Source organism: Musca vetustissima, unplaced genomic scaffold, assembly GCF_032173495.1.
Source record: "Musca vetustissima isolate MV318-11 ecotype Yass unplaced genomic scaffold, APGP_CSIRO_Mvet_v1 utg2303, whole genome shotgun sequence".
Taxonomy (NCBI): Eukaryota; Metazoa; Arthropoda; class Insecta; order Diptera; family Muscidae; genus Musca; species Musca vetustissima.
Window position 1 is genome coordinate 141,455 of NW_026881770.1, and position 72,089 is coordinate 213,543.

The window sequence follows — 72,089 nt, forward strand, 5'->3', positions numbered from 1 at the left end:
AAATTGTTCATTATTAAATGTGCTCCCGTATTCAATTTACTCAATCTGCCTGCTGGGAATGTTTGAGGAAGCAAATCTTTCTTCATTGAATAACTCGCTATTCCCAGCATTTTCATATGTGTTACACATATATGTGGCAATGGCTCAATTATAGGAAAGATGTGGAAGCGATAGAAATATAAATTTGAAAGATTTTCATTCATTTTTTCAATTTTTATTTTGAGGATTCGAAAATATTTCATTTTCAAATTAAAAATAATTTGATGATAATTTGTTTGTTTACATTTTGCTGTCAAATGAGGTGACACTAGAAGAACTTACAACAACAAATTTCCATGTGGTTGTTGTATCGTTTTTGTACAACAACACTTGCTGTTACCTTCTATTATTATACCATGATTGAGTATATTGAATACGGGAGCACATTTACAGCCTGTTTTTGTAAAATTCCAAACGAACGAATTCGAGTGACTTACGACCAAACTCCTTGGTTTTGAAAAATATGTCATTTATTTTTGTTTTGAATTAGAAAACCTTTATAAAAATAAGTAAAGGTTTGGTCGTAAGTCACTCGAATTCGTTCGTTTGGAATTTTACAAAAACAGGATATTAATAAAGACCAATTTCAGATTGTATGTGTTCCCAATTTTCCTGTTTGGTGATTTTTAAAAACATAATTTGTCAAATTCATATTGACACTAGTTTTACGTTGGAATCAAATCAGCTGTGATTTGCTGTTATCTTTTATAATTGCACCATGCTATATAATGAAAAATGCAACAACAATTGTTTAGCATTAGTTTGAAATGGTATCCCTGTAAAAATTAAGAAATATTAAAAAACACACATTTCTGGAGGCAAAGATATAATGACTCATGGTACAATTATTCATGGTGGGCCATAGCAACTTATAAATTACAATTTTTTTTTTATTTTGCGGCTTTTTATTCCCAATTTATATACAAAATATGTGACTGTGTGTGTAATGTATTGAAAAATATATATCAAAATATATTCGAAAATCGATTTGTTTGAAAATGTTAAAACATATGTCAAATAGGCAGAACAACTTGCTGCATTTGTTTTCATTCATTCTGACATTATTTCCCATAAGGTAGAGGTGTATTTTCTCCTCCAAAAGCTACTCTACCTTGCATAATTGTGCCTTGTAACATGATATAATTCAAGGTATATTTAATAAGGTAGCCGCATCGGGCCAGCTGTTGGACAAATAAATGTCAAAAATGTTGTTGTAATGTTGAACGAAAAAATTAAAAAACAAAATTATAAATGAAAATCTCCGAATTTCTAATAGCTTTTTTGGCAATACTTTTATTAACAGTTTCTACTAGAATTTGTGTAAAAAAATCTTGCCAATCTGTTTGTTTTGGCAAAATATTTTTGACATATCAAAATACAACAACCGATGTTTATTGTAGAAATTCGCCGATGCGGCTACCTTGTATATCTACCTTGGTATAATTATTACAAGGTAGGGCACAGCTACCAACTGACCAACTAAAAATACATATTTTGTGTATGTGTGTGTATTATTTTGAATACAATGTCAAATAAATTCAAAATAAATTGAAATATATTCATGTTTAATAGAAATGAAAATAAAATTTTTAACCCGTTCGTCTGAAAGTAACTACTTTGTTATGGATGAATCAAACATTTTATGGTATTCCCTACTGGATTTTGTGAAGAAATCATAACCTTTCATTCATTTTTTACGTTTTTATACCCTTCACCACACTGTGGTACAGGGTATTATGTCTTTGTGCATATGTTTGTAACAGGCAAAAGGAAACGAGATAGACCCATGGTTCCTTTTGAGAATATGCATAGAATCACTTTTTAAGTCGATTTATGCATGTCCGTCCGTCTGTCTGTCCATGTAATTTTGTGAGCAAAGTACAGGTCGCATTTATGATCCGATATGGATGAAAATTGGCACAGTTCATTTGTTTGGCCCAAGGACGAACCCTATTGAAATTGGGAAAAATCGGTTCAGATTTAGATATAGCTCTCATATATATATATTTAACCGATTTAATGGAAACGGTCCCTATATATCTTTCGATTTGCACGAAATTTAGTACAGCCTAATCAATTAGGCCTAGAATGATATCTGCCAAGTTTCGTGAAAATCGGTCCAGATTTAGATATAGCTCCCATATATAGTTTCGTCCGATTTCATGTAAATGGTGCCCCAAAGTCCCTATATATCTTTTGATTTGCACGAAATTCTGCATAACGTACTGAATTAAGCCTAGAGTGATGTCTGCCAAGTTTCGAGAAAATCGGCCCCGATTTAGATATAGCTCCCATATATAGTTTCGTCCGATTTTATGTAAATGGTGCCCCAAAGTCCCTATATATCTTTGGATTTGCACGAAATTTGGTACAGCCTAATCATTTGGGTCTAGAATGATGTCTGGCAAGTTTCGTGAAAATCGGTCCAGATTTAGATATAGCTCCCATATATAGTTTCGTCCGATTTCATGTAAATGGTGCCCCAAAGTCCCTATATATCTTTCGATTTGCCCGAAATTGTGCATAACGTACTGAATTGAGCCTAAAATGATATCTGCCAAGTTTCATGAAAATCGGTCCTGATTTAGATATAGCTCCCATATATAGTTTCGTCCGATTTAATGTAAATGGTGCCCCAAAGTCCCTATATATCTTTCGATTTGCACGAAATTTGGTACAGCCTAATCATTTGGGTCTAGAATGATGTCTGTCAAGTTTCGTGAAAATCGGACCAGATTTAGATATAGCTCCCATATATAGTTTCGTCCGATTTCATGTAAATGGTGCACCAAAATCCACATATATCTTTCGATTTGCACGAAATTTGGCGTACTGAATTTAGTACAGAATGATGTGTGCCAAGTTTTTGTGAAAATCGGTTGACATTTAGATAGAGCTTCCATATATTATAGATTGATTTTAAGAAATTGACGCACCAAGGGACCAATATATGGCTGATAGGAACAAAACTTACTGAAATTAGTGTAACCTAACCTGTGATTAGTTTCGTTGAAATCGGTTCATATTTGGATATAGCTTCCATATATATTTTCACCCGATTTTAAGTAAATTGGGCATCAAATTCCTCACGTTAGTCAGATTGGCATCAAATTTTGCACAACGTACAAAATTGAGCATAGAATTACGTAGTTGCGTTTTCTAGAAGTACAGACATAGCCCAACGGATGACCTAATGATATTTTTTTGAAGTCGATTTACATACTTTTGTCCCATTGTAACAAACGAATGACATGTTTATGGATAGATCTAAGTCGATTCACATTTAGATAAATATCACATATTTTATTTCATCCAATTTCATGTTATTAGCCCTGTTTAATATACTCATAGTGGTGAAGGGTATCATATAGTCGGCCCCGTCCGACTTTACTACTTTCCTTACTGGTTAGTTTTGTGTTAAAAAATGTCAAATAAACACAAACACTTGTTGCGTATATTTATTTTATTTTTGGCAGAAGAGGCCACACGTCCATAGTTGCTTTTTTGTTATTCACCTCAAGCTGCCCTACCTTGTATTATTGTACCATGCCATGTAATATTGTATGAATTTTATGCGAATATTGCGCCGAAGACTCTATGTTCAAAATTATACAAACCGATTTTTGGCCGGTTGCCCATGAAGTTGCAGATAGATTGCAAATTAATTTATAAATAATTTATGTATATATATATATAGATCACATAATAATTTCGTAATTAATTCGACCACAATCATTAGAGAAAGTCGTTTGTTATACTAATATATACTTATACCCATGGATGATGTAGTGGGGAACTGTTATGTTGGGTTTTGAGTGCTAAGATGCTTAAAACAACTTCTGAAAACATATTTGGTCTGTCTCCCTACTGCAAGAAACTAATAATTTTTACCATTTTTTCCGATATCATAAAGGGAAATTTGTTATCGTAGTTCAAAATAGTATATTTTTGAAGGTTCTGGAACAGACCAATTACCACTTCTTGGTATATACAACCCATTTAATAATACGTGACGTCTTCGATATTTTGGGTATAAGATCACTATTCATATGAAACACAATGAAGATGGGTCCACTTTCCAAAAATATATCCATTTATGGTATGTCCCCGTACTGCAAGAATCTCATATTTTTTACTATATATTTGTTTTTTTTTTTAATATCAAAAAGGAAAAATTGTTATCGTAGTAAAGATTGTAGATTATTGCAGTACGGGAACAACCCATTAAATGTATTTTCAATGCCCATTTAAATGCTGTAAATGGTTTAAAACAGGTATGGTCGATTTTTATCTCCTGAGTTACTACTGCTAACATGCCGGTCAACTTCGATCATTTCTCCGATTTTATCGACATTTTCGACGACCGGCCTACCTGTGCAAGGTGCATCTTTAATATCAAAAATTCCTGAACGGAATCTACAAAACCAAAATTGCACATAATTGACTTTTAAAGCTTGCATTTTCATCTGTGTCAATGAAAAACTGTAAAATGTACCGAATTTTCTCTTTCTTCACTTCCATTTTTAACACCCTGTAACTCACAACTGAATGCACCAAACAAAAAACAGCAAAATAATTTAATGCGAAATGCCACCCTTCCAACGAGCATAAATCTGAAATTGTCAAAAAAATAGACTGTTTGAGGGATTTTTTACCAAAATGGCCGATAACGAGATCTATTAATATAATATAATAATATAATATTATCTATTTATAGGCCATGGCCGATAATATTCGCCTCTTACTCGACCTGTTAACTGGACCATGATCGATACTTTACGGATTTCTTTTTCCCCAACCTAATATGTTCAATAGGTTTTTATGATGTACTCTACAAGCACAGTCGAGCCCGGTCATAGCGAACTCGATGGGACCACACAATTTAGTTCTTTATAGGCGTACTAAAAAATTTTGAAATCGCTTCAGTCTACCCTATGAAATCTGACTTGTACTTTACAGTCAAGAAACTGGGGTACAAAGCCTTCTGGCTTCGTCAACACAAAGCGCCTCCAAATTTTTACCGATTATTGAGTTTTCAGAATTTATAGATATATTTTAAATGAGTTACTTATACTCTTTCAAGTCAAGTTTTTCAATGAATAGGAAAGCCAGGAGAAGAACCTACGTACCCACAATTATGCCGTTGGTTTAGCAGCTCATCAGGCATATTGGGCTATGTGGCTTTACAGTGGTATTTATATATACTTTTATGGATCCTCATAACTTTTTTCCTATTTTCGCTAGCCCAACTTTACATATAAGGTCTAAAATAGCCGCTCGAAGACTTCCAACTTAGAAATTTTAAACTAAAAAAATATGTGTTTCGTAGATTCAATGATTCTTGCTAACAACAATAAATTTTATATTACCTACAAGTATACATAGGAAGATGGCCCAATATACATAAATCAATTTAGATTGTTAGGACTAATGGCCCCACTCATACATTATGCTGTCATGCTCATGAACCCCTTCGTGTGTGCGTCTATCAAACTCCCACACATTCATTCACAAAATGACATGTTTCCAAAAAAAAAACACTATAATTGCATTATAGTATCTACGAATTTCATAGTAACAACAAATGTAAATATTTCAAAAATAAAAAACGACATGATTTTAAAAAATTCTTTACAAGACTTTTTATTGTAAAATTATAGTTTCTTTAAAAACTATATAATGATTACTTCTTCTTGCTGGGATCTTCGTTTTCAGCATTTTCACGGGCTTGTTTGGCGCGGATACCAACAAGACGAGCATCAGAACGAGCCTGAAAATTTAAATAAATGTTAGTGATGAACAATTAAGTATATATTTGCGTTTATTACCTTGCGCAAAGTAGCGAAAGCCTTGAATTTCTTCTCATCCTTGGATACTTCACGGAATTCAACAACAGGTTGTTCCTTCTTAATGGGCATAACTTCACCCTTAAGTTGAGTGGCCAACTTGCATTCTTCAAGAGAAGATTCACCCTTGCGGATCTTCTTCTCGTTGATGGGGAAGAGAATCAATTTGCTCTTGTATTCCTTCAAACGTTGAATGTTGCGTTGGCGGGATTCAATAGACTTATTCTTGCGTCTACGATCAACAGCGATACCAACGGTCTTTGCGAAACCAGCTGGAATGCCGGCTCCCTATAACATTTGAAATAAACGACACTGCTTGAACAAATGCATCACGTAAATCACATTCAATTTTTGAACATACCTTCAATTCTTCCAAAGTAAAACCACGGCCAGCGCGTAGTTTGGTGTGGTAACGGATGGTGGGGCAACGGACAACTGGGCGTAGGGGACCGGCAGCGGGACGGGGGAACACAGCCTTGGCTTTCTTAATGCGATTTTGGCGTCTGCGGATTTTACGTGCAGGCTGGTTGAACCAGGTTTTCACATGTCGCTGCCACCACTTGTGGAAGTGAGCATTTGGAATCATATTATTTCCCTTACCCATCTTTGTTGTTTAGACTGAAAAATAAATTATTACTTATGAAAAGTTCTGCAGATTATCAGTACATAAACAAAATTTCACATCAGTCAATTCTCAATATAACCACAAATAAATAAAAAACATAGCATAGTAGAGGACCACGTGTTTCCGCATGTTAAAAATTGGATAAAATTTCACAATAGTATATTAAATCTCATTGGAATTCTGCATTAATTCACGGTTGCACATATTTATGGTTACAATTGAGCATTATTATTTCCAAAATAAATAAAATTCCGTTTAATCTTCACAAAATTCACGGCACAAAATTTTTTACGAACCTTTCCTTCCCAACAACGAATCAAAAAGGAAAAAGGGCAGCCAACATAAAAATATCGAAAAATATGTGGTTACTTTCGAAACGTGAACTATTTTCGTTAAAATACAACCCTGTGTCGAGTACCCACCACGCTAGTTGCCGATTAACCGCAATCATTCGATATAGATAAGTCGATGACGCGATTGTATAAAACTTCCGAGAAATATCAATAATTGATAGATTATTTTCAAAAAAATACGTAAACATTAAGTGAAAACAATAAGAGAATATCGATCATACCCCCTTGCCGGAGAAAAAGAAACAATCAACATGAGTGACCCGCTGCAGGAAAATCCGCAAATAACATCACTAAAATTCACCAAATTACACAGCCCAAAAATGAAAAGTGTGTATTGGCGTCACTTCGGGTTTCCCATGGGCGACGACGACTGCATCATAACGAAACAAAATGTTGTTTGCACTCTATGCCACCGGGTATTGACAAATCATGGTAACACCACGAATCTGCGGGCGCATTTACAGTATCGTCACAAAGAGATTTTTGATATGCTCGTGCAGGAGAATAACATTGCCGTGCCGCCGAGAAAAGCGCCTATCCCAAAACCATTAACCAAAATAAAGCGGGAACCCAAAAAGCCTAAGATCAAGATGGAATACTCTCCGCCAACAATGCATAGCACTATATCGAACGAATCAGCTTGTAACGATGAACACGACGAGCAGTCCATTCTCTATGAATCGGTGGTGCCGATGACATATGACGATGATGATGTTATTGATAGTAATCATTTTACAAAAATCGAAGTATCAAACGCCAATGATATCAAAACATCTCCATGCACAACCGATCTATTGACTGTCAATCGTAATGAGCGGAAGTATTGCATTACCACCACTTCCAATAACATTGAACATGAATTGGCCATTGACGATTACCAAATGTTGGAGGCCTTGGCCAATTTGGTGGTGAATGACATTAGGAACGTGGATACCTTATATGATGAAGGAATGACTAAATTTATTCGTACTATCTGCGGTAATATAACAATTCCCGCCTTAAAAAAAGTGAGTGTTTGAAGTGGATTTCAAATTATAGAATATGAAAATGTCTCTAGTTGATTTGTTCCATAGTGTAGTTTTAGAAATGCTATCAATCCAGCCGTCCCTATTCGTATCAATAGTTAGAAAGAACATTATCTAATATAGGGTTAATGTATCAGTAATCGACACTTGAGGGATCTGTGCATCCTTAATTTTACGCCCTTCTGAGTACATTATATTGAATGAAAGTAGAATTTTCCATAATTTGTTTTTTTTTTTAAGCATAAATCAATTTTTTATTAATTTGTGCAGCTTTTTTGTCAAAAGTCTAAAAAATTTCCAATTATCAGTCTAAATCTATATATATATATATATAAGGAAAAGTCTTTAGTTACACCTCTTGTAACCCAAGAACAGATGTACCTCCTAGTTCATACCAGAGCCAGACAGATGTAATCTTTCGAATTCCGTTGGAATTTTCGGATTCGGATGTTCCAGTGATCGGAAATTATGCCCGCCATCGAAAATGAATTTTCTTTAATTTCAAAAAACAACTACAAAGCAACCACAACAATTTTTTTCCTTTAAGTGATTATATGCAAAGTTTAAAGTCTTCCATTTGCTGAAAATCATCGAGAATGGTACCAATATTTTCTTCGCCAATATTAAACACAATAACATGAAAGTTTTTAAGGTTCGTTTTTGCTTCATAAAAAATAATATAAACTGAAATATTAAAACTTGCTTGCTATCTAATACTTAGTATACTTATGTTAAAGGCTTGATCATGTTGAGTTTAGCTCTTCATCTATGATTTTCTTGAAATTATTATTATTCTTTCTCTCTTAGACACAAACAACATGTAATGCGGAATTAAATCTATATATTCTTTCCGAATATAAGAAAATGTTCAATAATACCTTCGTATTTTGTTGACGTATTTGTAATCGTATATAGCGAATTACTAACATCATTGAACTGTATTGAATTCTTTCATAGGCGGTTTCGTTTGTTTGTTGTATTTATAAGTTCAAAACAATTTGTTCCATTATTGTACGCTTTAAAGCATCCATATCCTAAAGTACTGGGAAAATAGTATAAAATATCTATTTAATTGCCTTTTATTCGGTATTCCCCATAGGGTAAGAAACTTCCCTCATAATTTCGCAACCTATACATACCATGCAAATTTCTTCACATAACATAACTTATGTATTCAAAGTAAATAAATCTTGATTTTATGGAAAACATGAGCAAATAATGATAGCGATTAATCTTACTCTTCGATTTCTCATTATTAAATTTAACTCGAATGAAAATATAAATTTATTTTCATACACAATAGTTTTTTCAAGGTAATGACAATCCAATTAATTGTAGAAAATTAACATATTTTGATAATTTTCCATCGCCCAAAATATGTTCAAAAAGAACTACGAAGAAGGACATCATAAAGGTTCAATATAAAATGTGTTGAAATGCTAATATCTTTCAAAATATATTTTGCAACATTTTTGCGAATTTTTTTTAAATATTCTTTCATTAAAACCTTTCCACAGACTACTAACAGAAACTTTAAGTCAAATCGGTCCATAAAAACCTTCACACTGTAATTACCGACAACTGAAAGAAATTTTGAGTCAAATCGATCCAGCCATTCTTAATTGATACGTTAGTATACATTTTTCTTGCTCCATTTTTATATATATAAAGATAATTAGAAATTCTAATCTACTCTTATTTACATTTTTTGTCGTTATAAAAAAAAAATCGGATGAAAAAAATTTTAATATGCATTTTCTATAGTGTTGAAAAAAAAACATCATTGACAAAAGTCACGGTTTAATTTGTATAAAGAGGTAGATAACAATATTGTTGAAGATTATTTCAAATGGCTTTTCATATTTTGTGACAGATAAAATTAAATCCCATATTGATGCATTGACCGGTAAAGTATGGGGCACATTACGTAGGATTTATTCTTCTAATTTGTACTTAAATCATCGGATAAAGCAAATTCTAGCTAATTCCCTTTTAATGTCTCAGGTTTTATATGGACTTGAAGTATATTCTGGGACAATTGCTTTTAATATGGAAAGAGTAAAACGGATTGTAAATTCTATAACGCGGTTTGTCTATAATCTCAGGCGAGATAGTCATGTGTCACGATATGTTAAGCAGTTTCTAGGGTGTTCCTTTGACATGTTTGTTAAATATCGTTGCTTATTCCTTTTTTATAAAATAATTAAAAATGATTCCCCCGTATCCTTGAGAATTTTATTTTCTTTTTCAATTTCTTCTAGAAACCCACAGGTCTGTATTCCTAGAATCTATAAAAATATCTTCGCAAGATCTTTTTTGGTTAGAGTTGCGAGATGTTGGAATACCCTTCCACTTGAATTACGTGTTTTTTCACATAGTAACAATGTTTTCCGTTTAAAAGTTCTATGTAATTTTGACAATTCCCTACAATAATGTGTGGATATTCTTATACATGTGCTGCTTATTGGATATATGTTAAAATCTATATTTTTATGGCTGGGGAGCCTTCATTCTATTTTTATCAAAGTAAAATTAGTTATATTTATTTAGGTTTAATATATAATGTATCTCAGGCTATGTATATTTGTCAGCTGATACGTATTAATGGCCTTAAGGCTTTGTATCATAAATGAATTTGAAAATAAATAAATAAAAATAAATAAATATTTCTAGTTATTTCAGTTAAAATATAGAAGATTTCAACTACTGATACATACCTACATTAAGACTTACTTATATACAAACTACATATTAACAAATAAAATGTGAAATAAAATTTGTATGATATTTGAAATGTACTTATACATATTTTTTTCTCATTTTAGATTGAAACCTATATTAAAGAGGTTCACAGCGATAAGCAAACAAGTTTGGCAGATCAAATTAAAGTACACTCCCAGATAAAGCCATTTTCGCTAGGCTTTGAAATTTGGGAGAATGTTGAACAGAAGCACTTTCTATCTATTTATTTCAACTATACTACAGATGCACCTGACTTCAATCTGATAACTCAAATTTACTGCACAATCGAATACAATAAGTTCACAGTTATTGACAATATCTTCGAAGATTTTAATTTGAATAACTGCACTGCAGCAATAATAAATTGTGATTATGATGAATACCTTAAACATTTCTTAAATGAGAAAAGTAAGTGATTGGAAATGAGTTTAATGTAATAAAATGTAATCTAATTGGCATTTATCTTTATTTTTGGTGATAGATATTCCCGTTATTTTATCATATGATACAGTTGTCAATCATTGTATTAAGAACGTTATAGCTATACCGGCTGTTGCCTCAATAATTGAAGAAGTGAAGGACACCTTAATGCGGTATCATTTAGAAATAAGTGCAAAGGTAAGTACAAAAAAGTAGCTCTATTATTACCTGATTCTACTATAAATTAATATATACTTCATAGGACGTGGAAATTCCCCAACTATCCAACGAATTTCCTTGGACATACTATGAGTTACTCAAGTTTTTCTCCGAAACTGTATCTTGGCCGGAAGATGTCGAGGCTTTAGTCACTTCTTCAAAAGTTATTTATGACATTCTAGGCAATTTAGCGGTATGTTAATAGAACCTTAGCTATCTGATATATATATATATATATATAAGTTAATTTCCATCGTGGACAAAAAGTCAACGTTTGTCGACTTTTTTAGCAAATCGATTCAATTTTCTTACACAGTTAGAGTAAACTGTTAGCTAGTCTGACTCTGTTAAAGGAAATGTTATCTCAATGTCATAATTGTTCAGACAACTTGTTTATCAATTGTTTTCGTTATGTTCTACAGGTTACTATTGAAACACTAAAAGGTGAAGAAATACCTTTGAGTAGCATGCTTTCACCAATTACCTCAAAAGTCTTGACAAAGAAACTTGTAATAACGGAAGGAGATGACCATTTCGCTGCAACTATAAAGGACACAATTAACACAACGCTTGATAAAATGTACGTGAAGCAAGATATTCTCCCTTAAATGTTATAATTTTTAACGTTATATATTTGCAGGGTTTTGTCAGATATACACTTGACAATATCAGCATTGCTGGATCCTCGGTTTCATCGACTAACGAACGTTACCAATTACAATGCGTGTGTCCAAATACTCACAGAAAAATATGACCGAATCGTTGAATCCCAGGGAATTTCCCCGATTAAACCATTAACGAGGACAAACAATAGTGGGGTTAAATCTTCATCCGGGTCCATAATTAAAAAATCAAGTATGTTTTATATTCTATCATTATCATTGAATTTTACCGTAACTTTATACATATATATTTTTTTCTTGTAGATTTAGAACTGTTCTTTGATTTGACTGAAGGTCCTGTTGAGCAGCCTGTAACTCAAGAGCCAAGCAATGTGGAGACAGATTTGAAACGTTATCGCTCAGATGTATATGTTTCGCTGGATGAATCGCCATTTTTGTGGTGGAACAAAATGAGCCATTTATATAGTACATTGAAGCATTTAGCAGTCCAGTACCAATGTCTCCCTTGTGTAGTTAACATGAATTATAAAAAATCGATCAAACAACAAATTTCGGAACATCAGAAACGGTTTATGCTGACCGGAAATTTAATAGATGCAATATTGTTTTTGCATTACAACTAAACAAGCCTACAGTAGAATTTAAATGGTTTGTTATTTAGCTGCATAGATTTTTGTTCACATTTCAGATTATGTTTTTAATTAGTAAGTCTACAAAATGGTAATTTTTTACCTTAATATAAACATTTTTATCTTAAAAATGTATTAAAATGCTTACGTCAACATTCAAATTTAATAAAACACATTTGAAGGGAACTTACTATTTTTGTTGCTGTTAAACGGAAAGTCGAATTCATTAATTTAGAAAGTCTATATTCATAAATTTAGTATTTGGTATATGGAGTCAAAACTGATTAATGAGTCTGAAATGAGTCATTCGTGTTAAAAAATCATTTATGCACCATCAACGTGAAGGCATCTATGAAAAACTATCCTGCAAGATATCCACCCTTATTACGGTAGGCGTAGTTGCAGTACGCCATCTCCCGTTAGCGTTGTCTTAGTCGTTTTTGGTTGGTATTATATAAAATTTACGACTACGCCAAATTTGGCAATAGATTTTCCTTTTACTGTGTTACACAATCAAAGCAAAAATAAATACGACAGTGCCAAATTTTTAACACGACTACGCCAACAAAGGCGATGATTGCAAAAAATATAACATATTTAATTTTGTATTTAATTTAATATAGGTATTTTACATTAGAATAACACGTTGTACTCTTTTATTTAGCTTTTGTGTCGTATTTCTCTCCAATTATTATAGGCAGACGATCACCCCATCTACTAGATCTTGCACATCTATACGCGTTCCTATAATAAGATTTTTAAATAAATCTATTTATGTATGAATTATAAGAAAACAACACTCACTTTCCGTGTTTAGACTGTGTGAAAATAATTTCAGTCAAATCTCCACTCGAAGTACACATCCTGCATATCGAATGCTTTGAGCGAACCAATGTCGGCCTAACTATTCGCGGCCAAGAACGCGTGGGATCGCTGGGAATGCCTTTTTTTATTACGACATAACTATACCTTGCTACAGGATCTTTGGAGACGTTACCAGCAAATCTTAATGGCTTATAATTTATTTGAAAATTACAAGGTGTATTATCTTCAGAATTTGATAAACGTGGGCAGGTGAAGTCATGGGGGCACTGAAAATGTAATTAATGAATAATCGTGTTAACTACAATTAACCAACATTAAATCCCATTGTACCGTTTAATTCAGACATCAGCATAAACATAAAGTCAATCATACTTTTAGTCGTCTGTGTTTGTCGGTACCTAGTCAAAAAGTTCACAATCCATGTTATAATACATTATAACTGAACTTACCGGAGCGAACACGTGCCCTACGAGGCTATGGTCTTCTTGAGAGAGTATTATGTCTCTAGCTTCGTTTACTAATTGACTCCCGCGCCTGGATCCTTCTTCCACAATGACAAGGTATCCATCACACTTTTTCCATAAATTCAATATAACTTCTCTACGACTCTGAGCATTTGCTAATTCAAAAAGCGAGTATGACGATACAACCAAATCATATTTCGTCTGAAAAAATTATATTATTATTATTACGCTTAACAATCATCACTTATAACATCCTACCTCAAGTGCAGGTAGAAACTGGCGATAGAATACATTTCTTAGTGTAATTTGTTGATTTTCGTTACCATCCTTCAAAATTAATTCCGATAGTTCATTCATGTCGCGAGAACTGTCAACATTATAGTACTCGTAGATAGAGTCCTTCCATAAATAGCTAACCGCCCACATACCAGAACCAATTCCAGAACCGAAATCTAAGTAGCTTTGCGGCTTAAAACCTGTATCACGTTCTGATATTTCCTGTAATATTCTTGTCAACACCGCAAACTCTAATGGACCCCTGCCCAAGGCATATACTATAGCCTCATAACGACCATATTTAATAGGTTTCCAAGCAAATGTCCGTTCTTTCATTCGTCTTTTTATAAGTTGCTCTTTGCGATGCTGCCACTTTCTTTTCTCATCTTCATTCATGGATAGACAATCGCTTGGCGGCATCAGGACGTCAAGCTCCTCCATTATATTCTTCATTCGATCTTTGATTTCATCCGGTTCTGCAGGAGGATGTCTGGATGCTATAAACTGATTTAGTTTCTTGCAATCATCACTTAATGTTTTTAGAGGATAGTCTCCCACAACTTTTTCTAAAGAGGTATGCAATTTTGCCGGCAGTTCAACTCGTTTACCTCTGAGAATTCCAGGATGCCGCCTTGGATGAATGGCTTCTGATTCAATTTGATTCCTTACATTTTCATCAATATCTACAGCTATTTTACTGGTGCTCCGTAGTATAGGTCTATAAAGGTGCCCTTTAAAATTATTAACAAGTAGCTTGAGAGAAATATTCATAGCTTTTCGAAAAATGCAACGACTTATAAATTATTTAACAGAAGTACGGCACGTTATTTCATAAACAAATAAAAAATCGGTTTTCGACTTTTTCGATAACGGATGAAATGTACGGAGCAAGGCATATTTAAAGCGGTGTACACACTAGCACTTATGAATGGCACTCTTGCTTATGCGGTGTACACACTTGGTCTGTTCCCGTACTGCAAGAATCTACTAGATTTTACTATTTTCTTCGATATCATAAAGGAAAATTCGTTATCGTAGTAAAAAATAGTAGATTCTTGTAGTACGGGAGCAGACCAACTATCATTTTTGAATGGCACTCTTGCCCAAATTTTGCTTGTTTGATAGTGTGGCCTCACATGTTTGTCATTCATCAGGCAACCACAAAAACATTCATGGTTGTTGGACAGTCAGTAATCGATAAAAAATTGACAGTCAAAAATGATAGTGTGTACACCGCTTTACATTTTCCTTGTTTCATACCATGGTATAATAATAGAAGGTAACAGCAAGTGTTGTTGTACAAAAAACGATACAACAACCACATGGAAATTTGTTGTTGTAAGTTCTACTAGTGTCAACTCATTTGACAGAAAAATGTAAACAAACAAACAAATTATCATCAAATTATTTTTATTTTGAAAATGAAATATTTTCGAATCCTCAAAATAAAAATTGAAAAACATGAATGAAAATCTATCAAATTTATATTTCTATCGCTTCCACATCTTTCCTATAACTGAGCCATTGCTATATATATGAGTAACACATATGAAAATGCTGGGAATAGCGAGTTATTCCTTGAAGAAAGATTTGCTTCCTCAAACTTTCCCAGCAGGCAGATTGAGTAAATTGAATACGGGAGCACATTTAATAAAGAACAATTGCGACGCATATTCGCCGTTGGTTAAGCGGCTCATCAGGCATATTGGGCTATGTGGCTTTACAAAGGTCGTACGTTGATAACTTGTATTTATTCCGCCCTGATGCGAAACTTGCATATGCTAATTAAATTCAAATTTGTCAAAGTTCGACATTTGTCTTCATTCTAGGAACAGTCCTTTTCAAAGCAGATTTTTGTTGTAGCGATGGATAATTAATCCACACACCTACAATTGCTTCCTGGTATACACATGTTTTTGCGCAACCGTTTTTGGAAGTGTTGATGGCTCAGAACGTTAAGCGGTCTTGGCAACATCTGTGTTGCTCTGAGGACCTAGGTTCGAGCCCTAGCCGTGCTCGGCTGAAATTAATTTTTGTTATTTGAATTTTTGTGACCATTTGAAAAGTGATTTTAAGTGATTATTTATACTCTTTCGAGTCGAGCTTGATGATCTAAATTTTGCAATGAAAAGGAAAGCCAGGAGAAGAACCTACGTACCCACCATTATGCGACGCGTTTCGCCGTTGGTTAAGCGGCTCATCAGGCATATTGGGCTATGTGGCTTTACATTTTTATTTTTTTGTTTCAAATATTTTTATTTATTTTTAAATAAATTTTTAATCATCTATTAACAAATCAATACGGACCTATGTGAGCGAAAAAAAAGAACGATGAAAGAGAGAGATTCAAAGGAACTATGTAGGAGTTGGAACTATGTGGAGCAAAGGAATTATAAATAGCAAAGGAACTATAAAGAGCAAAGGAACTGTATGGAGTAAAGGAACTATATGGAGCAAAGAAACTATGAAGTAAGAGTAAAGGAACTATATGGAGAAAATGAACTACATTAAGGAACTAGTTCCTTTAAAAAAAAAGGAACGAGAAAGATCGATCCGCTACGTGAACTAGATTGCCCAACTCTACTACGAGCCATCCGTCGCGTTATATGTTATCGAAAATACAACAACCACAAGGAAACGATAACACAAACGCATATCGCTTCCTTGTGGTTGTTGTATTTTCGACAACATATAACGCGACGGATGGCTCAACGCGTGCATTCTGCTTAGCCCTTTATTGGAGGAGTGTTGTTTGGCTTGTTATTTGTTTATTTATTGCTGTAGAAGCGGAGTAAGAAGAAGAAAATTAGCTAAATTGCCGCGCAATCATACTGCTGCTAATGTTATATGCTTACTGATGTATGTATGGTGAAGAAATTTTAATTGTGCTGTATGCTCTCTGCCTTAGCATATATTGTTGTTGAATTTATTGGTTCAACTTTGAAATTTGGAAACAGCTGCTGTGCGGTGTGTATTTGGTGTCTCTCAAACTTTGTACTGCTGTGTTGTTGTAACATCTCCAATATTTGTTGGTTATAACACAATTGTTGTTTTTGCGACCCTTTTGTTTATTGATCGTTTGTTGCTGCTTACTGATCAATCTTGTATCTGGATTTGGATGTTTATGTTTATATTACCAACAAAAAATGCCCTCTACAACAAAAACATATACGTGCCCTACGTGTGATAGCACTGTCAAAAGTAATCAAAACAGTGTTGGATGCTGTATATGTGGATTATTTTATCACATAAATTGTGTTAATGTTACGAAGGAGCAGCACAATTTCCCATATAAGAATAGGAAAAATATGATGTTTTTGTTTAAATGTCCATCATGTGTTAAGAGGCAAACTGATAGTGATAATCGTGACAGTGCTGCTACTGAAAGTAGTCCTATCGATAATGTACATCCTCATTATCGACATAGTGCTGACATTGGTATGCAGGCCATTGAGTCGATACAAATTCTACAAATTATGTTTAACACAGCAGTTTGAGAGTTTTATGTTGAAAATCAAAGATGTTGTTAAAACAATAAGAACAGATGTTGATATACGCATACATCGAATAGAAGAAAATTTCAGAGATTGTTGTGTGACGGTTAAGAAGTTTGAAAGAGAAATGCAGGAAGCTGAAATTGAAAATGACATACTTAGAAGACGTCTAAACCGATCCAATATAAAAATCAGTGGATTACCTGATGGAATTAAGAACTTGAGAGATCCTAAAAATTTCTGTCTTATGCGGTATTGAAATACATACCATTGTTGCTATGTATCAAAAGGAAAGTCGGTGCTAGTGAAATTTAACTCCGTTTATGTCAGAGATTGCATTATGGCAAATTATCAAAGGCGGCGGGATCCATTGATGCTTGTGTGAATGTTCGAAGTCGTATATACTTGAACGATCATCACAATCGAGCAGCATCAAAATTAATGTATATATGCCGCAAACTTTGGAGATGCAAAGAAATCAGAAAATTTAAGTTAATAAGTGCTGACACCCCTAAAGTTTTGATCATGTTTCCCGATGGAACCGAAAATGAATGTGATATTAATGTTTGTGCTAATATGCTGAAGGATGTTGAGAATGAAGTTTCTAACTTGCCGCATAATAGTGCTGCTGTCATTGAAATCATGCTGAATATTTCTGAGTAGTTGATAGTTTATTAGTTTTTTAATATTTCGGGAATTATTATTTGCAATTTATTTATTTAAATGTTTTCTACTATGTTAGGTGATATTGTCAGTGATAATTCTTTTTTGTCAACCCAGTTATGTAACTTTAAAAATAATCTTAACATTGGTCACATTAATGTGAAAAGTTTTAAATTGCAAAATAATACCTTTAAGATTCATGAGATTAGGAGTATGTTAGAAGGTAATCATTTGGATGTCTTTGGTGTCACTGAAACTTCGTTAAAGTCTTCGGTGCATTCTAATGCAGTCCATATTCCAGGATATGTATGTTACAGGAGTGATCGTACTGATGTAAGAGCAGGTGGTGTTGCATTGTTTATCTCCCAATCTATTAAACACAAGGTTATGTGTAGAGGTACTTCGTATGGTGTTGCGGAATATCTGTTTTGCGAGTTAACTTTTAATAATTGTACGTTTTTAGTTGGTGTTGTTTATCTCCCACATGGTGATATATATGTTATGGAGAATGAAGTTTCTGATATTGTTGTTAGATATGGCAATGTTGTTGTCATGGGAGATTTTAACAACAATTTGTTTGATGTATCTAAAAGTTTTATTGTTAGGAATGTGTGTTAGTCTGCTTTTCCACAGGCAGATTTTTATTTGGCAAATTTTTTGTTTTCTCTTTTGAAATTTTCGCTTGCTTTTCCATTAGCAAATTTTTCTTTGCCAAATTTGCGAATCAAAATACAAAAGAAAGAAAATAAAAGTCAAAAGTGTTTGCATTTTAAAGATTTTTTTTAATATTTTATTTATTTTTTATATATTTTATTATATAAATTGCAAAAATTAAAAATTAAATTTCACTTGCACAAATTAAAGCAACAGGTTTGTAAACAAAAGCCGGCTGTGTGTCAGTAAAGCGAATAGGTTCAAAAGGAAATGTGAACAAAATTGTTTTCAACGAACAGAGCAAAGCAGAATTTGCGTGTACGGCAAATTCTGAACAGGCAAATTTTTGTTTTTCTTCCTCGCACCCCTCTCGCCTGCAAACTCAGTATTTGCCAAATAAAAATTTGCCTGTGGAAAAGCAGACTACGCACTATGATGTTGCTCATGCTTCTACATCATTGTTAGACTACTTTCTCAGTTCTTGTTCAAATTTCTTAAAATTGAGCAACCAGTTATCTTGTCCTGGCGTGTCTGATCATGCTTTTATTTTTATGTCTCTTAATGTTTACGTTCCTCGTGAAAAAATGTATTATGACTTGTATTATGCACTTGACACTGCTGCTTTAGAAGGTATAGTTTCGCAGTGCAATTTTAATGAGATTTTAAGTACGGCTGATGTTGATGTTCAGTTAAGCTTGCTGAATACACATCTTCATTTCATTAATTCCGCTTTTCCAGTTAGAAGAAATATGGTCAGAATAAAAAGCGATGACTGGTACAAATCTCGTGAGATTCGGTATAGTTTGTCTGTAAGAGATCTTGCATATAAAGTATATTTGAGTGAAAGAAGTGAAGAGAGTTGGAAAATATTCTGCAGATTACGTAATAAAGCAAAAAATGTTGTGAGGAAATTTAAGAGACTAGCCCATAAAGATCTTTTTTTCAGTAAAACTTCGAAGCAAATTTGATCAGTCTTAAAAGAGAATGGAGTTTCTTATGATACTAAGGATGTAGTAGATAGTGATGATGTTGGGAGTCTTAATTGTAATTTTGTGCGTAATCAGTCCCGTGATAATATGCGTATGCCACATATACCTGAAGGTGTTATGGAAGGTTTTAGTTTCCGGTCTGTATGTAGTGAGGAGGTTATGGAAGCTTTACAGATAATTAAGTCAAATGCCGTTGGTTGTGACGGATTTCAATTAAAATTTTTTAAGACTAGTGTTTCCTTATATTTGTGATTATGTTGTCCATACTGTTAATACCATTGTCACTACGTCTGTATTCCCTGCAGAATGGAAGATAGCAAGAGTTGTACCGATTTCAAAGAGTAATGGTTCTAATGATCTGAGACCAATTTCTATAATGCCTATTCTGTCTAAGTTGGTGGAACATTTAATGAAGAGGCAAATGATTACATACTTGTATGAGTCCTCTCTTTTACATGAAAGCCAGTATGGATTTCGGTGTCATCGTAGCACAACATCGCTGCTTATTGGTCTGACCGACAACGTAAGGCAAAAAGTCAGTGATGGGGGTTGTTGCGTACTCTTGTCGATTGATCTTGGGAAGGCATTCGATAGGGTTAATCGCGCAAAATTAATTGAAGAGCTTTTTCAGTTTTTTTTTAAATTTTCGTCTTCTGCTTGCAAGCTTTTGTATTCGTATTTATGTGATAGGAAACAGTATGTTAGCAGCAATAATATTATGTCTAGTGTCTTGTCTGTGAGTAGTGGGGTACCGCAGGGTTCTGTATTGGGCCCATTGCTATTTATAATGTATGTTAATGACTTGTTTAGTATGGGTAGCTGCCGGAATTGTTTATCTTTTGCATTTGCTGATGACCTACAGCTTTTGTTTTTGGGTGATATTATGTTTTTAGATGTTCTTCAAAATACAATCGATTTTATTACAAATATATTGGTAGGCTGGATGAGTGAAAATAGCCTAAGTATTAATGCAAGAAAAACTAAAGTTATGTATTTTGGTAATTTACCCGTCAATGCAATTTCTGTTTCCATCTGTAATGAAGTTATAGATGTTGTAAGCAAGGTAAATTGTTTGGGGATAATAATTGATAATAAATTGACGTATGAAGACCATGTGAATTCTATTGTGTCTAAGGTTAACTTTACATTAAGAAAGTTATACACCATTAGACATTGTTTTGCCACGTCTTATCAAGATACGTCTTGTGTATGCTCTTATAATGCCAATATTTTTGTATGGCTTTGAAGTCTTCAGTGGTAGTTGTGGTTTTATGATGCGTAAATTGCATTTATTGTTTAACAGGGCTATGCGCTATGTGTTTTCTGTAGGTTGGCATCAGCATATTTCCTTTAATGTAGAAACATTTCTTGGTACTAGTTTTAAGAATTATGTCAATATACGAAATTTGTATTGTTTTTATAAGATGTTTAAACTTCAACTCCCGTCTACTGTCATTGAACTGTTTTCTTTTGGGAGATCAACAAGCAACGCACAAATATTTTGCCGAAATTAACCTCTATTTTGGAAAGGTCATTTTTGGTAAGAATTGCTCGAATGTTCAATAACCTTCCACCATATCTTAAGGCGTTCAATTTTTCTCCGTGTACGTTTAAAAAGAAACTTCTATTATTGGTCTATTCCCGTACTGCAAGAATCTACTACTTTTTACTACGATAACGAATTTTCCTTTATGATATCGAAGAAAATAGTAAAATCGAGTAGATTCTTGCAGTACTGGAACAGACCATATATGTTCAATCTCATGATATCTAAACTTTAGTTAATTTTAATTTATTGGTTTTTTCTGTTTTTACATAATTGGGGTTACATGAATCGTTTTTTTAGCTTGATGTTAAATTGTTATTATGGATAGATAATTGCATTTTTGTATGTTATTTTTTATAGGTATAAGTTTCTCGAGTAGTATAAGTTATGTTGTTTTGTGTAACTTAAATGACCTATTTGGCTTTCTTACTATGCATAGTCTGCTTTTCCACAGGCAGATTTTTATTTGGCAAATTTTTTGTTTTCTCTTTTGAAATTTTAGCTTGCTTTTCCATTAGCAAATTTTTCTTTGCCAAATTTGCGAATTAAAATACAAAAGAAAGAAAAAAAAGTCAAAAGTGTTTGCATTTTAAAGATTTTTTTAATATTTTATTTATTTTTTATATATTTTATTATATAAATTGCAAAAATGAAAAATTAAATTTCACGTGCACAAATTAAAGCAACAGGTTTGTAAACAAAAGCCGGCTGTGTGTCAGTAAAGCGAATAGGTTCAAAAGGAAATGTCAACAAAATTTTTCTTCCTCGCACCCCTCTCGCCTGCAAACTCAGTATTTGCCAAATAAAAATTTGCCTGTGGAAAAGCAGACTTAATAAATGAAATGAAATTAAGAAAAGTAAAAAAAAATTGTGTAGTTTTTATATATGCAGAAGTATGTAAATTTTGTTATCTACATAATGCAATATGTATTTCTTTCCTTTGGTTCTAATTAGCGTACAAAACAGTAAACAACAATGGGAAACCCAAAATTAAAATTCTCCAATTTTTTATAGTCAGTAGTCACACTGGAAAATTTTCTTGAAAAAATTTCTTCCCAATTTATTTCAAAATTTCATTGTTGTTTAGACACGTCAAATTTATGAATTTTCTTATTCTTCCCACAATCATTTTCTCGTTTTGCCATTGTTTATGAAAATTAAGTAATGAAATTAAAAGAAAAAGCTTAATTATGAAAGGTACTCTCGAATTTATTGAATAAGCTATAGCCGTAGCTTGCAATGAAGACATATTAAAATCTAATTTTTATTATTTGACAGAAAAAAAACAAATATTTTTGATTGATTTTCTTTTTTCTCACAACAGATTTTAATTTTATTAACGGTCTTGGCGTTTGTTTGCCAACAGAAAACATAAAATGAAAGAAAATGCAAAATTGTCTGCAGCCAACTTCAGCTTTTTTACAACGAATAACGAAACAGAATTGCGGAGTATCCTCAAAAAAATTTAAAAACATGAATGAAAATCTATCAAATTTATATTTCTATCGCTTCCACATCTTTCCTATAAATGAGCCATTGCCATATATATGTGCAACACATATGAAAATGCTGGGAATAGCGAGCTATTCCTTGAAGAAAGATTTGTTCCTCAAACTTTCCCAGCAGGCAGATTGAGTAAATTGAATACGGGAGCACATTTAATAAAGAACAATTTCAAATTGTATGCGTTCCCAATTTTCCTGTTGGGTGATTTTTAAAAACATAATTTGTCAAATTCATATTGACACTAGTATTACGTTGGAATCAATTCAGCTGGGATTTGCTGTTACCTTTTATAATTGTACCATGCTCCTGGGTCATGGTATAATAATAGAAGGTAACAGCAAGTGTTGTTGTACAACAAACGACACAACAACCACATGGAAATTTTTTGTTGTAAGTTATACTAGTGTCAACGTCATTTGACAGAAAAACGTAAACAAACAAACAAATTATCAACAAATTATATTTATTTTGAAAATGTAATATTTTCGATTTCTCAAAATAAAATTGAAACACATGAATGAAAATCTATCTAATGGTGTTTTTACACGATATGTATTTTACATATGCGCTGTCACTTATTTCATTCATATGTAATTCCTTATGTGTGTCAAAATTAGCAGCGTACACAAAACATTTATTTTTGTGTTCAAATCGGCATATGTATTTTACTTATCTTATATTATTATTAAAAATTACTAATATTGTCCGAAGCTTCTGGGTTGCCTCCATATAACGGTACCCCTTAGTCTGCTTTTCCACAGGCAGATTTTTATTTGGCAAATTTTTTGTTTTCTCTTTTAAAATTTTCGCTTACTTTTCCATTAGCAAATTTTTCTTTGCCAAATTTGCGAATCAAAATACAAAAGAAAGAAAATAAAAGTCAAAAGTGTTTGCATTTTAAAGATTTTTTTTTAAATATTTTATTTATTTTTTATATATTTTATTATATAAATTGCAAAAATTAAAAATTAAATGTCACTTGCACAAATTAAAGCAACAGGTTTGTAAACAAAAGCCGGTTGTGTGTCAGTAAAGCGAATAGGTTCAAAAGGAAAAGTGAACAAAATTGTTTTCAACGAACAGAGCAAAGCAGAATTTGCGTGTACGGCAAATTCTGAACAGGCAAATTTTTGTTTTTCTTCCTCGCACCCCTCTCGCCTACAAACTCAGTATTTGCCAAATAAAAATTTGCCTGTGGAAAAGCAGACATCAAAAGCCGGCTGTGTGTCAGTAAAGCGAATAGGTTCAAAAGGAAATGTCAACAACATTGTTTTCAACGAACAGAGCAAAGCAGAATTTGCGTGTACGGCAAATTCTGAACAGGCAAATTTTTGTTTTTCTTCCTCGCACCCCTCTCGCCTACAAACTCAGTATTTGCCAAATAAAAATTTGCCTGTGGAAAAGCAGACTTAATATTCGATATTGATGATTTAGTTCGCGTTACGCGCTTTTGTATTTTCGATAACCCTTTAAAGGGCTAAGCAGAATGCTCGCGTTAAAGGGCTAAACAGAATGTTCGCGTTGAGCGTTTTTTGTTATCGCGTTAACGCACGCAAAAAGTTAAAATATATTTAACTCCGAAGCACAGCGCACAACAAATTCGAGCGTTTGTGTTATCGTTTCCTTTTGGTTGTTGTATTTTCGATAACACATAACGCAACGGATGGCTCAACGCGAGCATTCTACTTAGCCCTTAAGCCATCCGTCGCGTTATATGTTCTCGATAATGTATTCGATAACATATAACGCGACGGATGGCTCAACGCGAGCATTCTGCTTAGCCCTTAAGCGTTTTTCTCTAAAAAAGTACGAAAATGTTTATCATTTTATGAATAGAATAATGCTAAAAAGTGTTAAAGTAGTTAGCGTAAAATGCTAAATGAACATTTTTTGGCTACATCCAAACATAAAATGCTGCAAAAATGCTCAAATGGCCACATTGGTTGTTGGGCACTCTGTAATCGAAAAAAGCTGATAGTGAAAAAGAATGATAGTAATTTAAGTACAGATGACCACCAATATTGATAGTGTGTACTTCTCTTCACGGACTTTGACAATTTTATTATTTGCTACAATAAATCGATAAATAGTCTAGTCGAAAAATAATCCGAGGGATATGAAAAAGTAAGTGTTTTCCAAATAACAAGAGAAAATGCATCGTATTTGGTGTTATATTTGTATTATTGAAGCAAGAGAAGAAATTGATAAGTAAATAACGCACAGACGTGCTTGCTATTTGACAAATAAAAGGGTCAAATTGTCAGAAATCCGAGCAACGATATATCGACCATTATTGCCAACAAGCCATCCATAAAAGAAAACAATTGCAATCAATTAGCAACAAGAAGCAAATCTAGCTGTAGAATTATACTGCGATAGCACCAATAGGATTGTTGGTAAGCAGAGATTGTGCGGATAGTAGGATGTGCCAAAATTATTCAGTGCGGAGGTTTTGCGAAGAATGGCGTATTTGGATACGTCCTCTTCTTATCGTTACTTATGGTATATTCGCGATCATTGTTGTACCGCTGCTCATTCTGAACTCGTTAAAAGATGGGTTTTCGCGTAAAGATCAATTGATTTTGATTGGTGGCTTATTTGTCTTATCTGCGGTGCCTGTTTCGATTTGGCACATAATCCAGCATGTTATTCATTTTACCAAACCCATTTTGCAAAAACACATCATACGAATATTGTGGATGGTTCCAATATATGCTCTTAATGCGGTGAGTAATACATACATTCGTACAAATGCGAATATTGTTTATTTGGGTATTTTGAAAATGAACAAATGATTTCCTTTGTATAATTGCAGTGGATTGGCTTGTTTTTCCCAAAGCATTCTATATACGTGGATTCATTGCGTGAATGTTATGAGGCATACGTCATTTATAATTTTATGGTATACTTACTGAACTATTTGAATTTGGGAATGGATTTGGAGGCCACTATGGAGTATAAGCCACAAGTACACCATTTCTTTCCTTTGTGTTGCATGCGTCCTTGGTCTATGGGAAGAGAATTTATACATAACTGCAAACATGGAATATTGCAGTATACAGTTGTGAGACCCATAACAACATTCATTTCTGTGTAAGTTAAATAATATATCTTTATCAACAAACTATATTTAACTAAAATCTATTTCAAAATTTGGTTTTGAGATCAGATATAATATTGTAGTCCTTGGCCCTATGTGCTAGGTCGCTACATCAAGTAATCTAAGCTAATACATTGTTAGTTTTAAGCTTTTGGAGTATTCTAAATATATTTTTTTGTTTTTTGAATCGCTCTTCGCCCTTTGGGCTAGATTCTCGTATATGAAACAAATTGAAATTAAATTGTAGTATTGAAGTCCATAATACCGACAAAAAACGACTAGGACAATGAGAGTTGCCGTAAAAGGACAACCACTGGGGACATCCACGAGTATCAAAATTCATATATATATATATATATATATATTGCCAATTTTTTAACGAAACTGAAGCCGATGTTCACTTCTTTATAACTCGGGAAATATTAAAGTATATGAGAAAAACTGTGTAGTTAGAAGGTAAACTTCAGTAGTTTCACAAATCCGCAAGAGCATCAAATGATTTTGAGGATTACGCGATTTAGACGCAATTTAAAAGGTATATTTAGTAATATAGTTTAATTTTAAGATTTTTTTTCTATTTATAGAACTCGAAGATTTATCGGATTGCACTTTCAAAACATCAAAATTAGGCATTTCCTTTATTTGCGAAGGATTTTTCGTGGTCACTCACGCGACATTTTTGATTTTGCAGTTTTTATACCCTTCACCACACTATGGTACAAGGTATTATGTCTTTCTGCATATGTTTGTAATAGCCGAAAGGAATCGAGATAGACCCATGGTTCCTTTGGGAAAATGTATAGAATCGCTTTCTGAGTCGATTTCGCATGTCCGCCCGTCCACGTATTTTTGTGAACAAAGTACAGGTTGCATTTATGATACGATTTAATTGGCACAGTTCACTTATTTGGTTCAAGAACGAATCCTATAGAAATTTGAGAAAATTTCGTCCGATTTTATGTAAATGATGCACCAAACTCCCAATATTTGTCCATTTACGACAAAATATTGCACAGCACACTAAATCAGGTCTATACATATGTATGCGAAGTTTCGTTGGAATCGGTTCAGATTTAGATATAGCTCCCATATACAGTTTCGTCCGATTTTATGTGAATGATGCACCAAACTCCAAATAAAGTAAATAAAGGTACTTATAGTGTTGGAGAATCTTGTGTTGCAAAGGCGCCTTAATCCTGCGGACATTTTAATAAATGGCCTGCACTGTGGTTAATTGACCTTCGTGAGTCTATTTCTAAAATTGCAAGTTTATGCAGAGTAGATCTGTCTCCCACAGATGCGCAGCACTGTTGCTATGTTTTTGGTGGAAATTCCGCTCTGGTCAAATTTAATTCGGTGCATACTAGAGATGTTATTATGGCAAAATATTCAGGGTCTGCTTTCATTACATTAAGTAATGTTGTTGTTGTAGCAGCCCTATTACCTTTACACAATGGGCTGAGGTGACAGACGTTGGCTGAGTAAGACTCAGGTCGTTTCGGATCGTAGACCCCTATGTCGTGGAAACGCATTAAATAATGCAGTTAATACTGATGTCAGCTTCAGCATCTATCTTAATGACCACCTCACGCCTCCTGCTTCCAAATTGATGAATACGTGTAGACAACTGTGGAAGCAAAAAAAAAAAAAAATCCAAGTATGTCCTAGTAAATGGGGATGTCCCCAAAGTTCGAATTGTGCTGCCAAATGGTGATAAAGAAGTGTTAACTGCATTGGAATGTGAACGTTTATTTGGAATATCTTCCATCAACAAATGTTTTTTTCTTCATTGATAGTATCTCTACTGTAAATATCTTATAATTTTTAGTTCATTTATTTAAGTTTTTCGGTCTTACAAATAAGATGAATAATTGTAATCTTCGGAATATTGTATGTGACAATTCGTTTTTGCGCTCTGCATTAGATTCTTCTTCAGGTTTGAATATTGCAAATTTTAATTGCAGAAGCTTTAATATATCGGAAAATCGTCAAAATTATCAGAAATGTACTGGAAGGAAGCTTGATAAACGTTGTGGGAGTGTGCGAAACGTGGTACCTTCGAGTATAGTTGAAATTGATGGATTTTCTTGCTGCAGGTATGATCGTCCTGGCCAAAGGGGTGGTGGTGTAGCTCTGTACGTGTCGAAAACGTTAAATTACAGTGTGGTTTACAAAAGTAGTCTATATGGAGTAGCTGAGAGCTTATTTATTGAGGTTAAGTGATTTGATATCATAATTTAATCGTACAGTCCGAAGAAAAATAAATTGTGTAGTTTTATGCGTATTTTTTCACATTTCAACCGCTGTAACTCAGCCAATCCTCAAGCGATTTACCAAATATATATCTTGTTTGAAAGAAGAAATTGTACTCTTCGAAAGAAAATATATATATATATAAATATAAATCTGTTAAAAATTAAATAAGTTATTAGAGTTTCAAATTGAAAATCCATGAAACCACGTTTTTCTCTATATATAAATTAATTAATTATAAAATTAATTTTCGAAGTGACCCAGAAAAGCCAAAGGTATTTTCGTGGTCCAGGGACTCCAACTAAACAGAATTGGTACATTAGAACCCCTGAAAAATTTTCGTGTCGCACAGTGTTATTTTCGAAGTTCAGTGGTACGACGCAATGCCACTTAAATTTGGTGCAGCTGTCGTTGAACCGTGCTGTGCGCTACATACATGGACTTAATCGTCTATCTCATATTTCGCCCTATGTGCACAAATTTCTGGGCTGTTCGTTTCAATAATTTTTAAATTGTCGGTTGATGCTTTTGTTTTGCAACTTAATTGTTTTTCAAAGTCCGTTTTTACTAATAGGAACATTTATGTTTTCACACTCTACTAGAAACAGTCAGTTGCCGCGAATTGCTTATTTAATGGATGATTCATTCCTTGTTAGATTAGCTCGGCTGTATAATAATTTGCCACCTACATTAAAAATATTTAGTGTTTCGGACAAAACATATTCTAACAGGCTTCTTCTTATAAATATAGTCGCATATAATGGTACCTCCTAATTTTCAGTATTCTGGTGGTTTTGATCGTATTTTTCCACGGAATTGGCTGTAATTTAGTATTTTCAGTTCATAATAGGAAATGAATATTGGTCCATTTTTTTGGATAGCTCCCATGTAAGGGTACCCCCAATTTCCGTTATTTATTTCTGCATTTCTTTGTGTGTTTACTAATCATAGTTGTGTTTATTGTAAGAAAATGAAGAATTCTTCAAGTTCTAACGTTATTTATCCCAACGTACCATGGTACAATAATACAAGGTAGGGCAGGTGAATAACAAAAAAGCAATTATGCACGTGTGGCCTCTTCTGCCAAAAATAAAATAAATATTCGCAACAAGTGTTTGTGTTTATTTGACATTTCTTCAACACAAAACTAAAAACGCGAAAAGTGAATGAAAGTTTATGATTTCTTTCCAAAATCAAGTAGGGAATACCATCAAATGTTTGTTTCATCCAAAACAAAGTAATTACTTCCAGACGAACGTGTTAAAAACATAATTTTCATTTCTATTAAATTTGAATATATTTCAATTTATTTTGAATATATTTGACATTGACATGAATATATTTGACAATACACACACACACATACAAAAAATATGTATTTTGATTTGATGGAACAAGCCACATTGAGAAAAAATTGTAATCAGTTGGTAGCTGTGCCCTACCTTGTAATAATTATAACATGGGCTGTCCCCATATAGGCGTATTCTACCATAGTAAAGGGGATAGTCGTTACTCGGAATAGTCAGTTTTACCCTACAAATTATGGAATTCTAATACGATTTAGCCATCGGTTGTAATCATTCCGCTTTCTAAGGACATCGTTATAAAAAAACTAGAATGATGAAATATATCGGCCGGCATTTAGGCGTCTCCCCCAAATAATTATGCCTCCTGAAGGAAAGAATTGAGGCACAAAACAAAAATATTGGGTTCGGAATTGACATATGTCGGTCATTAATTAGGCATATATAGTATATATATATATATATATATATTATATTTGTTTGGAGCAGGCATGCTTAGTGTTGGCGTGATACCGATGAGGGGAGAAAAACCAATAAAGAAAGAAAAACAAAATAAAACAAATTTGGTATTAGAATATGTATTTTCAAACTTTATTCGGTAAGTTAATGAGTTTCGAAAAGAAACAAAACTTTACCTTAATGCGTGCGTGCGAGATCGAAAGCAAGTTTTAGCAACGAGAGTTAGAAAGCAAGTTTAAACAACGAAAGTTAGAATGCAAGTTAGAAAGCAAGTTTAAACAACGAAAGTTAGAATGCAAGTGAGTCGCGGTGAGCAAATGTAGCGTAAACAAGGTCGAGATCACATCGACGACCGTAGCACTGGAAAGTCCTCTCTGCATCCGAACTGAGCGAATGTGACTTCTAGGAGAGAGCGTAGGAAAGAGCGGATACTCTCTCCTACAATCCGAACCAGGCGAATGTGACTCCTAGAAGAGAGCGCAGAGAAGATTCCCCCATTGACTCAAATGAGTGGCCAATTAATGTGAATAATAATTGGTATGCTACGGAAGGGGTGAACAACATATCGAACATATACATTGTCGTAAACAATGTATCGAACCTAAACATTGCCGCCCACCTTGCAGCGCTACAATGCAATGCAACATGAATTAGACTAAATCGCGACTTATTCTAGGTTAGTATTTGCATTGTGAATAAAATGCATCGATAGGTATAGTAGTTCAGTTTTTATTGAGCAACAAATTAACAAAAAATAGCGAGTTTGCTATATGATATATATAGACTACAATTAAAAGTTGTTCGTTATGTCAACTATGCAATTTGACGACAAGGAATCGGTCCAGTGAGTATATAACCGAATATAGTTTTCTGAGCCACCAGTGAATTCAAAACAATGTGAGGCGACTCAGCCGATAGAATTTGAGAGTATAAATCTGCGCCCAATAACAAATCTATATCTTTATTATCGGAAGTATCCGCTAAATCTAGGTGAGATATTTTGGAATGCAGATTCGGAATGGAAGACAACGATAATAATTTTTGACAAATATTTGGCACGACCAACGTGTTTGTAGATAAAGTATTCAACGAGTTTTTAGGCGAGGATAAATTCAATGAACAAATTTCTTTAGAAGTGCTAGTTGAAGCAATATTTACTCCAGATAGAGTTGCGTTTGTATAGCGAGAATCAATTCCAATAGTTTGTTGTAGTCTCTTTGTCATGATCGAGACTTCCGACGAGGGATCTATAATAGCACGAACGGCATAATTTTTCCGATTATGTACAACATTTACAACGGCAGTTCCTAAAAGCACATTTCTGTTTTGAGTGGTGTGCAGAACTTGCCGATTGTCCAATTTAACATGAGAACTTCGAATGGGAGTGATCGAACTAGATTTGGAGCGAGATTTGTACAAAGTATTGGACGAGGAAGATACATTTATAGAATTTGAGGACTTTATGCTATTTTGTGTACGGTGCAGTAGCGTGTGATGTCTATTTTTGCAAATGGAGCAATTGTGATTATTTCTACAGTTTTTAACAGGGTGTCCATGTGATAGACAGTTTATGCAAAGACCATGCTTTTTTACCAATGAGAATCTATTCTCAAACGAAAGTTTTAGAAATCGAGAGCAGACTCGTAGATGATGGCTCTGCTGGGGACACATCACACAAGTACGATAGAATGATTTGAAGGTGCAATTAGGCGATTGTGGTGTGGAACTAGGCGATTGTGGTTTGAAACTAGGCGATTGTAGTTTGGAACTAGGCGATTGTAGTTTGGAACTAGGCGATTGTAGTTTGGAACTAAGCGTTTGTGGTTTGGAACTAGAACTACTATATGGCGAATTCAATTTTCTGGGAGAATTGATACAAATCAAATTATCAAGACACGACAATGTTTGTATTCTATCTGAAAGGAATGCATCTAATTGTTTCCAAGTAGATAGAGATGATTTGTCTTTGATAGTTTGTTCCCAGAGTGTTACTGTTATTTTTGGTAAACGTTGCAGACAAATGAAAACTAGCATTGGATCCCAATGATCCGTTACTACATCGTAAACAGACATGGCGGAAATACAACAATTCATTCCACGTTGAAGAGTTTTGAGGCCAATGAGTGATTCTTTTTCGAGTGCGGGAAGATCAAAAAGCAACTTGAGATGATTGTTCACAAGGATACGTTTATTGTCAAAAGTATCCTGCAATGATTTCCAAGCAAGTGAAAAACTACGATTGGTGAGTGGAAAATTCGAAACAATTTCTCGAGCCTCACCACTGGTTTTTTGAATCAAGTGACATAATCTTTCAATGTCACTCAAACGAGAATTATTTATGAACAGCGTGGTGAACAGATCACGAAATGTTGGCCATGACATAAAATCTCCACTAAAGATTTCGATGTCACAAGGAGGTAAGACTAAATTTTGACAATCGATAGAATGGTCGACAACATTAGTAGGGGTGGATTTCGACGAAGCGATGGTTTCGTTTGAAAGTAAACCAGAAGGTTTGCTTACCTCGCAGATATTGGACAACGAAGATACTGTGTTCGAAAGAGTAGGCGATGGAGAAGGCGTGCTTGAAAGGAGTTCCTCAGTAGGTAAAACAAGTTGAGGAACGGATGGTGGCTGATTAGATGGAACAGAAACTACTGGCGACGTGGACTGCTTGGAAGCTTTCAGTCTGTCTAGCTTCTGATTTATTGCCGAAAGGCAATGTTGATATGCCCGAAAGGAACTGTCGTATTTACCCTCGACGACATTCTTATCTACGAGTTGAGAACTTGACGATGTCGACAGGTGGTCAATGCAATCATCATAATATGTTTTGAAATTAGTCCAAAGTTGACAAATTTCAGATCTATGTATGTCGAGACTATACAAATTAAGTTTCTCGGGTTTAATCTGATCGAAAAACGAATCGTATTTTATGAGAGCGTCGGCGGCTCTAATGAAACGCGTTAGTGGACTGATGGACATGATTGCAGCTATTAGTAAGAAGTAAATGGACGAAAGAGGGAAACGAATCAATTCCTGAAATGTATGTGGGCACAGAAGTTTAGGACCCGACCAAATTGAATCCAAGTGTCGCAAGATAACGAAAAGTTAACTAACGAAATTATAGAAGATAGACCAAAATGTGCCGACGAATTTTACAATTGTCTTTATAATTTCGAAAAGGTAGAAATAGAAGCTAAGTTCTACCAGTAGAGTGCGAAAGCTGAAATCAAATTGAACACAATATTCCGTGATGGATTTATGTTGTCAATCTGCCGATAAAGAATTTTAGAATTATTCAATTTATGGAAAATATCTAGCGAGTTAGCAACGAATTAATATTCAATTGAAGATATGCGATTAGAAACTTCAAGAGCAAACAACAAAAAAGGATTGAGAGAAATTCCAAAGATTGCTTTATTTGAGGATGTAACTATCGAAATTAGTCTGTAAGATGTAGGGTACTAATGTCCAAAACTACCAAACATGCAAAGAATAATGTAGAATATTTCCAAACCAAACTATAAAAACTCAGAAAGGACAAATATGGTCGATTGAAAGAGCAAAAAACAACGAATTTTGCGAAAATTCCAAAAAAGTATAAAAATGTGCAAAAATAATTTGAAAATCGCTATCACCGACAGTAGGGTGCGCGAAATTTCAAATTATGCTGTAAATTTACAGCCAAATAATTTTTGGTGTAAGAGCAAATATCTATTTTTTTCGAAACAATTACAAAAGTTTTCATAAAATTGACCAAAAAGTGCTTGATTAACCCACAAATTAAAACGTTGAATGCGCCTTTTATATGCCGAAAGTAGGGTACTTTTTATTATAAATTCCAAAAATCTACAATAGACCAACAAATATTACAACAATTTTTTATAAATTATTTTTAAAAAATTATTTATAAAAATCCACTATTTTTCATACGGACCCACTGTGCAGTGGTGAACAACGAATACCGCACAAAAGGGAATAAAACACAAGCAGTGTTGAGTGAGCGGCTAACGCACTACAAACAGACCAACGACAACGAACCAACAGAGATGTGTGGGGAGAGCAAGAGCTTGTTGGTACGTTTGTTTGTTAGTCGGCTCACACTAAACAAGGCGGCTGGAATGCGAGAGTGATATTTGTTGTTGATATCACACGATCAACAACACAACGAGAATGAACCAACAGTGAGTGGGGGAAAGAACGATTGAACAGTAATAGTGGTGAAGAGAAATAATTTGTTGGTGGATCGAATGTTAACAAACAGACGCTATAAAAAGGCGCGTGGAATATTAGGATGTTATTGTTTTATTTTTACGAACAAACAAGGAGAGTTTGTGATGTATTAGTTGTTGGTAGGTTTGAGATCAACAAAAGAAATTAGAATAAGGGCACGATGAGTATTCGTATTGTTGTTGTGTTTATTCGACCAAACAACGAGAGATGATTCGATATAGAAATTGTCGTTAGGTATGCGAATAAAAAGAAAAATAAGAAAAGGGCACGTTGTATATTAGTAGTATTGTTTGTGCTTTTTCTCACTAGTGGCTAGCGAAGTCAACGAGAAGGCGGGGGTGTATATGTAGCCTTTAGTGAGAAATAACAAATAAGCACTACACAATAGATCACTGGCTAACAAATTAAAGCAGTGATATGCGACAATGAGTGGACTGTATATTTAGGAATGCACACGTTAAGGTAATGGTAGGGCGACCAATGCGTGACGTAGCGAACAAATTCAACAAAGGAATTGAATAAGGAATATTTGTTTTTGTAAACCGAAATTAAAAAAAAACGACAACACTCGCGGAATGCTCAATATAAAAGAAACTGAACTACGTACCTTTTGATATATGATGTTGTTTGTGGATGATGATGCAGTTTTTGATGTTGATGATGAGGTGTTGTGTTAGGTGAGGGGGGATGATGTATTTCTCCTTAGCAAATAGGAAAAAGACCGAGATTAGCAACAACGTCACAATTTATTGGTTGATGATCCAACAACGAAAATGCTAATTTTTATCCGGCTCGAACGGATCAAAATGTTGGCGTGATACCGATGAGGGGAGAAAAACCAATAAAGAAAGAAAAACAAAATAAAACAAATTTGGTATTAGAATATGTATTTTCAAACTTTATTCGGTAAGTTAATGAGTTTCGAAAAGAAACAAAACTTTACCTTAATGCGTGCGTGCGAGATCGAAAGCAAGTTTTAGCAACGAGAGTTAGAAAGCAAGTGATTACAACGAGAGTTAGAATGCAAGTTTAAACAACGAAAGTTAGAATGCAAGTTTAAACAACGAAAGTTAGAATGCAAGTGAGTCGCGGTGAGCAAATGTAGCGTAAACAAGGTCGAGATCACATCGACGACCGTAGCACTGGAAAGTCCTCTCTGCATCCGAACTGAGCGAATGTGACTTCTAGGAGAGAGCGTAGGAAAGAGCGGATACTCTCTCCTACAATCCGAACCAGGCGAATGTGACTCCTAGAAGAGAGCGCAGAGAAGATTCCCCCATTGACTCAAATGAGTGGCCAATTAATGTGAATAATAATTGGTATGCTACGGAAGGGGTGAACAACATATCGAACATATACATTGTCGTAAACAATGTATCTCTTTATATTTGTGTTTTTCAATAAAAACAAAAGATGTAAATAAGTAATAAGAAATATAAAAACCGTATTAACAATTCTGAGAATATATTTTCGTCACCAAACTCGGCAAATGGCATTCCTACAGGAAACGTGAGCAAACGCTCAGCATCTTTAGACTTAAAGACCCCAAAAAAACGGATTATTACTCCCTCTCCGCCTGTTATTGAGTCTCCATCTGAAAACCACAAAAAACCCCCACCCTTAAAAACTCCGGATCTTGACAAATTACTTCATTTTCTACCTACACCACAACCTGGATCGATTTTCCACACATAGAGTAAAGAAATAGAGTGGCAGCTTCCAAATGTCGAAAACGAAAACTTGAACGAATTTCTAAGCTTGAAGAAAAAGTGAAAATGTTAAAAGGAGAGAACTCGGATCTTGCGTCAATAGTTAAAAGTTTGAAAGAACACGTTGCACAATTGAAGCAGCAGGTTATAGAACATATTGAATCTGGTTGTAGTATTCAAACTATGTGTACAAATGGAACTACATTGCTTCAGAATAAATAAGTTTTTACAAAACAAAAAAGGGTTCTTGAGCGTGTTTTTCAACCGAGTTAGCTGCAATTGGGTTCTTATTGGGTACTAAATGTCTCCACTACAAATTATAAATATTGGTCCACTTTTTCTGGTAGTCCCCATATAACGGTACCCCCCAATTTAAGGTATTTTGGGGGTTTAAGCGGGGTTTTAAACCGATTTCGCTGAAATTTGGTACAATGGGTTCTTATTGGATACCAAATTTCTTCACTAAAGCTTATAAATATAGGCCCATTTTTTCGGGTAGCCCCTATACTATGGTAGAATACGCCTATATGGGGACAACCCCATTATATTATATTAAGTTGTAAAACAAAAGCATCTTATATTAAACTTGTTAGCAGATTAGTTCCGTGTGTGGAATTCTAATACGATTTAGCCATCGGTTGTAATCATTCCGCTTTCTAAGGACATCGTTATAAAAAAACTAGAATGATGAAATATATCGGCCGGCATTTAGGCGTCTTCCCCAAAAAATTATTCCTCCTGAAGGCACAAAACAAAAATATTGGGTTCGGAATTGACATATGTCGGTCATTAATTAGGCATAGCCCTCATAGGCATTTTTGAACGACATTGTTTTTAAGTGATTATGCTCAAAAATATTTTATTCATACCTATCAGAAATTATTTATTTATTAAAAACTATAATAAATAAAAATCATATCAAAGCTTACTAAAGCATAAAGATACATACAAACTAAATTTAATTTCATACTATATGGTGAAAATTACAGTTAATTTCGTAGTCTTATTAATGTGCCCCTCCCCCTCTTATTTTGTCTCGAGTAACTTCTTACGTGCTTAACAATGTGATTGAACTACTCAAAAAATCACATAATTTTGCAAATTAAAGTAAAAAAAATAAAATGAGATCAATCAGAATTCGAAACAAGAAAAAACGTCATTATGTTTGGTCGGGACGAACCTTTTTTTAATTTTTTTTATTCACAATAATTTCAAATTCCGAAGACCAAAATTAAAGAATTAACAGTCAAGAAAGCGCTTATAAATAATGTGAAAATCCTCCACTTATAATAACATTAACATTTTAACATTTACAGGTCATGAATAAGACATATAAATTTCACTAACCTGACAAGCAAATATTAACCAGGAATCCGATATGTTAAATTATATCCTCAAACATGAGAAAATTCGACTGAAAAAGGGTGGGATGGTACCTATTACCTATTCCCAAACTGGCATTGATAATTTATGGGGGTAAGATGATTTGGCACCCCATGATATTTTGAAAAATTAGAGCGAATGCGGTTGAAAAACATGCCCAAACCACCAAATACCGAATAGTGGGTTACCATTTTACCACACCACAAACCAAAATACGAAATTACTGCCAATTAGTCGAAACATGTACAAAAAACTCAAAGTACCAATTATAGGAGAGGATAGATCTGATATCCAACGTGAGTAGTAATTTTCATCCGATTCTTTTGAAAAACGAGTGTAAAACGCCAAAATCGTCATATGTGGGCTACTTAAAATGGGGAACCAATAAGAAAATTAAAAAATATCATCTCTAAAATACCGAATACTTCAATACCAATTATAAGTGCATTAAGAAATATTAAATAAAAGAGAAACATTAAAAATTATGAACATGTCGTTTATAGAACGTAGTGGGAGTAACACTAACATTTTAAAGATCACTGTGTAAAGTGTTGTACAGACGTGTGGGATACATACAACACATGAGTGTCATTAAATGGTAAATTTTTCAAACAATAATTTTATTGGTTATATTATCTTGATTTATAAAAAGCATTTGACAGAGGTCATCACAATTTTTTATTGTAAAAAGTGATTATTTTTCTGGATTTGTTTGCAAATCACTATTTTCTTATCAGTCAAACACAGTATGGGTACATAACAGTATAATTTTTATAGATTCTCAAGGCTCCGTATGTGACCCACTTTTGTAAATAATTAAATAATTAGCATGAATAACCTTTTCCCGGGTACGTATAGATGTACCTGTTATAGGGATTTACTATTAAAAGTTGTTGTTGTTGTAGCAGCCCTATTGCTTTTACATAATGGGCTGAGGTGACAGACGTTGGCCGAGTAAGACTCGGGTCGTTTCGGATCGTAGACCCCTCTGTCGTGGAAACGACTATTAAAAGTCGAGTATGGTGGTGTAATTTTTTTAATTAGCTGGCTGCTTATCTTTATTTTTAAACTTTATTGCAACAAATCCGGATAAAATTATTAAAAAGCGACTTATATTTACTTCTGTCATCCGAAAAATATCAACGTTTCTACATTTGTGCCTTACAATGATTGGAGAATTAAAATAAATATTCGTCTGCTGCCGTTTGTGTTTGTTTTTTTGTTTTGTTTCTTTTGTCAGGCGCCTACAAAAACAAAGTCATATGTTTGCCCTATGTGTAATGGCAACATAACAAAAAGCTGCATTAGTATTTGTTGTTATGTCTGTGAAAATTGGTACGAATTTAAATGAAAGCTCGTATGATCTCCTTATAAAAAAATAGTGGCTCAATTTTCTGGAAGTGCGAGTCATGTTCATGCCTTAATCGAGACACTAGTTCTGCAAAAATTTGGGATAGTATCGATAAATTAACAAAAAAAGTTGATGAATTAATCGCAACTATACCGCTTACCGTGAAAAATGAAATTGACAGCTGTGTAATAACATGGAAGGAACTTGTAGAACAACAAAAAAACAAATGCGAAAAATATCAAAATCAAGTCGAGATATTCTAGTGAGCGGCTTGCCAATAAGTGTGGAGCCTATTGTTATCTCCGTTAAAATACCCCAAGTTCAAGGAGTATCATTGGGCGAAAGCGATATAAGCGCTTGTTTTTGGCTGGGGAAAACGAAAAAAACTCTTCTAATAAAATTTTGCTCTATATTAAAAAGGGATGAAGTTATGAAAAAATATATGGCAAGCAAGAACCTTAAACTCGGCCAAGTTATCCCTACAGATATTGATTCCCGCATTTATCTCAATGATAATTTGCATCCGGCTGCAATTAAAATTAAGAATTCTTGCCGCCGTGCTTTCAAGGATAAGGAAATTAAAGGTTTTAGACTTATACCCCCTGTTCCTGCAGCAAAATTTATTTTAAAGAACGGTTCCACAAAGTTTGTGACGTCGGAAAATATTAATGATGTGTCCTCTGAAGATGAAACTTTTCTAAGAAGGCAACTTGGTCGTCGCAGTGTCCGGAGTAATAGATTCGATTTAGCAGATACTCCAACGTTTGGCACTCCTAATATCCAATAATGTAGATAAGTTGTTTAGATATGGTAGGGCAGGGAGGGTTAGCATACCGTGCTGTCCTATCGGTTGTTTGATAATCGGTAGAACAGCACGGTATTTACAGTAGTAATATAGTTGCTATCTTTTTTTTTGTAATATTTTTGTAGTCAGCTTATTTAATTTTAAGATTTCGATATAATAATTTTTAAGATGTTTGTAATTAAGTACTTGTCTTTAACGTACATTTTTCTAATTTTCATTTATGGTTTCACGTAATGTTTTAGGTGAGATTGTCAGCGATGATGCTTTTAAAAAAAAATTGCTCTAACGGTGATACTATTAATATCGGATTTTTCAATGCTCAATCTCTTAATCCTAGCACCACTTCGATAAAATTTGATGAAGTTAAAAATGTTTTAAAATCTAATTGCTACATATTGTGGGTGTGGTTGAAACTTGGTTCAAATCCCATATTACCAACAAAGCTGTTCAAGTACCGGGATATAAGATATTTCGTAATGATCGTGTAGGGCGTCGTGGAGGAGGTGTCGCATTATATATTTTCTCGGCTGTGAAAACTAAAATTGTTTCAAAGATATCAAAACCTGGTGTATGTGAAGCTCTTTTTCTGCATGTTAGTTCAGGTACATCTAGCTTGATTATTGGTGTTGTATACTTGCCCACTGGTGATATTAATTCTTTGGAATCTGAACTTGTGGATATATATACTAGATATGAAGATATTGTTATTGTTGGTGATTTTAATTTCGATATTTCTGTTCGTAGAAACTTTGACTATCTTTCTAATCTTCTTTCCAGGTGTAATTTGTCGGTAGTACACAATAATAAACCCACTCACATTAATCTTCATTGGAATTCATATTCGCTCATTGACTATGCATTAGTAAGTGATGTTGGCTTAATTTCTAAGAGTAGTCAGTTTAATTTCCCTGCGCTTAATTCCAATCACGTGTTTGTTATTTTGCAGTACAAACTACGTACAATCAATGAAAGACAATATGTAACATTTAATATCTGACATAAATTCTATTAACTTCTCTTTTTTGTACAATACGAACAGTTCTGATTTGCAGCTAAACTATTTGAATAACACTTTGCAATGTCTTTTTGAAACCCATGTACCTGAAAAAAAACTAGATTAATTGGAACAAATTCAAATCAATGGTTCAGTCGGCCAGAAGTTCTTTCTGCTATCAGAAATAGGGACTTAGCTTTTAGTGCCTTTATTGAGAATTCTACTGATTACAATAAACAGGTGTATAAGAAATATAAAAATATTGCTCGTAAAGTTGTTCGACAAGCCAAGCGTCAATTTGGTAAAAGTATATTTAGTGGTATTGATAATCCTCGTACGTTGTGGTCTAGGATTTCTGCTTGTGGAGCGACAAACTCTGATAGCAATAACTGTGATATAGATTTAGATCATTTAAATATTTTTTTTTACCTCCAATAATGGTGCTAATATTACTATTTCTGATTACACTTCTATGACTATGCCTCGTTCTAATATTTTCAATTTTCGAAATGTCGACATATTTGAGCTCACTAGTGCAATATATAGAGTTAAGTCCAATGCTATAGGCTTAGATAAAATTCCGTTACGTTTCCTTAAGCTTGTGTTTCCTTATTTGCGACATCATTTTTTACACCTTTTTAACACGATTATTACAACTAGTCTGCTTGGAAGGTAGCCAAAGTGCATCCTTTACTGAAAAAAGGCGCTACTGGATTAAACTGTGCCGATTATCGCCCAATCTCAATTCTACCCGCACTGTCAAAGGTTCTCGAAGTTTTGCTCAAAAACCAAATTTGGGAACACCTGGATGAATTTTTTTTGGTTAATGTCTGTCAATCAGGTTTTAGAAAACATCGCAGCACTACCTCATTAATGCTTCGACTAACTGATGACATTCGTCGCTCGGTTGATAAAAAGTTTCCTAGTATATTAGACATTTCTAAAGCTTTTGATTCTATCAATCACTGCATTCTCCGCTCCAAGCTATTTAATCTTTTTAATTTTTCTCTAACATCTTGCAATCTTGTGTCTTCATTCCTCTCCACCCGCTCTCAAAAAATTGTATACGACGGTATTTCTTCTTGCGTTTGCGATATTTCGTCAGGTGTTCCACAGGGCTCAATTTTAGGTCCACTCCTTTTTATGTTATTCGTTAATGATGTTTTTGAATGTGTTCAGCATTCTTCTTTGAATATATATGCGGACGATTTCGGTTTGTTTATGTCTAGTCCATGTCTTGACATAAATGGTTGCATTTCTGCACTTAATAGTAATATTGGTCGAATTTGCAGATGGGCTTCACGTAACTGTATTAATATCAATTTGGACAAAACAAAGTTAATTATTTTCCAAAGTGGTCGTGATTTACCTACTCAGCGAAGTATACGCGTGCAGGGGAAATCAATTAATTCTTCGCAGTCTGTGACTTGTCTTGGCTTTGATATTGATTGTAATCTAAAATGTTCATCCCATATTTCGAATATTTGCTCAAAAGTTAATTTTTGCCTCAGGAGATTGTACAATGTCAACAATTTTTTACCATACCACATTAAATACAAACTTGGTCATGTTTTATTAATGACTGTTTTTCTATATGGAATGGAGGTTTATTCTGGCACTGATAGCACCCACTTACACAGGTTACGTAGTTGTTTTCATAGTGTTTTAAAATACGTTTATGGGAAACACTGTAATCGTGACTGCAATCTTTATGAAAAAGAGTTTCTTGGATGTTCTTTTGATGACTACTTCCATGTTCGATGCTTATATTTTTTTTCTTTAAAACCATGAAATATGGTAACCTACCTACATTGCTGATAATTTACGATTTTTCCACTCTAACAGCAATTCTTTTTGAACGCTTTGAAAGTCTGGTCCTGGAACGTTCTTTTGTTGTTCGCAGGTTGTGGAACCAGCTTCCCCCTGGATTGAAAAAATTCTCAATCTCACCACATAATTTTAAAATTAAATTGCTGCAATATTTTTGTTCTTTGGAATAAAAGAATTATATATCTGGCTCGCTTACAGCATCGAGTTGATATCTCACAAATTAACATTACGGTTTGTTAAGCATATATATAAGAATTAGAAAAATATGCGTTAGGGAATTTTTAGTTTGTAATTTTATAATTTTATAACCCAATGAGGAGTTTTTTGATTAATAAATTGAATTGAAATTCAAATTGTTTTCAGGTAGATATCACAATTGCATTTGAACCATTTAATGGTTTCAATATTTAATTTTTTATTACGGTAGCATACATGGTACAATAATATATGGTAGGACAGCTTGAGGTGAATAACCAAAAATAACATAAATTTACGCAACAAGTGTTTGTGTTTATTTGAAATTTTTTTCAACACACACGCGAAAAATGAATGAAAGGTTATGATTTCTTCCCAAAATCCAGTAGGGAATATCATCAAATTTTCATCCATAACAAAGTAATAACTTCCAGACGAACGTGTTAAAAACTTTATTTTCATTTTATTAAATTTGAATATATTTCAATTTATTTGACATGTTGTTGATGTTGTTCGAAAACTTTTTTCAATATTCACCCATGAGAGAACAAATTCTCTTAACAGAAGTTACTGAGTAATTTTTACTCACTAAGTTATCGGACAAACTTAATAACAAAAGGAAATTTATTAATATTGAAAGTTGTTAAAAGTTACAGAATAGGCCTACTGTTATTGTAATAAAATCCTTTTAAAAATCATATGTAAGGTGTAGAAACCAAAACATAGTAACGGTAAAAATAACTAACATTTTCGACTTCGTCTGTTTGTACTATAGAGTTGCTTTAGTTTTGTCCAAGCAAAAATTGAGACAATTCGCTTATTCATAAATTATTATTTATTTTATAATGAATTTTGCATATTTGTAGTTTTGTTCAAATCTGACATTCCATTTGATTGATATTGGATTTACAAATATAGAAACTGTTTACCGTTTGTGGGGGAGGTACTAGAAGGTGTGGACCAATGAGTTCCAACTTCGAACTTGATCTTGGCTTGGTACAGCAAATAGGTTGTGCACAGTTTAATTCAAAACGGATAATCGGATAAATATAGTTTGAATATACATTCTTACACAAAACTTGTTTTATTTTGTTTTTCTCATTTTTTTGGGTTTTATTCCTCCTTGTCGGTATTACGCCAACACATGATATTAAAAAATTAATTTTTAGTACAATTTTGACCATTTTGTGGGAGAGGTACCGGAAGGAGTGGACCGATATACCCCATCTCCGAACTTAAACTAACTTTGGAAGAAATATTACGATGTGCAAAGTTTCGAAGACTAATACATAAAAAACCTCTGGTTTTCACTTTCTTAAACTTGAGCTACATTTGAAAGCAAGGAGAATTTCTTTTTTCAAATATATATATATATATATAGTGTTTCACATTTCAGTATATTTCAAAAAATGATCGTTTTACTTCAGCTCTTTTGATTTAACTAGTCGCCATCTAGTACATAGTTCGCTATACAGTTGATTGATCAATCATTGTTTATGATCGTTGACCGATCATAGACAATGACGCGTTCGTTTTTAATTTTATTGCAATTTGATGAATTTGATGAAGAGTGGCAACGCTATGCTGTGGTAGACGTGTGAAATAAACCTCTTTATTGAAGTAGTAAAAAAAATAAACTGTCAAGTGAATCAGTGGATTATTTAAGCTGAAATTGCATTAAACAAACTTTTCTCAACCTGAAATAATTGAAATTTGCAAATAACAATATTTATTAGCATAGTTTGCTAATTTCAAAATATATTGCAAAATCGTGGTTTTTGGTTATTTTTGTTCACTACAAAGTCGACGAAACAAAACAAATTCTTGGTCGCCGCTCCCTTTTGCAGTCCTTTTATTGGATTTTTGTGCCGATCATTTAAGCCGCCATTTAAAATTGTACAAAAAGACAGTCAGTGCTACTTGACTTAACGCGCCGAAACGCCTGAAGTGTTATTGCCGCCGTCGTTTTACCTTCTAAACTGTCTTAGGAGTCATCACTGATCTAAAACATAAACAAAATTGTTTAAACGGTGAAAATAACCATAAACATATCTTTGATCTTCTGTTTTGGAATTTTTTTGACAAAATGAGTTATCCCTTGGAACTTGGAAACAAATAATACTAAGTGTCTACTATGCAGAAAATGTGATACCTGGTACCATGCTGATAGCGAGAATGTTTCCAAATCTCTTTTTAACATGCTGGACAAAAACCGTAACATTACGTACACTTGTGCTAGTTGTATGGAAAATCCCCCAGACACATCTGAAAATGGTTTCAAGATGGAGATGCGTGAACAGTTCGCTTCCCTCAGAGACTCTTTTCGTTCACTGGCAACTGAAGTAAAGAAGGAACAAACGGAAATTAAAAATTCATTCCATGCTGTTGTTGATGATTTTCGTGCTGAGCTAACCAAAGGCTTGCAGGAAATCAAGGTAGACGTTGTAAATTGCAGAGACTTGGTTGCTTCACATGATTTATCTTACAAAAATCTATTTGTTGAACTGGAATTTCAAAACCATATTTTACAGCACCGACTAAACAGAACTGACATAATAGTATCTGGTTTGCCTGATAATCTTGATAAACTCAATGATATAGTTGTCTACATTTGTGCATTTTTGAAGGTTGACATCGCCCCTGAGTGCGTTGGCAATGTAATGTACATTAATATGCGTCGATCTATATTGATAAAATTCAACAATATAGCAAAACGTGATGAAATCATGAAAGCGTATTTTAAATCCAAATCACTGAATGTGTCAGATGTCATTGGTGGGTCTGCGCTAACAAGAGTATACTTGAATGATAATTTGTCAAGTCTAGCAAACAAACTTTTTAAAATTTGTTGGAAACTGAAGAAGGAAAGCAAAATAACTGGATTTAATATAATAAATCGTGAAGTGCTTAAGGCTAAAATTTCTCTACCAAATCAAGAGGTTCAAGATTCTAAATCTTCAACAGCGTATTGATCTATTTAAAACCTATCAGCTTTATATCTAGTTCTTAAATTATTTGTTTTTCTCTGATCTCATTCCTTTGTTAATCACTATATATATTCCTTACTATATTTTCATTAATTCAATTAAGTGGTATTGCTGCTATGAATTTATTGTTTTTCTCATTGAAAATGTTATTTTTGAATTCGTTTTTTATTAATTTAAAAAGGATCTACAAGGATCTATTTTAGGTCCTATTCTCTTTCTTTCATACATTAATGATGTTATTTCTGAAATGGAAAGTTCCTTATGTAAACCTTATGTATTTGCAGATGATATTTTTATATTGTTCAAGTCATTTTCGTCGTATAATTGTGTTAATTCACATCTTGCTTACATTTCCAATTTACGACTACGCAGCAAGCTTGAAATAAATACTGCAAAGACCAAGGCTATGCTTTTTCACCCAAGAAGCCATATTATTTTAAATCCCAATATCTCAGTAAATGGTCTTACTATTGAAATTGTCGATTCTTTAAAGTGCCTTGGCGTTATAATAGATTCAAATCTTAATTTTACAGAACACATAAATAATATTACAATGAAAACATGCTTTATCTTGAGAAGACTATATAGTCTAAAAGCCTTCACACCTAAAAATGTAAGGATACATCTGGCTAACTCATTATTAATGTCTTTACTCAACTATGGCATTGAAGTTTATTCTGGGACATGGTCTTACAACATTGCTAACATTGAAAAGGTAGTGCGGAAAATTGTTAGATATGTTTTTCAGCTGGGGATACACGATCATGTACGTGTACTTGAATTGACACCACTTTTTCTGGGTTGCAACTGTAATGAATATATAAATCAACGTACTGCCCTTCACTTTTACAAGATTATAAAAACACAACAGCCATTATCGTTATTGCGTGAGTTCTCTTTTATCAATTCTACCCGTAACGTACAAATCGACGTTCCTCTTATACGGACATCAATTTTTGAGCACTCTTTTTTAGTACGCGTGTGTAGGATTTGGAACTGTTTACCAAATTCACTTAGAATGTTTTGCTATTCTTACTCTAAATATAAAAAATTGTTAAAATCATATACAAATGGTGAATTGAATTAGATAGTGTTTCGTGCATACTTTTGATTAATCTTCGCTACCGGGATCCTATATATATATTTATATATATGTATGTTATATTATATTTACAATATTCATATGGCTGGGGGGCCATTCTCGTTTATTTTTTTTTTTTATTACATTATTATATTAACTTTATTACAAATAAAATTATTTTTCTGCCATAGTTTTAGCTTTATTTTATGTTAATCTCTCAATACATGTATAATTGGCCTTAAATGGCTTTCTTTGTATTGAATGTAAATAAATTGAAATTGAAATTTAATATGAAACCGTTTTTTTAATAATATGTGGATTCTTGAAAAATATGACGAAATAGGATAAAGAACAATACATTCGTTACTCTCCAAACTATTGGTGTCCAGCTCAATTAGTTCGCTCGTGAACTAAATAACTCAAGTACAAATACCAAAAACTTACCCATTGTTGACTATTAACCAATCAATTGCACTCATATTTACTTTCCGTTTTCTTTTTAGAATTTGTGAACTATGTGGAGTGTATGGTGAAGGCACATTTGCTGGCAACGTCGCTTTTCCATACATAGTAGTGATTAACAATATTTCACAGTTTGTAGCTATGTACTGTCTGGTTTTGTTCTATAGGGCTAATAAGGTGAGATAAGTGGTCTTGAAGTTTGGAATATATTAAAAAAATGTATACCCTAATAGGAGGACTTAAAACCAATGAAACCCATTCCAAAATTCTTGTGCATAAAAGCAGTTGTATTCTTCTCCTTTTTGTAAGTCTATGGTGAGTCAATTTGTTGATGGACACATATTAAATTTGTTTTTGATTTTATTTAGCCAAGGAGTAATTCTTAACTTCTTAGTGTACATCAAGATTATTAAAGATATATTTGGTTCCACTGATTTGGGCCAAGACGCAAATTTGGCCTCCATGTTACAGGTACTTTCCAAATGAAACCAAATTGAACAATTAGTAAATTTATTTTGTTTTATTATAGAATTTTCTGATATGTATTGAAATGTTCATAGCTGCCGTGGCTCATATTTATAGTTTCCCACATCACCCGTTCCATATTAATTCACCCCAATACTGGAATAATCCGAATCATAATTGGTGCCGGGCCTTCTTATCCATGATCGATATATCTGACATTCAAGAAGATGTTACGGAGCATCTGGGTGTGGTTAGTAGCTCTATAAGCCGTCGTTTTCAAGGACGCAATAGTTATCAGCCATTGTCACGGGGACCAAGACGTTCAAGCAGTGAGTCCGAGTACTTAATAAATAAACGACTTGATGGTGATGTGGCTGGAACTAGTCAATTGTTGACTGCTGTGACTGATTCAGACGACAATACAGGTAATATTAGAAATAAGTATCGAACGAACTATGCTAAACCGCTTGCCAAAGCCAATCGCTATGGAGCTACAGATAGTCTTGTGTTACCAGTTTATGATGCAGCAATAACCAATGATTATCCATCTCAATCCCAATTAGCAGGTAACCGTCCAACCTCATCCAAAGCTTCCATAACAACAAACGAAAATCAATTTACTGCGACGCATTCGAACTTTGGTGGCATCAGTATACAAAAGCGCGAAGTAACTCCAAGAGATTTTCCCGCTCATTATGGGGCGCCTGTGGCTGGGGGTACAAGCTTTTTACAAGCTCGAAATGTATCCACCACTCACGCCCCCAGTCCTATACCAGAGTCAGGCGATGACTTTTCATCATTTATCGGTTCATCGAGATGACAGCGTTTTGATAGCAACAGCCAAAATTGTAACCCATCTGCTAGCGAATCGATCTCTATTGGACTTTCTAGTAGTTTGAAGTTATCGACGGGTGGTAGTAATAGTAACGATAGTAACAACTCTTCTGATTGGCTTAGTTCACCTGGTGGTGCAGATCAAAATAAATTAGCCGATACTGGTCCAATACCACGCCAACAATAACAAACATAGTTTGTACCCACAATAGAAAACCTTTCCATCACATAGAAACAAAATACAATTACAACGACAATGACGAAACGAAGCCGCCGTTATGGCAAAAGCACGCACCTGTGTCCCGACAAAACACTTGGGTTTTTTACTACCAGAACTGCTTTGTACCAACGACAATTAAAATTCCGATTCCCAGTGTATTCCAGAATCTCAAAGTCTGTTTATGGGAGATTCAAGTTTAGGATGATGCGCTTGAAAAAATATTTCATGTGAAAAAATATACGACTACAAAGCATGTCTGGATTTCTTTAATTTTATTTTTATTTATTTTTAATTATAACTAAGAATGAAATAGAAATATATTTTTTAATTTTTTGTTGAATGTTTTTTTTTTGTACTTTATTTTACTAAAAGTTTTATGTTTTAGGAAAAATTCAAAGGAATAAGTTTTAATGCGTAGTATAGTATCTTTACATAATTATATTTATGGCAATCAATCATTATGAATACTAAAGTGTCCTTCCCTAAAGTTAGCTTGTTCTAGCTTTCCTTGAATCTTCAAAGGAAAATTCAAGTAGAGAGCCAAATATGTTTATATGTATAGATACTTAGTTCTTACGTTCACCGATATAACACGAAAATTGAAATTATGTTAACAAAAAGTTATCAAAACAGATGTTTACCACAAAATTAATTACTCCATTCCAGACAGATACATTTTATACTTTATAATAACTACCCTTTACAAAAACGATATTATTTATATTCAAAGGTGAGAAGGAGCTATAAGCTATTCCAATCCAGAATTTAAAAGAAAATTTAGCTTATGTGTACTGTATATTAAAATGTGTACATGAACAAATGTTTTATATTTATTTGAAATAAAACAATTTTATTTAAAAATCTGTTTGATATTATTTTTTACCTTACTATATTTTTTATTGAAAACATTAAACATTCTGTGTTTATTTAAAATAATACTTTATTTTATTTTAAGTTTTGTCTTTTAATTATTTTATTCTACTAAACAAGCACAATTTCATTTAAGTACATTTTATTTCATGGTCATTTTTTGTAAAAGAAGACTGACGAAAAACATTCACGAGCACATAACAAAAAAAAAAAAAAAAAAAACAAAACAAAAAAACAAACAAAAAACTACAAAAATATTAAACATTAGCGACGATAAGAAAATTTGGATACGCTCGGATAAAAAATTTTAAAAATAACGTTTTTTTATAATACAAAGTCTCTTATGTGTGCAGCCACTAAAAAAAAGGCACAACATTTTCTGTGTTCAGACATTCCAACCCAGGGAGAAAAACACTTTGTGATAATCAATTGTTGTAATTCTGTCGGCCACCCAATTCCAAAAGGAATCGATCTGGATGATCCATCCAATCTGCTGCGGTTAGTTTAACTGTACGTTGTCGTTCGGCTTCTTTTATTTGCCATTTCTTGATATCTAATTGTACTTCACGTGATGTTTTATCTCCACAACCCCACACCTATAACAATAACAAAACTTCATTATACATAATTCCAAAATTGTGTTTTTGTTATGGAAGCTTTGATGCGTGATGACTAATCTGATAAATATTATCGATATGATATAAAATATAGGAAATTAATTTTTAATTACTGTAATCCATTTTGATTATAAACAACTTTTTAGATATACCATAAATATATTTAAAGCATGTAATCTAATAAATGTTATATTATAAATAAACCAAAAATTGCTATAGCTATTATTAAAATGATTTCTTAAGTTCGAAAGACGGTTTTTATTAATAGGATATTTATGTTGAGTGAAAGTGAACAGCAAAATGAACAAACGGATTGTCAATTATTTAAAAATTAAAAACAAAAATTACCAAAATCAACTCCGGACAATATATATATATATATACTCTCCCTTATGCAATTTTAACGAATCACACTATGTAATTTGGAAGATAACATTTGACTTGGATAAACGTAAACAGGGGTGGGGAACGTTCGATAAAAAAAATCTAAATGGGAAATGTTTGCAAGCATGTTTATCGATAGGCCAATGGTTGAAAATAGAAATAAGAAAATGTCCTACAATGTTCATTACTAGTGTATTGGGGATAGTTAAAGTTGAGAACAAGTCACCCTACAGACACCTTATAGAAGCCTAATGAATCGGAATTTTAAATTGGACAAATAGAGTCTAGTACGGTTATAGCGTACAAGCAAATTATTTCGTTATATGGTACGGCAAAATAAAGGCTTAAGAGAAAAAATATATATCCAGATAGAAATTGGTAGGTTTTGTGTCCTTTTTGATAATTAAAGCTACTTCTCTTTTTCTTTAATGAACCTGACATTACAGCTGACATTTTTGTAAAGGTCGCCAGCGTCAAGGTCACTATTACGAATATTTGTAGCAATTTCGTTATAACCAAATTAAAATATTTGAATATTGAATGTTGGTACCAAATAAATAGTTCGTTATATCCTTAGTTCGCTATAAGAGTAAAGATTTGTATGAAAAATATGTCTTAAAACTTCGGACCAGGTAAAAAAGTCCATTATAAGCGTACTCGTCTGTAGTAGTATCATGAATGCTATTCATTTCATCACACATTTTACTTACCTCAATTGAAAGTAGAACAGCAGCAATTCCCTTACAATCAACGTTTTCAAAGTGTTCATCGACTGCTATTATTGGTTTTCTAGGATCTGCACCTGCTCGTAAGCCTTTAGGATATCCTCGAATGGATGTGTTTAGGTAGAGAATGTTTGGTTTCTTTTCTAGTATCACAAATCTATAAAATTGTTTAGACATTTTTTTATAAATTAAGTGAAAAATATTTTGTCAGCTATACATACTTTGGCCATAGTTGTAAAACACAACTGCCTTCACCGCCTGTATAAAGATGTGTCTCCTTCCATTCATTTGGCGAGGCAATTAAATAGGTCTGATCGTCTTTTGTATGGATCAATATTAATGTTGGTCCCCGATAACCAAGGACGTGATGTAAAAAGCGGTTAGCACCTAAACCGTGTTCATTTGAATCGTACAGTAATGTCCAATGCGAGGGCATCATCGACAATTTTTCTATAAAAATTTGTGCTGCTGACGCCTTATTGGCGCTTGGAGACGTAACTTTTTGTGGTTTAGAGTATAATGGCGGCAAAGCACCGGCCAATAACCAGGCTTGCGATAATGGCATCAAAGTGGAAGAAGCATCGATGGTATCTTCAGACGGAGTATTTTGACTTTTATCGGGAAATGGATTTCGTTGTTCTAGAACCGGTGTCTGTAGTTCTATGCCACAAGATTGGCCTTCCTGTTCAAGTCCGCGGTATGCAGTCGAAAGAGTATGAACACAATATTTGTGTACCAATAGTACTAAACGTATTAAATTTTGTTCAAACCAACGGCAGACGAAGCCTACGCTTAAAGTATCGTGACTAAAAAATATTGATTTCGTCACAGAACTGAACGTACGATTTATCTGAAATGAAACAAAAACTTCATCATTAATATATAAATATATTTCTGAGTCGCTTCAACATCAAAATTGGAGCTAATCAAGGTATATACACTTTGATGAGATATCAGAAAATTTTTTATATTATATATGGTTTCCTCCAAATATACAGTGTGTGTTTCACGTAGTTTCCTGTGTAACTCTAAATATTTGTACCTTTTAATTCAAGTAACTTACCGAGGGACATAAAAGTGAATTTCCAGAGTGTTGCATAGCAATTGTGTAACATATATGAAGCAATCGAGTTACACCCTCTCGATCAACAAAATCCGGATTATCGGACTGGGCGTACATCCTTATATAGCATTCTAATATTTTAGCATCGTCCATTATTCCCAGAAATCGTTCGCATTGTTGACGGAAGGCTACGGTCCCCAAGTAACTTGTAGTTGCTCTAGACGTCGCATGCATAAACTTGAATAAACGTTGACCAAGATCTGCATATTGTGGAAATACTTGGGACTGTTCAATGGGTGTGGAGTTTCGACAATATTGATGAAGTAAGAAAAAACAAATAATGTTCAATTAAAGTCTTTGGCACAACATATCAAATGATATCACAACCTACCACAAATACATCCGAAGTAATTCCGTTGACCCCTTGTTTAAGAGATTTTTCTTTAAGAATTTCTGATAGTTTTTCAATTGGTACCAATTGTGTAAAATATTTCTCAGTCACATCCGCTCCAGATGCAGAACGACTCATAGTGCTTTCGACCTTGAGCGCATTGGCTGCTGAAGAATACCCACTGCTCTTGTTATTGTTACTGCCACCGTCAGGAACCTCACCCCCGTCGTTGCTACCACCTTCAGACTTTGACGTTGAATTTCCCATTTTGAGCAGAAATTTCAATTATTTTTGTCACCGAAGAAGGGTCTGCAAATTAAACAGTCTTGTTTGTATAAGTAATTAGCAGTAACAAAGGTAACAAATGCGCAATAATTAACTTAAAATAATTGCACAGAGACAAATTGTATACGAATACTTCGTTCAACTAGCTTATCAAAATTGATTCGGTACACGATTGTACGAAACAGAACATATTTTCGTACAAATAGCTTTATTTTGAAACGTGTGCACCTTGACGATTGACGTGATTAGACTATGGCTACGTTTATGTTATGGTGTTTTTACACGATATGTATTTTGTTGATTTAAGAAAAAATAAAAGTGATTTTTTTGTTTATAGGTTATATCATATGTAAAATACATATGCCGATTTTAACACAAAAATAAATGTTTTGTGTACGCCGCTAATTTTGACACACATAAGGAATTACATATGGATGAAATAAGTGATAGCACATATGTAAAATACATATCGTGTAAAAACACCATTAGATAATGGTATCATGATTTGATTCCGCACATGGTACATTAGAAACGTAAAACGACTTGTACATTAGAAGGGTTTTCAGGTTATCCTTCTTTATGAGGATTTATTTGACAAATATGTAAGGGAATTGACAATTAAAACCCACTGGGTTAACATAATCCGGTATAATATAAATGTACTATAAAATAACATAAATTATATCCAAAAATACTAAAGGGCTAAGCAGAATATTCGCATTGAGCGTTTTTTGTTATCGCGTTAACACACGCAAAAAGATAAAATATATTTAACTTCGAAACGTAGTGCACAATAACTTCGGTCGTTGGTGTTATCGTTTCCTTGTGGTTGTTGTATTTTCGATAACATATAAAGCGACGGACGGCTCAACGCGAGCATTCTGCTTAGCCCTTAAGCATGGTACATGGTCCATTATGAAAACGTAAACAAAGTCGAAATTTTTGACATTAGACTTGAGAAAAAACAGCTGTTTTCCGATTTCGATTGCTACCTTGGTGACCATATTAATAGATCTTGAGTTGAATACATATTGTTACGAATATAACTTTAGATTTAAGTTCATTTAGATGAATTCCGTTAATTTAAGAATTTGAATTGTAACGTAAATTTCTACTACGCAGTTTATTTGAATAACTTCACAACAACAACCACTGTATAGATTTTTCTACATCCTTCCATTTCCTCTTTCATTTTCTATTTTGTTATTGTCGTACAATTCTTGTTAAACGTCATTCCTCTTTCTTTGTTATTCCCTCGCCTGTATATGTGTTGTTGTTATTCCTCTTTCTTTGTTATTCCCTCGCCTGTATATGTGTTGTTGTTATTGTAAGTTTGTTTACTCAAGTTTGTTGTTGTTATTGTTCACTCAGTAAGTTTGTTGTTGTTATTGTTACTCAATGTGTTTGTTGCATTGGTAGATTGTTCGTGATCTAGGTGTTACCAGATCGTCTAGAAACTTCTGTAGCGACAGGCAGGGCTCATATAAATAGAGGGAATGGAAAGGCAGTGAGTCAGTTGTGAATCAGATCGCGAATTGAAACCGTCGAGTAAAGTAAAGTGCAAAGTAAAGTTGTGTGAATAAAATCATTGTAATAATCGTAATCCGAAAGAACCTGCGTTTTATTTGGTACGAATTGTATCGGGAAATAAAACAACGTCTACACGGGATTGAGTAAAACCCAAGAACGTAACAATTGGTGTCGGAAGTGAGATTACGATAATACTACGATGAAGTTTAAGGATCTACGAGTGGAAGACTTGAAGAAGGAGCTGAATAAATTGGAATTGTCCTCTACTGGCAACAAGGCTGAACTACAAAAACGTCTGTTGGATGAGTTCGAGCGCCGTGGTATGAACATCGATACATATGAGTTTGACAGTAAGGATGAAGTGGATTTATCGGAAATGGGCGAATCCAACTGTGGGGAAGTCTCGTCAGTAGCTGCCAGGGGTGACGATTTAAGAGAAATGCTGGCTAAAATGTTTGAGCAAAATTCCAGAATGTTCGAAGAGAATTCCAGAAAGTTAGATGAACTCAAGGCAGATAATTTTAGAAAGTTAGATGAACTCAAGGCAGATAATTGTAGAATGAACGAGAAACTCGAGAACATTACGGAAGTTATTGGAAGGAGAGTGGAAACCGTGGAGATCCAAATTAAAGAGTTGGATAAGAAAGTGCAGTCGGTTGACGAGAAGATTCTGTCTGTAGATGAGAAATTTCTGGCCCACGACCACAGGTTTACAAATCTGGAGAAGAAAATGTCGGAACTGGAAATCAAAGGTGGTCCGGTGCGAGCTCCTGATAACACACTAAAAATCAAACCTCCTGTATTCGACGGCTCTACGTCATTCAATGTTTTCAAATTACAGTTCGAGACAGTGGCTTCTAGAAATTCGTGGAACGACAGCGACAAAGCGGTTGCACTACTTCTGGCATTGAAGGGCAGTGCTGCTGATGTTATACAGAGTATTCCTGTCGCTTCTAGAAGCAACTATGAAGATGTTATTGCTGCACTGGAACGTAAGTACGGTGGCGAACATAAACAAAACATCTACCTTATGGAACTAAGGGGAAAAGTACAGAGGGCAAACGAGACGCTACAAGACTTTGCAGCTGAGGTGGAACGTTTGGTGCTAATGGCGTATCCAGGAGAGAATCACCCATTGCTGGACCGTATGAAAATCGAAACCTTTGTGAATGGCATACGTGACCCTGAGATTAAATGTGCAACATATGCGTCACCAAAAGCGTCGTTTGCCGAAACTGTGTCGTTTGCCCTTGCCCAAGAGACGGCAAGAATGATTGTTAAGCCCCAGACCTACAAGATTAGCCAACTGGAGACCGAATGTTGCGAACACAAATATCTCGTTAACTTGATCAAGGACGCCATGAGGCGGGTAATAGAAGAAACAAAGTTAGTAGGGATGACTAAGCCCAGGGTTAGATGCTACAACTGCGATAAAGCAGGTCATATTGCACGCGAATGCAGAGCTAAGCGCAAACGATCCAGGTCATCGTCACCACCTACAACGAAAGATGGTAGAAGAACGGCTCAACAGTCCACCAATGAGTCACCGTTGAACAGAATCGAGCACAGAGAAGACGGAAAACACGGTAATGCTGATGCCCTGTCTCGTCGGCCATGCAAGGTAGAATGCAGGCATTGCTCAAAGGCTGAGAATAAGGAGAATATCGTTGATGTCCGACTATTGCAGTTTGAGTCGGGTGAAGATTGGTCGACGGAACAACGAAGAGATCCCATTCTGGGCAAAGTAATTTCGGCCATTGAAACGGGCAAGCGACCTAGTCGTAAAGAAATTACCTCCGAAAGCCCTCTTTTAAAATCCTATTGGGCCCAGTGGGACAGTCTACTTATAAAAGATGGCTGCCTATATCGCAAATGGGAAAGTGAGGACGGTAAATCTCACCGGAACTTGATCGTCGTCCCAGACTCCAAAATAAGGGATGTCTTGTCGGAGTTTCACGATGGGCCAAGTGGAGGACATCTTGGCATAGCAAAGACCGCTGAAAAGGTGAAACAGAGATTCTACTGGGTCGGCTGTCAAAAATCCATTGCCGACTGGATCGCCAATTGTGAAAGGTGCATAAGGGCTAAAGGTCCAACACGGAAGAGTCGAGGCTACATGCAGCAGTATAATTCAGGAGCCCCTTTTGAAAGAATCGCAATGGATGTAGCTGGACCGTTCCCCACAAGCGACTCTGGGAATCGGTATGTCTTAGTGGTCATGGATTACTTCAGTAAATGGCCGGAGGTTTATGCTATCCCAAATCAAGAAGCCAGGACAATTGTGGATGTGTTCAGCAAAAATTGGATTTGTCGCTATGGTGTTCCATCTGAGGTTCATTCCGATCAAGGTAGGAATTTTGAGTCAGCGATCTTCAAGGAAATGTGTGACTCCTACGGAATTAAGAAAACCAGAACGACGCCCCTACATCCACAATCAGATGGCATGGTGGAAAGATTCAATCGCACCCTTGAAGAACATCTACGGAAAGTGGTGGACAGTGGCCAACGAGACTGGGATGAGCATATTCCAAAGTTTTTATTGGCTTATAGATCGGCCATTCATGATTCCACATCCCGGACCCCAGCCAAAGTTCTGTTCGGAAATGAATTAAAGCTACCTGGCGATTTGATATTCGGCGCTACCCCAAACGACGATGTGAACCAAGATGAAGACAGCCAAAACTCTTTTAGTAAAGTCCACGATGCAGTCCGACATCGAATAAAAATGGTTAGCAACCGCATGAAGGCAAGGTACGATCGAGCGGCAAATACCGATGGGTTTCAAGAAGGGCAACTGGTACTATTGTTCAACCCACAACGAAAGAAAGGACTATGCCCCAAATTGCAAACGCACTGGGAAGGACCCTACAAGATTGTCACGAAAATAAATGACGTCGTTTATCGCATCCAGAGGAGCGACAGTCCCAGGTCGAAGATGAAAGTTGTACATTTGGAGCGGCTGACCCCCTACGGAACGGGAACTGTGCCTATTCGGGACGAACAGGCTTAAGCGGGGGGCAATGTTACGAATATAACTTTAGATTTAAGTTCATTTAGATGAATTCCGTTAATTTAAGAATTTGAATTGTAACGTAAATTTCTACTACGCAGTTTATTTGAATAACTTCACAACAACAACCACTGTATAGATTTTTCTACATCCTTCCATTTCCTCTTTCATTTTCTATTTTGTTATTGTCGTACAATTCTTGTTAAACGTCATTCCTCTTTCTTTGTTATTCCCTCGCCTGTATATGTGTTGTTGTTATTCCTCTTTCTTTGTTATTCCCTCGCCTGTATATGTGTTGTTGTTATTGTAAGTTTGTTTACTCAAGTTTGTTGTTGTTATTGTTCACTCAGTAAGTTTGTTGTTGTTATTGTTACTCAATGTGTTTGTTGCATTGGTAGATTGTTCGTGATCTAGGTGTTACCAGATCGTCTAGAAACTTCTGTAGCGACAGGCAGGGCTCATATAAATAGAGGGAATGGAAAGGCAGTGAGTCAGTTGTGAATCAGATCGCGAATTGAAACCGTCGAGTAAAGTAAAGTGCAAAGTAAAGTTGTGTGAATAAAATCATTGTAATAATCGTAATCCGAAAGAACCTGCGTTTTATTTGGTACGAATTGTATCGGGAAATAAAACAACGTCTACACGGGATTGAGTAAAACCCAAGAACGTAACAATATATTTATTAGCGTGGTTTTTTATTTGCCGGGATCGGGGTCGGTGTTGTTTCTCTCTCTCTCAGTGGTAAATTGTGAATTGTGTTGGAAAACATTACCACAGGTAGGAACAAAAAAGTACGAAAAGGTACCTAAAAGGTACTTCAAATGATAATAAACCTTTTGTGAACAAAGAGTACGCTTGTTACAAAATTAAAAATAGCGCAACTCTAATTACTCTCTCAAGAGAGAGAAACTCTCAACACCGATCCCGATCCCGATAAATATAAAACCACGCTTAGGGATAAGTAAATCGACTTTCGTCTTTTTGTATTGAAAAGTCGAAGTCAACTTTTGACCTTTGAGAAAATCGCAAAGTCGACTTTTTAAGATCGACTTTCGATTTTCTTCATAAATTCTTGCTTTATTATCACAAAGCCGAAAATTTTCAAAAATTACACATTCCAGAACTTTTTTTCATCGGCTGAAAACAATTCTTATAAAAAATTTTTAGTCATTTTTTCTTTAGTTGTTAAAAGTCAAAAATCGATTTTGACAAAATCGAAAGATCGAAAAGTAGACTTTTTAAGCGGTGTACACACTATCATTTTTGGCTGTCAACTTTTTTTTTATCGATTACTGACCATAAATATTTTTGTGGTTGCCTGATGAATGACAAACATGTGAGGCCACACTATCAAACAAGCAAAGCTAGTGTGTACACGCATAAGAGAGTAACAGCTGATCCAAAAATGCTGAGTTTGCAAAATCTTACTGCATAAAATTCTTTCAGTAAACTCCAGTAAGTTTGTTGTTGTTGAACTGTCAAACATGCTCTCTCACTTGACTCTCTTTTACTGGATTTTTGGGTAAACAGACAAAATTTAGTAACATTTGGTAACAATTGTTACCAAATATCGAGTAAACAGACAGAGCTTATGACGTAGTTTTTTTCTTAGTTTAAACGTCGTACCTATATCAATGCGTATTGACAAAATTTGTTTTTCTATACATGTAAACATTTTTCGATCAATTAAAATAATTGGTCTGCCAGAATCTACTAGATTTTACTATTTTCTTCGATATCAGAAAGGAAAATTCGTTATCGAAGTAAAAAGTAGTAGATTCTTGTAGTACGGGAAAATACCAAATATTTTCATCCATTTTTGCAGTTTTCAATTGGCATAGATGCAAATAAAGATCTTGCGTATTTCGGTAATACGGACGTCTAACAAACCCTACAAAGGTACCACCCTAAAATGATGGAATGGAATGTTAAGATATACATTCGACATATTTAGGTAATACGGGCGTACAAGACATTTTACCATAGCGGGGAAGTTGAATATTTTTGTACGCCTCGTTGGAATTTAGGTAACTTTGTTAAACACACCTTGAAGCACATGTAATAGAAATAACAGGATTTAGGGCTGTTGCGACATTTAATTCCTAAAATCGGCACTATTTTGCGTCATTTACCATCCAAACATAAATGACGAATTCAGCGTCAGTTATATTAACGAAAACACCATATTATGCTATACTAAAAGTACAAAAAGTTGCAATTGTTCTCTTTAAATGTGTCGCTCGGTGCACTTAAATTAAATCACTTTTTGAAAAATATCAAAATTTTTATACTTCTAATCAAGATGGATTTAATAAGGTGTATGCATCAGATACAACAACAAACATTTTATAAGAACAACATTGTTGTTATAGAAATAGGTTTTGACAAAAATTTATAAAAATAATAATACCTTTTTTTGTTCATTTCTGCTCTTTGAGCAATAATTAATCAAATTTTTTATCACTTGGTCAGTGAAAAATAATGTTTACGACCTGGCCGCGAATATTAGGGGAAGTTTCTAACATTTATCCCTTAGTTTCTTGGGATGTTGCTTATATTGTAAATTACAAGACATAAATCCCCGGTCAAACACCATCGTATTAATTTTTTCTCAAGGTGGCTTATGCCATGTTCTGACGGGCATTCGAACAACGTAGTTCGCTCTCAGAATTGCGTACATGAATTAACCCGTTCATACAACACTATTCTTAATTCATGTCATCAGAGTTTATTTTTTTCAAACTTTTTGTTTCTTGTTTTACACAACAATATAAAAAATAATTCTCTTTCTCCTGACTATAGTATGAACCCATATCTATTAATTTTTAATTCAGGTTTTCCATTTTTTTCTGAAAATATTGTTGTTTTGATACATTTTTATATTTTCTCAATTTAAATGTCACATATAAAAAATTGGAGATTTTTTTGGGTGGCCCCACATTTGTTTCTTGTTTTGTACGCTAATTAGAACAAAAGGGAAATACATGTATATTGCATTATGTAGACGACTAAATTTAGATCCTTCTGCATACAATTTGCATAGACAATATTTTACTTTTCATTCATCATTTTCAATTTGTCTGAAAAAGTTTGAAAATTTGATAAATATTTTCAAGTTGTCAAAATTAATTTATTTTCGATAAATACTCTCAATTGTTAGGGATGGGACAATTTCCTTGTTATTCAGAGAGTGATAAGAATTGAACAACGTACAAAAGTAGGCGTTCGCTCACAAAATTGTGTATGGGGAACTAAGTAATTACTTCATAATAAAGGGTCGAACAACGAATGAGAGAGCGAACAACGATCGTCTGTACATGGCATTATTCTATTAAATCAAAAAATTTTAGTTCCGTTCCAGAAACTAATAAATTTTACAAGTTTTCAAACTTTTACTCGAAAACTGTTCCTGAACCCACAAAACTGGTAAAACATGGAATCAAATTTAAGAGAGCACAAAACAAAATGGCGTTCTCTTTGTAAACTTTTTACTCGAGAAATTTGGCCGAGTAAAAATGGTAAAAAGGAATGCCTACTTCTGATTGGCTGTTATTTTGAAATATTTTGTACTCTGAGAGCGATTTTGAAATGTTTCCCTTTTATTATTACTTTACTATTAAAAAATTACTGGAACAGACCATTTGCGTATGTATAGTTGTTAATGGTATGTCAAATAAATTAAAAATACATCTTAATTTAATTGAAACAAAAATGTTTTTTGCCGCGATCGCGTGGAACTTATTATTTTTTTATGGATGAAGCAAACATTTTCACGTGTTTAATTATGGGTTGACAAAATATCAAATAAACTTAACCACTTGATTCGTATTTTATATTCGTTCGTTTTTTTATATTTGACATAAGAAGCCACTACCCACATAGTTGATTTGTTGTTATTCATCTCAAGATGCCATACTTTATATCATTGTACCATGGTTTCAATAAATAAATAATAATAAAGGAAATAAATAACAAATAAATAATTTGCATGTTCCCTTCTGCAAGTAAACAGCTGATTTATTTGGCTTAGACATGAAATTACATAAAGAAATAGAGCAGCCCCTAAACTAAAAAAATTAACATTAGTTGTCATATCGTTTTAACAGATGCAATTTTTCGTATCAGCCAAGCATATGTAAAATTTGACAGTACATATGACATTGACGGCTCGAATATGAAGGCCATGGCACAATGAATAGGTAGTCCTTTTAGCGCAGCTGATGTGTAGATTAACTGTCAAAGTGGGTAATTTCTACTTGAATTCAATGTGCAGTGTTGCCAACCATTTGAAATATTATGTGGACAAAATTGACACTTTTTGTTTCTTGTTTTACACAACAATATAAAAAATAATTCTCTTTCTCCTGACTATAGTATGAACCCATATCTATTAATTTTTAATTCAGGTTTTCCATTTTTTCTGAAAATATTGTTGTTTTGATACATTTTTATATTTTCTCAATTTAAATGTCACATATAAAAAATTGGAGATTTTTTTGGGTGGCCCCACATTTGTTTCTTGTTTTGTACGCTAATTAGAACAAAAGGGAAATACATGTATATTGCATTATGTAGACGACTAAATTTAGATCCTTCTGCATACAATTTGCATAGACAATATTTTACTTTTCATTCATCATTTTCAATTTGTCTGAAAAAGTTTGAAAATTTGATAAATATTTTCAAGTTGTCAAAATTAATTTATTTTCGATAAATACTCTCAATTGTTAGGGATGGGACAATTTCCTTGTTATTCAGAGATTGAGATTATTCAGAGATTGATAAGAATTGAACAACGTACAAAAGTAGGCGTTCGCTCACAAAATTGTGTATGGGAAACTAAGTAATTACTTCATAATAAAGGGTCGAACAACGAATGAGAGAGCGAACAACGATCGTCTGTACATGACATTATTCTATTAAATCAAAAAATTTTAGTTCCGTTCCAGAAACTAATAAATTTTACAAGTTTTCAAACTTTTACTCGAAAACTGTTCCTGAACCCACAAAACTGGTAAAAAACATGGAATCAAATTTAAGAGAGCACAAAACAAAATGGCGTTCTCTTTGTAAACTTTTTACTCGAGAAATTTGGCCGAGTAAAAATGGTAAAAAGGAATGCCTACTTCTGATTGGCTGTTATTTTGAAATATTTTGTACTCTGAGAGCGATTTTGAAATGTTTCCCTATTATTACTTTACTATTAAAAAATTACTGGAACAGACCATTTGCGTATGTATAGTTGTTAATGGTATGTCAAATAAATTAAAAATACATCTTAATTTAATTGAAACAAAAATGTTTTTTGCCGCGATCGCGTGGAACTTATTATTTTTTTATGGATGAAGCAAACATTTTCACGTGTTTAATTATGGGTTGACAAAATATCAAATAAACTTAACCACTTGATTCGTATTTTATATTCGTTCGTTTTTTATATTTGACATAAGAAGCCACTACCCACATAGTTGATTTGTTGTTATTCATCTCAAGATGCCATACTTTATATCATTGTACCATGGTTTCAATAAATAAATAATAATAAAGGAAATAAATAACAAATAAATAATTTGCATGTTCCCTTCTGCAAGTAAACAGCTGATTTATTTGGCTTAGACATGAAATTACATAAAGAAATAGAGCAGCCCCTAAACTAAAAAAATTAACATTAGTTGTCATATCGTTTTAACAGATGCAATTTTTCGTATCAGCCAAGCATATGTAAAATTTGACAGTACATATGACATTGACGGCTCGAATATGAAGGCCATGGCACAATGAATAGGTAGTCCTTTTAGCGCAGCTGATGTGTAGATTAACTGTCAAAGTGGGTAATTTCTACTTGAATTCAATGTGCAGTGTTGCCAACCATTTGAAATATTATGTGGACAAAATTGACAGATAATCGAGACAAAAACAAAGGTTTTTGTTTTGACACATCATATTATGTGGACAAAATTGACACTTTTTGTTTCTTGTTTTACACAACAATATAAAAAATAATTCTCTTTCTCCTGACTATAGTATGAACCTATATCTTTTAATTTTTAATTCAGGTTTTCCATTTTTTCTGAAAATATTGTTGTTTTGATACATTTTTATATTTTCTCAATTTAAATGTCACATATAAAAAATTGGAGATTTTTTTGGGTGGCCCCACATTTGTTTCTTGTTTTGTACGCTAATTAGAACAAAAGGGAAATACATGTATATTGCATTATGTAGACGACTAAATTTAGATCCTTCTGCATACAATTTGCATAGACAATATTTTACTTTTCATTCATCATTTTCAATTTGTCTGAAAAAGTTTGAAAATTTGATAAATATTTTCAAGTTGTCAAAATTAATTTATTTTCGATAAATACTCTCAATTGTTAGGGATGGGACAATTTCCTTGTTATTCAGAGATTGAGATTATTCAGAGATTGATAAGAATTGAACAACGTACAAAAGTAGGCGTTCGCTCACAAAATTGTGTATGGGAAACTAAGTAATTACTTCATAATAAAGGGTCGAACAACGAATGAGAGAGCGAACAACGATCGTCTGTACATGACATTATTCTATTAAATCAAAAAATTTTAGTTCCGTTCCAGAAACTAATAAATTTTACAAGTTTTCAAACTTTTACTCGAAAACTGTTCCTGAACCCACAAAACTGGTAAAACATGGAATCAAATTTAAGAGAGCACAAAACAAAATGGCGTTCTCTTTGTAAACTTTTTACTCGAGAAATTTGGCCGAGTAAAAATGGTAAAAAGGAATGCCTACTTCTGATTGGCTGTTATTTTGAAATATTTTGTACTCTGAGAGCGATTTTGAAATGTTTCCCTTTTATTATTACTTTACTATTAAAAAATTACTGGAACAGACCATTTGCGTATGTATAGTTGTTAATGGTATGTCAAATAAATTAAAAATACATCTTAATTTAATTGAAACAAAAATGTTTTTTGCCGCGATCGCGTGGAACTTATTATTTTTTTATGGATGAAGCAAACATTTTCACGTGTTTAATTATGGGTTGACAAAATATCAAATAAACTTAACCACTTGATTCGTATTTTATATTCGTTCGTTTTTTATATTTGACATAAGAAGCCACTACCCACATAGTTGATTTGTTGTTATTCATCTCAAGATGCCATACTTTATATCATTGTACCATGGTTTCAATAAATAAATAATAATAAAGGAAATAAATAACAAATAAATAGTTTGCATGTTCCCTTCTGCAAGTAAACAGCTGATTTATTTGGCTTAGACATGAAATTACATAAAGAAATAGAGCAGCCCCTAAACTAAAAAAATTAACATTAGTTGTCATATCGTTTTAACAGATGCAATTTTTCGTATCAGCCAAGCATATGTAAAATTTGACAGTACATATGACATTGACGGCTCGAATATGAAGGCCATGGCACAATGAATAGGTAGTCCTTTTAGCGCAGCTGATGTGTAGATTAACTGTCAAAGTGGGTAATTTCTACTTGAATTCAATGTGCAGTGTTGCCAACCATTTGAAATATTATGTGGACAAAATTGACAGATAATCGAGACAAAAACAAAGGTTTTTGTTTTGACACATCACCTTGCATCATGATGAAGGCCATTTATTTAAAAATTCTGTGTGAACGAGAGCAAATATAACAGCGTGAACTAAAGGGCCAGACCTAGTACCGATGGTTCCTATTTCGGAATAGTTCATTTGAACTATGTACATTGTACAAACAATATAAAACATATCCAATATAGGCAATTCTGTTATTGTCTCTCTGGAATAACACATCCTGTCTATCACTATTTAAACACACTAAGGAAATTCTATGACTAAAACCATTTTGACAGTGAAAGTGCTTCATATATCACCGAGCAATGGAACAATATGAAATGCAGGTAACGATTATCAGATACTCTAAACGGATTTGAATATTATTGTTTTTTTAGTTACTCTCGGTGGAACAGGCCTTGCTATCAACAAAAGACGAAAATGAGCGTCAGGAACTCCTTGCTCTGAAGGAAAACTTGATAGAACTTTTAGCCCTTACCCAACTTACCAAAGATGAAGAGAAGGGTAACGACGATACTACCAATAACGATGAATTAGATGATGAGATGAAAAAGTTTCAATGCGAAATTCAAGAAATTGATCATTTCGAGAATCTGCGCATCTTAAGGGTATGGATTAAGGTTTAAATAGCAAAATAGGCATAATCATTTTGTAATTGCAGGAAAAATGTGAAAAAATGGTTGGAGAGAAATGTAGTGCCCCACATAAACATGCCTGGGGTGCTGTGGGTTACCACAACGCCATTATTTGCAGCATTGAGGAGGAAGCTCCTATAGATGATGCTGGAAATGTAGATGTACAGTTTCGGATTCTCTTTACAAACCCTACACATAAGGAAATGCTTCCTTGTTCGTTCTTCTTAGAAGGCAATTGTCGTTTTGACAGTGAAAAATGTCATTATTCCCATGGCGAAATTGTTTCAGCTTCGTCTTTGCGAGAATATGCTCAGCCAGACTTTTCGAGATTGTCAAGAAATTGTATTGTTTTAGCAAAAATGGAAGATGGTCTGTGGCATAGAGGACGTGTTTTATGCGCAAACTATGTGGAAAAAGAATGTAGAGTGCGCTTGGATAACACTAAAAAGGAACACAAAGAAAATGATTTTCGGTTTGAAGATTTGCTACCCCTTATTTATGGTAAGACATTGTGTTTATTTCAAAAATATAAGTTCCAGCAATATAACACATTTCTAATATGCAACCACATATGCAATCATCAGATTTATAAATGTATTTTGTTTGAACAAGATTTTATTACCAGTCTTAATATCGATCGGATTTTGTCCCAAAATGAAAAAAATAATAATGGTATTAACCCCTTTTGTACAGTGATGGGAATTTTTTGGTTGGGCCATCCTCGATAAATCTTTTAATGTACATTGCTAAAAAACACATAGGAGCAAAAAAAAAGAGTTAATAGAGGCTAAAGCCAAAAGTTGTGATTTTTGGTAGAAATTAATATAAAATGCGATCTTGCCTTTTTCAATTGTTGGTAATTAATTTTTTGTAATGTAAAATATAATTGAAATGAATAACCTTTAAAATATTAGATAATTCTATGAACGAAGTACTATGGATACTCCTATTATGCCAACGCACCACATTAGGGAATGTAATTTATTCCCCTACCTTCTATGGAAACTCTAAAGATTACTAGTGAAACGGGACAAAACTGTGGACATTGTATTCAAACATGCATATATTTGGTCCATAAAGAAATAAAATTAATAGAATATTGGTTTGTCATAGTAAAATTCATACCATACGTTCAAATTAACATTTATTTTTATTTATTCATTCGTGTTGAAGGAAGGCTTAAAGATCAATCATAAATGAATCACATGTATGTTTAAATATATATAATAAACTAATAATCTCCCACCTCTACTTTTTTAGAACATACAATTAAAAAATCAAATCAAAAATACATACCATGCGACGTGTGCTATAAATATTTATTTATTGTGAATCTCGCAAATAAAAACGAAAAAACATTTTAATGCAGTTGTTTAAATGTTATATAGGTGTATAGTTACGGACATATACGTACGCGATATTTAAAAAACATTTTTGCATAAAAACATTATTTCGATATTAACTTGTAAATATTGTTCTTTGCAGATGACGAAGATTCTTCAAGTGATGATACAGACAGCGAAGCCGATTTTCCATCCCAATTTACCGATAATAACTTTAGTCTTAATAATCCTTTTACATATGAACTAACACAACCACTTGGAGCTTGGGAAAAACATACACGGGTATACTGTTTTCGATAAAAATACAGTACAGTACTTTATACTTTGACTTTGTATTTAAGGGTATTGGCTCCAAACTAATGGCTAAGATGGGCTATGTTTATGGCTCAGGGTTGGGTACTGATGGATGTGGAATCATTACGCCTATATCTGCTCAAATACTACCTCCTGGTAGGTCGCTTGACCACTGCATGGAACTCCGTGAGGCAGCAAATGGTGGCCACGATTTTTTTAACGCCGAGAAAAAAATGGAAAAGGAACGAAAAAAGCTTGTAGCCGCTAGTATAAAAGCTTGTGAAAGAGCCACAAAGCATGTTGATGTATTTTCATTTATAAATGACAATATTTTAGCATCACCAAAACCAACGGATAACACTGAGCCACAAAAGAAAGCTTTGGAAAGTCATTCATCGAAATCTCTAAATGTAGAAAGTGTGAAAGTTGCAGATGATATTCGTCGCAAAGAACGGGAAATAGCTGAAGTTCAAAAATCGTTGAAGCGTAACACTGATGAAAGTTCTGAAATATTTATTCGTCTAAAGAAAAAGTTGCAATCAAAAAACAATGAATTAAGAGCGTTAAAAGATGAACAAAGGTACCTTTCACAGGAACAAAATACACGAAAAACAAAAGAAAAGCTCTGTGTATTTTAAATTTTTATTCAATATCTATGAATTTAAAATTATTTGATATTGTTTGGTATGTTGTAGTTTTAAAATAAAAGTAACATCTTGCTTTAAAAATTCAATATAAACATATTGAACATTCACCTAAATAAACCGATGTTGTCATGAAACTGAAAATATCTAATATATTTGCATTTTAATAAATTTTGTTTGTAAGAGCGAATGACACCAAGTTAGTTTATGTTTATAAAAAAGATATATATCCAAACATTTCTTCGCTGTCCGTACCCAGCTGACACAGTTGTAGATGCTGCACAATTTTAAAGTAAATGATCGACTTTCGACAAAACCAAAGTTTTTGTTGCAACAAGCGAATACAAGAAGGCGATTATTATGTGCTGTCTGGTTCTGTATTCAAATTCAGTAAAGGTCGCAACCTGCTTGGACTGCGTCTATAGGGAATTTAGAGACAGGTGAGTAGGATTAGCTGCGCAATTAAATAGGTGCAACGTATCGTTTGTCCTAGTTCACATACTGGACATTTGTTAGATATGGAGACATTCGCACTCATCCTTGCATGATCCAATAATAGGGTCGTCCGATAAGGCCAGATGATTTCACCCGAGCTGTCGAAATGCTTTCGATTTTGACTAAATTGTGTGAAAACGTAAACAAAATATTTGACAGTATGGGGGATTTTACTCCAAAATTGTCGATAACGATTGCTTCTGACACGACCTGTTTATTGGATCATGCATCCTTGGTTCAAAATAAGAGTTTCGAAATCGAGTGATTTTTATTCGACAATCTATCATCAATTATGTTCAACGGGAGCTTCATTTCAGCCATTCATGTGGTGAACAGTATGTCGGCGATATGTATACATTAAGCACCTTAACCTCAGAAGTTCTATACTTACTATTGCCCATAAATTTAATGTATGGGCCACTGGAGTCTAGCCTTAGCAAGACGAGGACTGGGTCACAATGTGAGATGTGCTTGCACAGCATGACGCAACATTGCATCTCACAGAGATAGATCAGTGGTGCATGCGGTTTTGAAAAACCCTACAGAACCAAGGTTCGGAGCATGGACCAAAAGTGCTCGGAGCAGGCATTCCGGAATATAATGTCGCTCCCATGACATTTGTTGATGTGGCTACATCTGGTCGAAGTACTGCTTCGATTACACTTACACAATATTGAAAATTATACTACGTGTTATATTATTTCAAATTTGTAGGATTAAACGAAGAAAGATCTTGTTATTTCAGAAGTAAATTTATATCAGATGTCAATGGAGTAAGAGCTTCTGACTCTGGCAATGAAAGCCACTTAACAGATAGCAAATTAAAATCCCCAAGAACAATATTCGGCCCGAATCATTCATATTATTAATTATGGATTGTATTGCTGATATATGCTGAATATAAATATCAAGCTGTGATGAAGGAGGAATGTATGAACATGTGGCGAATAATTTAAATTTACCTAATTCAATGGATATGCCGAGAAATTCTATATCAATTAAATGATTTAATTGAATTACATTAGTCGAATATTTGGCGTCGACTGCGATGAGGAGTTAACTTTGTATTTAACCCTCTTACATTCAGGTAGCAAATAGTAAGAAAATTATTTAGTTTTTTGAAGTCGTTTCTGGTTTACGAGGCAATCGAGCCAAATTTGCTGTCCTTTCTAGAAATTCTTTTACGAATGCTCTAGCAGGCCAAAAATCTCTCGAGATCAACTCAACTCTCTGAATAAACTGATCGAAGCTTAAAGCATCGTAAAAAGTAACTTCGATCAATTTTTGATTTAATATAATAATTTATATCATATCCGGTGCAAACCTAGATACAAATACCATTTTCATGGCTGGAACCGTTACTAATGGTCTTTGTGAAGTTTGTGGGATTATACCAGTTGAAGCCACGGGAGCAGCCACTGAAGACGCGTCAGATAAAGGAAGTGATAAATCCTTTATTCAATGAGTAGTTGTCTCCAATCTGGGGATAGCAACACTTATGGTTTTAGGGGTTATTGTTCCTTCCGATGTATCTTTTCTGACTTCGGTAGCTGCCTCCGTCACAACACTAGCATACGACTGGCCACGAACAGATTCAGTTGTATCTATGACACTTTCAGAAACTGTTCGTGATACAGTACTCTCAGCAGAAACCAAGGTTTTAAGACTAGGCAAAGTTTTACCTGGCGCCTTTTTTCGTAGATCTTTTGCTTTTCTTTCCATAAACTGACGGCGATGGCACAACTCTTCAAGATCTTCGAACATTGAAGAAAAAATTTTTTTATTTTGAGGATTCGAAAATATTTCATTTTCAAAATAAAAATAATTGGATGATAATTTGTTTGTTTGTTTACATTTTTCTGTCAAATGAGTTGACACTAGTAGAACTTACAACAACAAATTTCCATGTGGTTGTTGTATCGTTTTTTGTACAACAACACTTGCTGTTACCATCTATTATTATACCATGGATGTTACAAATAAAAATATCTGGGATTTCTATTCCTTAAATTTTTTATAAAACTAAAGTGTTGGCAACTCTTTAATGACTACTAAACAAAAGGAAAGAAAGGAGAGAAAAATGTTATTTTACAACAACTAAAAAAGTAATCTAACAAGAGGAACACACAGGTAATGAAACAAAACGATGACTATTATATTTAGACTGAAAAAATACAATTATCTTAGCACTAATCAAAAATGATTTACCACACCAATTAGTACAATATGAACAAAATTATAAAAAAAAAACACTTTCAAACACTTTTTAATACACAGACACGTATTTTATCACAAAATTTAAATATTTCGGAGCACAATAAAATTGATCAAAAATCACGACAAGTTGCCAAATACAGTTATAACCTCTATTTTACTATAAACATTAAAATGTATGATATGTACCGAAAATGCAATTTAAGGTACATTATTTGAACTGCTATACATCTATAAGTATTTCTTAAAACACATAAATATTAAAAACCAGTAAGGACGGGACCGACTATGTGATACCCTTCACTACTTTGGGTATATTCAACAGATAAATCCTAACAGACGTCACATTTTTGAAGGGCAAGTATAATGAAATTGGATCCATAAACATGTCATTCTGTAATTCTGGGACAACATTATGTAAATCAATTCAAAGCAAATATCAATCGGACACCCGTTTATTATTTGAATATATATCTGATAAACATGAGGGGTTTGGTGCACCTAAACTTGCAAAAGATTAATTTATATTAACTACAGTTCATTGTACAGAAATGTGTGGCAATAGGACAAACTTTGGATCTTTATTGCACAATTTACATAAAATCGAAAGAAAAAAATGTAGAAGCTATATCGAAATCTGAACCGATTTCCAATATAGCAAACATCATTCTAGACTTAATTCAGTACGCCATGCCCAATATTGTGCAAATCGAAAGATATATAGGGACTTTGGTACACCATTTACATTAAATCGGACGAAAATATATATGGGAGCTGTATCTAAATCTGAACCGATTTTCACGAAACTTAACACACATCATTCTAGACTTAATTCAGTACCATATTCCTAATTTCGTGCAAATCGAAAGATATATAGGGACTTTGGTACACCATTTACATTAAATCGGACGAAAATATATATGGAAGCTATATCTAGATCTGACCCGATTTTCACGAAACTTGACACACAGTATTCTTGACCTAATTCATTACATTCATTTGGTGCATCATTTATATATATAAAAAAATGGAGCAAGAAAAATGTATACTAACGCATCAATTGAGAACGGCTGGACCGATTTGACTCAAAATTTCTTTCATTTGTCGGTAATTACAGTGGGAAGGTTTTTATGAACGAAAATTTTGAGAATAATCCGCGAAAATCTTGCAAAATTTTTTTTAAAGAATCGGCTGGACCGATTTGACTTAAATTTTCTGTTAGAAGTCTGTAATTGAAGTGGAAAGATTTTTAATGAAAGAACATTTTAAGAAAAATACGCGAAAATTTTGCAAAATATATTTTGAAAGATATTAGCATTCCACACATTTTATATCGAACCTTTATGGTTTCATCTCTTCGTAGTTCTTTTTGGACATATTTTGGGCGAAAATGGCCAGCGTATATCTTTA

At 33.8% G+C, this 72,089-nt stretch overlaps 6 protein-coding genes across 6 annotated transcripts; 3 read left to right on the forward strand and 3 right to left on the reverse strand.

Annotated features, from left to right (window-relative positions):
- Positions 1-5,681: 5,681 nt before the first annotated feature.
- On the reverse strand, positions 5,682-6,959 carry LOC133327742 (large ribosomal subunit protein eL13). Its single transcript, XM_061536283.1, has 4 exons — positions 6,807-6,959; positions 6,247-6,503; positions 5,868-6,173; positions 5,682-5,809 (listed from the first exon to the last, which is right to left on the reverse strand). The coding sequence occupies exons 2-4, from the start codon at positions 6,487-6,489 to the stop codon at positions 5,723-5,725; spliced, it is 636 nt and encodes a 211-aa protein (XP_061392267.1). The 5' UTR covers positions 6,490-6,503; positions 6,807-6,959; the 3' UTR covers positions 5,682-5,722.
- A 142-nt stretch (positions 6,960-7,101) lies between these two features.
- Positions 7,102-12,529, forward strand: LOC133327747 (uncharacterized). Its single transcript, XM_061536288.1, has 7 exons — positions 7,102-7,870; positions 10,714-11,038; positions 11,112-11,248; positions 11,313-11,462; positions 11,692-11,849; positions 11,910-12,124; positions 12,196-12,529. Exons 1-7 carry the CDS (start codon positions 7,115-7,117, stop codon positions 12,513-12,515), a joined length of 2,061 nt encoding a protein of 686 aa, XP_061392272.1. The 5' UTR covers positions 7,102-7,114; the 3' UTR covers positions 12,516-12,529.
- A 648-nt stretch (positions 12,530-13,177) lies between these two features.
- On the reverse strand, positions 13,178-14,857 carry LOC133327751 (methyltransferase-like protein 17, mitochondrial). Its single transcript, XM_061536291.1, has 4 exons — positions 14,069-14,857; positions 13,796-14,011; positions 13,326-13,612; positions 13,178-13,265 (listed from the first exon to the last, which is right to left on the reverse strand). Exons 1-4 carry the CDS (start codon positions 14,855-14,857, stop codon positions 13,178-13,180), a joined length of 1,380 nt encoding a protein of 459 aa, XP_061392275.1.
- A 10,504-nt stretch (positions 14,858-25,361) lies between these two features.
- Positions 25,362-48,641, forward strand: LOC133327743 (transmembrane protein 184C). The gene is made up of 6 exons (XM_061536284.1): positions 25,362-25,664; positions 25,754-26,031; positions 47,129-47,264; positions 47,321-47,391; positions 47,456-47,558; positions 47,617-48,641. The coding sequence occupies exons 1-6, from the start codon at positions 25,362-25,364 to the stop codon at positions 48,370-48,372; spliced, it is 1,647 nt and encodes a 548-aa protein (XP_061392268.1). The 3' UTR covers positions 48,373-48,641.
- Positions 48,642-49,898: 1,257 nt separating this feature from the next.
- LOC133327744 (uncharacterized) lies at positions 49,899-52,810 on the reverse strand. Its single transcript, XM_061536285.1, has 5 exons — positions 52,657-52,810; positions 52,266-52,550; positions 51,424-52,052; positions 51,188-51,359; positions 49,899-50,072 (listed from the first exon to the last, which is right to left on the reverse strand). The coding sequence occupies exons 1-5, from the start codon at positions 52,792-52,794 to the stop codon at positions 49,902-49,904; spliced, it is 1,395 nt and encodes a 464-aa protein (XP_061392269.1). The 5' UTR covers positions 52,795-52,810; the 3' UTR covers positions 49,899-49,901.
- Positions 52,811-65,359: 12,549 nt separating this feature from the next.
- LOC133327752 (zinc finger CCCH-type with G patch domain-containing protein) lies at positions 65,360-67,964 on the forward strand. Its single transcript, XM_061536292.1, has 5 exons — positions 65,360-65,380; positions 65,432-65,662; positions 65,716-66,190; positions 67,175-67,314; positions 67,374-67,964. The coding sequence occupies exons 1-5, from the start codon at positions 65,360-65,362 to the stop codon at positions 67,962-67,964; spliced, it is 1,458 nt and encodes a 485-aa protein (XP_061392276.1).
- Positions 67,965-72,089: the final 4,125 nt, after the last annotated feature.

Excerpts from the sequence above, each read along its gene's own strand:
- LOC133327742 (XM_061536283.1), bottom strand. The coding sequence starts at position 6,489 with ATGGGTAAGGGAAATAATATGATTCCAAATGCTCACTTCCACAAGTGG. Across the intron at positions 6,174-6,246 it reads TTACTTTGGAAGAATTGAAG|GGAGCCGGCATTCCAGCTGG; the intron begins GTATGTTCAAAA and ends CAAATGTTATAG. Across the intron at positions 5,810-5,867 it reads CTTTCGCTACTTTGCGCAAG|GCTCGTTCTGATGCTCGTCT; the intron begins GTAATAAACGCA and ends TTAAATTTTCAG.
- LOC133327747 (XM_061536288.1), top strand. The coding sequence starts at position 7,115 with ATGAGTGACCCGCTGCAGGAAAATCCGCAAATAACATCACTAAAATTC. Across the intron at positions 7,871-10,713 it reads CAATTCCCGCCTTAAAAAAA|ATTGAAACCTATATTAAAGA; the intron begins GTGAGTGTTTGA and ends TTCTCATTTTAG. Across the intron at positions 11,039-11,111 it reads ACATTTCTTAAATGAGAAAA|ATATTCCCGTTATTTTATCA; the intron begins GTAAGTGATTGG and ends TTTTGGTGATAG.
- LOC133327751 (XM_061536291.1), bottom strand. The coding sequence starts at position 14,857 with ATGAATATTTCTCTCAAGCTACTTGTTAATAATTTTAAAGGGCACCTT. Across the intron at positions 14,012-14,068 it reads AGTTTCTACCTGCACTTGAG|ACGAAATATGATTTGGTTGT; the intron begins GTAGGATGTTAT and ends TAATTTTTTCAG. Across the intron at positions 13,266-13,325 it reads ACACAGTCTAAACACGGAAA|GAACGCGTATAGATGTGCAA; the intron begins GTGAGTGTTGTT and ends ATCTTATTATAG.
- LOC133327743 (XM_061536284.1), top strand. The coding sequence starts at position 25,362 with ATGTGCCAAAATTATTCAGTGCGGAGGTTTTGCGAAGAATGGCGTATT. Across the intron at positions 25,665-25,753 it reads CAATATATGCTCTTAATGCG|TGGATTGGCTTGTTTTTCCC; the intron begins GTGAGTAATACA and ends GTATAATTGCAG. Across the intron at positions 47,392-47,455 it reads GTTGTATTCTTCTCCTTTTT|CCAAGGAGTAATTCTTAACT; the intron begins GTAAGTCTATGG and ends GATTTTATTTAG.
- LOC133327744 (XM_061536285.1), bottom strand. The coding sequence starts at position 52,794 with ATGAGTCGTTCTGCATCTGGAGCGGATGTGACTGAGAAATATTTTACA. Across the intron at positions 52,053-52,265 it reads ATTCACTTTTATGTCCCTCG|ATAAATCGTACGTTCAGTTC; the intron begins GTAAGTTACTTG and ends GTTTCATTTCAG. Across the intron at positions 51,360-51,423 it reads GTTTTACAACTATGGCCAAA|ATTTGTGATACTAGAAAAGA; the intron begins GTATGTATAGCT and ends ACAATTTTATAG.
- LOC133327752 (XM_061536292.1), top strand. The coding sequence starts at position 65,360 with ATGGAACAATATGAAATGCAG. Across the intron at positions 65,381-65,431 it reads TGGAACAATATGAAATGCAG|TTACTCTCGGTGGAACAGGC; the intron begins GTAACGATTATC and ends TTGTTTTTTTAG. Across the intron at positions 65,663-65,715 it reads AGAATCTGCGCATCTTAAGG|GAAAAATGTGAAAAAATGGT; the intron begins GTATGGATTAAG and ends TTGTAATTGCAG.